Genomic DNA, 72,089 nt, shown 5'->3' on the forward strand with positions numbered 1-72,089 from the left:
CGTAGCAAAAAAGCACCGAAGTACTTCTTTGTAATCAGCCCTTATACCATGGGCATGACTACGTAACGTTTTAACCCTAGGGTACGTTCTCCCATCACGCCGAATACCCAGCATGGGTACATTCCCTGCATGGGTACAATATGTGATGCCTATTTCAGGTGTTCCCCGCCCTTATATTGCTGGAATATTGCTAAAAGCTCATTCACTTACTAACATATCTCGGGAAGCAGTGGAATGGTGATGTTGACGTCAAGGTCATTAGTGTTGTCTAAGTGAGCGGCAACATTTCAGATCGATGGTGATATAATAACTCTCCAATTTCACGGGTTATCACTATGCAAATCATAACTCTTGATGAATTCAATATGCGAAATAAATCCCCGGATCCATGGACCCTACAGCTGAGGAGGCCAGGCTTCAACCAGTACCTGGCCAGGAGTACTAATATCCCGTTTCTTTGTATCCAAATTAACATTTATGTTTTTGAAGCCTACAAGTTGACACGTTGCGTTACAAACCAAGAATTGTTAGCACCAGACGCCATCTTGTTTTTTAGTAGACGAGACAATATTCACGTGCCAGGTTAATGTGGGTCAGTGTCAGTAACGTGGTTTGGGGGGCTACTTTTAAATGAATTGGTCCATCACGTGGAAACTGCAATATTGTAACAGAGGATTGGCATTTGAACTTCGTCTGAAATATTACACTGGCTCAAGTCTCCATTCTCTTTGCCTCCAAAACGTCGTTTCGGAAATGACATCAGTAGTTCCATTTCTACTCCTCTTATTACCACTAAACAGAATTACTCTCGTTTACGAGCTTTTAATGGCACTGCAATACACGTGTTCAGCACAGAACTAAATTCAAAGTGGCGTTTTATTCCGATGTGCCATCGATATTTGTAATTAAATCAGGATATCTTAAAACATACAGCTGCAAAATAATGTTTCCAACGTTTTATGTTTACTAATAGCATTGGAATCAATTGTGCCTTTGTACCGTGCACCGTGTCATTCTTACATGACTTAATACAACGTCATGTGACCAATGGGCCAAGGATAAAAGAATGGGGATTGAATACATTAGATGATCACTTCATTAACCCCCAAAGCACCGCCATCAGGTGAAATGAGCATATAGCCAAATTGGTGAACAAATCCTCAGTGTTTTAAAACATAAATGAGGGATGCTCTACGATAAAACTCAGGCTTTAATACTCGTAACGGAGTAAAGTTCAGAACGTGCCATTTCTTTACGTCGTGTGGACGTCTTCATTGTAATATCTCGAATGTCAACGATAGACAGCCGGGGTTATAACGTCATCAATAAAGCTATAAATTGACATTCGGATCAACGTGTAAAGGTTGCATTCATGAAATTATATCTGACCATGAGAACAATTATCCTGTTGAGTTGATGTGTACAACGTGATAATGATATATACGTAACAATTATCCTGTTGAGTTGATGTGTACAACGTGATAATGATATATACGTAACAATTATCCTGTTGAGTTGATGTGTACAACGTGATAATGATATATACGTAACAATTATCTTGATGAGTTGGTGTGTTCAAAGTGACATTGATAAAGATGTAACAATTATCTCCTGTTGAGTTGATGGGAACAAAGTGATATCGATAAATATGTTACAATTGTCTTGATGAGTTGATAGGAACAAATTAATATTGATAAAGATGTAATTAGATTTATAATTAGGAAGGGTTACATTAAAAATGCTCTCACTGACAATTGTCCACATTTGAACCGTTTTAGAGGCTACACATCAATGATTATGCTAAATACTCTTTAAAAATAATTGGGTGAATGGAATTTGCACAGATTAGCAATTTCTCAAGCAGTTACACGGCATTACATTCAAAACGTTCTTTGTGAATTTGCAAAACTGCATGCAAGAAAATCAGCAACTATGAATAACGTATCTTCAGAGGCATCACACTCAACCGCACTAGACAATCCAGTGATCGACAGCATGAACATCGATCTACGCAATTGGGATACGATGACACGTCTCGACCAAATCAGCGAGCCTGACCACCCGATCCTGTTAGTCGCCTCTTACAATAAGCATGGGTTACTGAAGACCAGTTCTAACCCGGATCTTCACCAGCCCCTTTAAAACCTTTTCTTACATCATGGCTCTTGCTATTCCATGCGTTTTGAGAACACAAGGTGTCACAACTGCTTTATGTGGTCCATCCTCATGATCTTCCTGGCGTGTTTGCCTTCACGCCTAATGGAATCTGTTTCTGAGGGCAGTCATGATTGGATATTCTTTTGCACCGTCGTTTCATGTTCATCATAAGAAGAGACATAATCTCATCTACTGATGAAAGTGCAATGAAGTTGAATCCATCCGCCAGGTCCAGGGGCAATAAAGGTGTCTAGAGAAGTCGAGAATGTTTCTTGAGTGAGTGAGTGAGTTTAGTTTTACGCCACACTCAGCAATATCCCAGCTATATGGCGGCGGTCTGTAAATAATCGAGTCTGGACCAGACAATCCAGTGATCAACAGCGTGAGCATCGATCTGCGCTACTGGGAACCGATTACATGTGTCAACCAAGCCAGCGAGCCTGACCACACGATCCCGTTGGTCGCCTCTTACGACAAGCATGGGTTACTGAAGGTTCATTCTAACCCAGACCTTCACCGGTTCCATGATTAAGTATAAAGTATACATGATTAATCATTCCGGAACATAACGAAACAGAAGAGTTATCTGAGAGACTGGACGGACCTTAGATGTAAACGGACATTTTACCTTTGAATGGAATCGAACCGGTGCCTACAGATTAATCTTTCCAACTACCATTCAAAAGCTTCAAAAACGATGAATATTGGAATACACAGCAAATATTTGTTCACATTTAATACTATCATAAAGATGATGCACAACTCTTTTACAGTCAAGAGAGAAAGTCCTGACGCATCCCCTGGCAGGTAAAGATGGTGTGCATGGCATGAATCAACGATAACAATTCAGATCATGGGAAAGCGTCCATAAAATCACTTAAATACATTATGCTAAACATGTCTGCTGTAGGATTCCGTGTTGGGGCGTGGATCAGTCGGAATCGAGGCATTGTGTGGGGTGGGTGGGCAAAACCGGGCATGTGTGCTTGGGATGTCTCTCAGGGATGGGTAATTGTATTTTAGCAATACAATGATGGAACGTAAGTGACGGCATCCTCATCAACTGTTAGTGGATGCATGGTACGTATTGTAGGATACATGCTGGATCTATTGTACGTATTGTAGGATACATGCTGGATCTATTGTACGTATTGAAGGATACATGCTGGATCTATTGTACGTATTGTAGGATACATTCTGGATCTATTGTACGTATTGTAGGATACATGCTGGATCTATTGTACGTATTGAAGGATACATGCTGGATCTATTGTACGTATTGTAGGATACATGCTGGATCTATTGTACGTATTGTAGGATACATGCTGGATCTATTGTACGTATTGTAGGATACATCCTGGATCTATTGTACGTACTGTAGGATACATCCTGGATCTATTGTACGTATTGTAGGATACATGCTGGATCTATTGTACGTATTGTAGGATACATCCTGGGTCTATTGTGCGTTGGTAGGATACATCCTGGATCTATTGTACGTACTGTAGGATACATCCGTTGATCTATTGTACGTATTGTAGGATACATCCTTGGTCTATTGTACGTACTGTAGGATACATCCTTGGTCTATTGTACGTACTGTAGGATACATCCTAGTCTATTGTACGTATTGTAGGATACATCCTGGATCTATTGTACGTACTGTAGGATACATCCTGGATCTATTGTACGTACTGTAGGATACATCCTGGATCCATTGTACGTACTTTAGGATACATCTTGGGTCTATTCGACGTACTGCAATGGAGGCCGGGTTACCCCAGGAGGCCGGGTAACCCCAGGAGGGTGGGTTACCCCAGGAGGGTGGGTTACCTACTGAACTATTACGGGAAGAAACACAACAACATGCCGCATCCTACTTTTCTTCTCCCCGCTGAAAGATAATTGCTGGCCTTTACAACCAAGCTGTGGTGAAACGGTAAAATCACTATTCCCGCATCAGATATGGCATTTTCTAAATATGCTGCATCAGTCACTCTCCGGTGCAGGAAAACAAGTCCTATATATAAGTAAGAACTAAAGAGCATTTCCGGTTCAGTTAATGTTCCTTCCTGGTTTGATAAATCCATTCAAAGTATTATGTTATGAACCGACCGTTTGATAGTGACTGCAGCTATGTCAGGAGTTTTAGGAGAAGAAAGGACTGACTGACAAAGGAATGGCATGTGGGGAATCGAATTAAAGCTTTAACCAAAATACGAGACAACCCGGAAACACATGCATGGAGAAAGCCACTGGAAACAGTTTATCAATTTATCTGCTGTATTTGTACAATATAAACTGTATTTGTGGACGATCATTATGGTTGACAATGGGGTCTTCGTAATGATCCTTTAAAGGTCACATGCAACCCAAAAAATCAAACATAATTAAAACACAATTATCACTTATTCATGACATATAATATACATTGCTGGTTACGAAAAAATATATAAACAAAATTATAAGCGTACAATCGCAAATCGAAAGTGCAAAATTGTGTACTTCGGTTTACTTCCCAAGAAACGAAGCAGCCGGGTGGGTGTGCACTCAAGTGTAACGGCTGATTCATTTGCAGATGCCTTCACGGCTAATTGTGTGTATATATATATAGAGATGTTGAGTTTTGTAAATACATGCTCATTTTTTGTGTATAACATTTTGCAATCAACAGACATCATAACATGTCAATGTGTTCAAGTATCACACCTGCCTGTCTGTGTAATTACATAATGTGACAGAGACCGAACTCGGGCCATAAATCAATGCATTTTGTTTATGGTGTATAGCCTGATTGGTGTTAAGTTCAAATTGCATGTGGTCAGTGATAGCAGCTGTGTATTGAATATTGTCATTAGCAGACAGGCAGGCAGACACACAGGTTTCAATAAAACAAGACATTGAGTTTTGTCTGTGACAACGACATATCTATATCACAGTTAGAAATTCTGTCAACGCTAAATAATGACATTGCTTTTAAGTATCGAACTGAGAAAGTGTCTCGGTAAGAAGAACGTGTGGTGAAATAGACAAATGAAATTATATAAACAGTTAATTTACTGTCATAACATATAAAAGGGCTCGCGCCTGTGAGATATCAACAAAACATTTGAAAAATAGCTCACACCAAAGCCTTCACCGAGTATTCACCCGACAACCCGCTTCCAAGCTGCGCGAACCTATTTACTTGCGCACGTGCTATGAGCGCAGCCCAGCTGTTGAAACCCGTTTTCCCCAGAAAAGTCGGGGGAAAATTAGTGAAACGTTTGAACTCCGATTTCGCGCGGTTTTTTTCATCGCGTTATTTTTCAACTTTATAAGTTGAATTTGCATTTTTGACGATTTGTTTCGGTATGTCCATACCGAAAGGTATCAGAATCTGCAAAGTGTTTTACGTTGCATGTGACCTTTAAGTATCTGAATGTATGTCTACTCAAGTAAGGGCGAAGGGGTAGCCCAGTGGTTAAAGTGCTCAGCACTCCGAAGGCCCGGGTTCGATTCCCCACATATGTACAATGCGTGATGCTCATTCCTGGTATCCTCTGCCGTGATATTGCCGGAGATAGTGTTAATAATAAGGCTGTAACCATTTATATATAACACAATGAACAATACTTCATCTTTACGTGTGCCGCGGGTGACATGTACATTCTAACATATATGATCATTTCACATCTAATGACTTTGAGTATTGTGTAGAGACCTATTGTGGCCTGAAGTTGCAACACATCAGGCCAGCAGACAAATAAGTGTGAACCGGATGTCCTAAGTGTTACAGCATGCGCCTGGTGGTGTTTGCCCTGATAACGGCAGTTCCGGTCACAGGACGAGCGCTGGCGGTAGCCTTCCTTATAACTGTACACAACGACTGAGTCTGGCTTGGTGAGTACATGTAACACAACGCACTATGTTGTAAAGGACAGTGTATCTCAATGACATTTGCTGTTTAACGATGCTAAATGATGGTGGTAAAACATTGTCTTATTCTCATTGTCTGAGTATAGGGTTTAGGTACGGATGAAAGTTAGTGTACATGTAACACAACGCACTATGTTGTAAAGGACAGTGTATCTCAATGGCATTTGCTGTTTAACGATGCTAAATGATGGTGGTAAAATATTGTCTCATTCTCATTGTCTGAGTATAGGGTTTAGGTACGGATGAAAGTTAGTGACACAAAGTTAGTGTTAGTATCAGAAGCGACACGTCGCATTTAAGGAGTACAGAATAATAATGTTAACTCTTCAGCGTAGTGTTCATAGGTGTGTTCCATCTCATCACTCCGGTACATCAATATGTGAGCATCACTAATTCAGTTAAGACATCAGTGAAGCTATTAAAAGGTCTCCGAATTTCAGACATCAGTAATAAAAATATGTCTGACTAATATTTAGACTTATATACCATATCTTCCCATGTTGATTCTGATGAACAGTTTACGTGCTTCTGCATGTGTTTGTCTCGGGATCGGGATCTCACCTTTCCGTATACATCTGGTTCATCACTATTTGATAGTTATTCATAAAAACAGGATCATGAGTGAGTGAGTGAGTTTAGTATTACGCCGTACTCAGCAATATTCCAGCTATATGGCAGCGGTCTGTAAATAATCGAGTCTGGACCAGACAATCCAGAGATCAACAGCATGAGCATCGATCTACGCAATTGGGATACGATGGCATGTGTCAGCCAAATCAGCGAGCCTGATCACAATCATGATCATGATATAGCTTGAATGTACAGTCAACTTTTCTAAAATAGATTTGTTACGATTGTTGAGTCAATTTTGTAGATTATATTTATCATTTACAGTACATAAAGTGATGATAACATTTTATCGTTCATTATGTTCCTATTCAGATTCTTCATGTAGCGAAATATTTCTCAGAGCAGCATTAAACACCAAGCAAACAATAGATAATGCATAAGTATTGATATCTCCACCACACAGTTTCCGTTTCCGAATCCCCATCGAATGTCTTTGTAATCATTGTCATGTCAACATTTGTCATATGCCACAGTTTTAAGGAGTAATGGGCAACAAAATTACAAGAAAGAAAGGGAAATCCAAGGCCAAATCGAATCCAACTTCAGAATGTTCCTCGGCTCATGACCTGGAGGCTGCTCGCAGAAGTCTGGAACCCAACATTGGCGACGGTATGGAACCTGCTTGTATAGCTATAATCTCGGAAATAGCAAGGCTAGCTAGCTCCTGATCCAGGATGTATTATACCTTGATACTTTCACCCATACTAACACGACCCAAATACATACATAGACATAAAACCCTCTCCTTTGTCATACAGATATATAACTTACTTATAATGAAAGACAAACGAGTCTTGAATAATGTTCCTTTTATATATCTCCCTTATCACGCTTGGTCCCCTGAAATGCATTTCATGTGTCGGAATTTTCCCTGCTGAACTGACCGCAAAAAACACCAATGGCCATAGTGTTTCTGGTGCGATCGCATGAGCTGTAAGTTTATGCAGTTGAAGAGATAAAGAGCAGACCCGTATTGTTACAGAGATAAAAGACTGCACTGCCCTCTTCGACTTTGAAGGCTACCATGAATGTGACTTGGCCTTCAAGAAAGGGGATCACTTCTATCATGTTCGCTCCTTGCGGTAGGTTTTACTCCATGTTTTTTATTAGCTTAAAACCTGCAGTGGAAAACTGGACACGTACGTCAATTATTCAAATGGTTGATGTGGATATCTTTTTATTGTCTTTGAAATCACTTTTCCAGGGATCGGGAGGATTGGCTGTTGGCGACACATTCGAATAATCGAGACCGAGGCTTCGTACCACGTGACTACGTTTCTGAAGATTCCGTGCCCAGGTAAAGACACATGAATTCAAATCTCCTAAGCAAAGTGACAATATCACAAGACACTGTTTGGCTGTAATTGTTTGATGTTTTCCGAAACGGGGAACCAAATATATCTTAACCGTCAAACAGTCGACTGTCTTTGCTGTTCACGATCTGCGAAACCATACATGATTTTGTACTAGCTGCCTCCTTCCTGTTAGAAAAATGCATCAGCAGTAGTGCCGTGTACGATGTAATTATTGAGGACAGCGATAGGATGCCCGCCAGGTAATCATCTCATGAAGGATTATTGCTGTTTTCCTTTAACTACTTTAATTATTCTTACGGGAAAGAAAAAGGCTCTTTACCCTTCATTTTGTATCCAAGCAAAAGATTTCCCTCAATTAATCATTTCATTTTACAGACAAATCTTATAACAGTTAGGAACAGTGAGGTAAAAGCTGGGGGTTAAGCGTTCGCACGTCTAACTGTTACCCCAAGATCGATTCCCATTTCTGGTCTTCCCAGACGTGATATAGCTTGACTATTGCGCAATGCAGCGTGTAACATAATTACCCATTCACTTTTACAACTTCTTTATGTTCACAATAGCGACGTTTCGGCATAACTTCTTATACCGTTTTCAAGCAAGTAGAAAAGCATAAGCTTGAAAACGGTATAAGAAGCTATACCGGAACGTCTCTATTGTGAAAAGAAAGAAGTTCCTCATCAGACATCCTTGAACATGCCTCGACAGACATCCTTGAACATGCCTCATGAGTTAAACTAACGTACTGGGAATACAGGAGACAGAGAGTTATCTCCCTCTATTTTGTCTTTGCCAGCTACTACAGAACCATGGGAAAGCTCGATCGAGAACAGCTGTTGCTGAGTGACGGAGTATTGAATGGAACATACATCATTAAACAGGCGTCATGTAAGACGATTTATATGTTTATAATGATATTTAACACGATGATGATAGTATTAGAGTCAACAACACTTGCTATAAGTGACATTACATGGAACATTAATCTTGGGCAAAGCAGGTATTAAAGAAAATGGCTTGATTGTTGAAATATTGTAATATACACTGTATGTCATATCATCGATGTTCATTTCGTCAGATGTGCATGGTCTAGATGTTTGGGTATTGTTAGTATTTATTGTGTTATCGCCACAAGTGGCTCCGTTCCTTATTCTGTCGATATACATATTGCCAGGTATAACCTTTTGCGGCCTTGGTGGCAATAGGAAAAACTCGCGTTTCAGAATTTTAAGCTATAGGATGACGACATCTGGCGTATACGGGCATCTCAAGGCCTTGGGGTGACGTGATACGGCCCCTTTAGTCCTTGGAGTGACGTAATATGGCATACTACCACCTTGGGGCGATGCAATCTGGCATAGCTTGTTGTGTAGGGGATGCAATATTGCATCTCCTGTCCCTGTGGTGATGTAATCGGTATCCGTGCACTTCCGGGTGCCGCAACCTGGGAACGGCACCCGGAATCTGTAGACGTTCTTGGTGTTCACGTTTACAGCCGAGTATTTTTTGTCAATATTCATTTTGAAGCTGAAGTGTTTATTTTGTCATCTGGGTACGCCTTCAATATTTTTGACAGGCATTTTCGTCTTGGGTGTTTATTTTGGCAGCAAGTACTTGGTGTTTATCCTGTCATCTATGTACGTTCTAAATATATATATGTGTAGCTGGGTACAGCATGGATACTTATTTGCCATCAGTGAACATTCTGGTTACTTATTTGGCAGTTGGGTCCATCCTAAATATTTATTTGGCAGCTGGGTACGTCCTGGAAGTGCGCCTCACAGATACAGAAAGTAAAGAGTCCCGGGTAAAGAGGTACAAGATCCGAGAGGGCAGAGACAAGTGCCTCTTCATTTCTCCGCAGAAAACGTTCACTTCAGTCACGCAGCTCCTGCATTATTATACAGGTATCAGCCGTGATTCACTCGGTTCATTGTCAAAATGGATCATCAAAACGAAAGTAAACAGCTATACTACTCGTATTTTGGTGCACGGCAACTAAACAGAAGTGCCTGTGGTTAAAGCAACTACTATGCTGGTAGGGAGGAACACAAAGCAATCAACGGTTTTTCTCTGGAAAATTATTTGCCAGAAAGTTTCTTCTCCGATTTGAAATACAATTAACACAAAGACCTGTGAAGGGTACAGCTGGCTCAAATTATTGTCGCGTTCTTTAATGCTTCTAAGGAATATTAAATGATACATGGTTTCAGAGACTGACGGATCCATGTGTTGCCGTCTACAAGAATGTCTTTCACCGCCAAAAGAAACAGTTGGGGCCAGGGACCTTGACATCAAACCGGCTTCCCTAGTCGTCATGGACGACATCGGCAGAGGCACTTATGGACAAGTGTTCCAAGGTAGTTTGGCAGCTGTGTAGGTTCTGGACACTTATTTTGGCAGCTATATCACGAAAGACGATTCACAACATATTGTAGCAATGACAATCGTATTCAAAGTATTTCGATTTCAACAAATGCTGCAATTTGACTTCCCTTTCATGTATGTGGATTACTTTGAAGGATCAGTGAAACTAAGTAGGGAGCATGTGACATTAGACTTGGGTGACTCGAATATATACAGGTCACCGCCATTTAGCAGGATTGAGGCGTTAAACAACGCATGTGCTCGTCTTTCCAACAGGTACCATGAAGGGAACGTTGTCCGTGGCTATCAAGCTTGTGGATATGGAGATGTTTACCTCTGCTGCACCAGACAACCTAATGCTGGAAATCAAGAGAGTTTCATTACTCCTTTCACAAAACAGGTAAATACTGAGCACGGTTTCTTAGAGAAATGTTTGAAACAGCCTGTATCCATATCACTCAGCATATAGATTAACTGTCTACCACACTTACGAACATGCTATAAAGGTGACAATGTGTAGTTTCTGTCAAATTGTCAAACAGTGTCCAATGACGTAATGTTTCGAGTCAAAATTGCCACAAGCACACACTCACAAAGACACACACACGCACACACACACACACACACATATATATACACAGAGAGAGAGAGAGAAGGGGGGGGGGGACGTAAGTAATCTTTTGAATTTGCCATCCGTGTTTGTACCTCTAAAATGTGTACGTAAGTAGCGGGAAATCTTGTTATCGTGATACTAGGGTTGTAAACATACTATTAATTTTAACTACAATATATATGTTATTTTAATTTATGGCTAGATTGTCAAAATTGCTAACATCTGAAGGGATGGTGTAAATCCAACTAGGGTCCATGCAGGTAGCAAAGGCACTTTAAGTCCCCGTGGTTCCTAGTATGGTGATCTATCTTCAGTTGTTGGCAATATGTAGCCCATTTTTATATTGTATTGTCATGTATAGTTAAAATGTTTTAGATTATATTACTAGTTTTACATTTATGTCCGTGATATTCTAGTTGTTTTACTGTCCTTCGTTGACAGGTTTTTATACCTTACCTATTATTATTAATAATATATAACTTGATATAGTCACGATATGGCTGAAATACTGCCGATGTGACTTAAAATCTTAACTCACTCACTACTAGGGTAATAGTATACTAACCACATACCAATCCTTTGTTTACATGACGATAGACATGAAATATCAATAAACAGTAGTGTGAGTTTGTTTAAATTCATATTACTGTAAAAGACACCCGTGTCTGTTCTTAAAAATATATTGTTAAACTATATCTCAACCACTCAATGCTATTATTTTAATGGTAGTTCCAGATTTGTACAAATACTGGGTGTCAACATGATCACCACGAACATGTTCCAGCTAGTCTCAGAGTTAATGGTTGAAGGCAACCTCAAAGACGTCCTACGTCAAGACCAAGGGCAGACAATCCACTTCCACCAATGCGTGAAGATAGCCAACCAGGTAAACGGAACACGTGAATGTAATTCAGCCATTTGTGGGAATCGCAAGCAAGTTTTGAAATACCTATAAATGTGTCCTTTTGGATATTCATATCAGCTCCTCTCTTTGTCAAATCATTTGGATTTTGGTTATGTTACGAAACTGCCTGACAACAGAAAGCATACACTTGAATACTGTCTTTGGCCAAAACACACCAAAGGTAGTCAAAAGTTAGTGGGCTGAAAACAGTGTCCAAGACTTCTTTGAGTGGCATTTTAGAAGTGGGAAGTACAATATAGACAAACGTTATGGATTACATCTTCTTTATTTCGTGAGTGTGACTTTTCGATACAGATTCTGTATCGAAACGTCGCACTCACTGCTTGACAACGGTACAAGAATCTGTACGTCGCACTCACGAAATATACAGAACATGTAATCCATAACGTTTGTCTGCATAGTCTCTAAGACGCTTCAAACAAAAGAACACAACCATAGTACCTGAATCAAATCAGCACCATCAAGATATTTATTCAGTTCTTTTATAACAAACCGCCTCCGTGGTGTAGTGGTTAGAGCGTCCGCCCGGAGAGCGGAAGGTCGCGGGTTCCATCCCCGACCGCGTCATACCAAAAGACGTTCAAATATGGTACTTGTTGGTCCCTGCCTGGCGCTCGGCATTAATGGGTACAACAAGGACTGGTCGGCTCGGAGTCAGTATAATGTGTCTGAATCGGGTATTCATGCTTCACTGCGGCATGGTATCTCAGTGGGCTAGCACTATAAAACCAGCTTAAGTCTGGGCTAGTACAAGCAGCCGCGCATACACATACACACGCATGCATGTCGTCATATGAGCGAAATATTCTCAAGCACGACGTAAAACCCAATTTCACCTCACCTCTTTTATAACACAGTTTATATTACTACGAATAGGTTAGATCATCCATACACATTCAGCATAAATAGAGGACAATTTTGTGATCTGCTCCAATGTGTATTTTTGGTAAAGAGTATCCCATAGATGTTCAGTTGGGTAGTACAAATCGGGTGATCGAGAAGGCCAAGGTAACACCTGAACATTGTTTTGTTAGAGGAAGTCCTGTCAAACACGTGCTGTGGTAACTCTAGGTCGACCTGACCTGGGTCTGTATGTAACATTCCCAGTATCGTTGTATCGGGTCCATAGGTTTGAGATGGTCTGTCTGGACACGCTGAAGTGCCTTGCCACCTCATGCTGCGACGCCCGTCCTTGTAAACGGCCGATGGCGTTTTGTCGTTGAGCTTCTGTCAATCTTTTCATTCTCTTGTCGTCTATAGAGGCTTAAAGCAATGCGCGTGGAGTACCATTGATGTGGCTTTTTAAAGCCTACAGTTATAGGCTTCAGCTCAGGGTGATACACAATTTCATGATGCACGTGCATGTCATGTAGGGTGCGTTTTAGAGATTCACTACAGACGTGAGTGTAACGTTACGTTTTTGTTCAACGTTTCTTTTTTCAAACGTTTTGTTGTCGGCTGCCATTTCCCCACATGTTGGGATTCAGCATGGATTGGTTTGTGTCAAATATTTTCCTAAATTCAAATTGTTCCTATGTATAGTTTCTATTTTTTAAGAGTGTATTACAAACTTATATACTTCTCTTGTTGATGGGATGATATTGATGATGCATTTCTGGGACTGAACATCCTCCAAGAGGATTGGGGAAAGACTTTCCCCCTGGTCACTTGTGATTGCAATAGGGGGTAGGCGCATTCAGGAGGTCGGGACCTGGCTGATCATGTCTGTCTCCGGATGATTTCAGTGTGGTTTGTCTGGTCCTGACTCCACAGTTGCATGCCACCATGACAATCCACTCACTAACTCTGTGTTTTCCACATAGTGCTGCACTGTGCTTTCTCTTTAAGATATGTGAGGGCATGGCTTTCCTTCAAGAACACAGTGAAACATTACGCTGCGGACTGAGGTGTACCACCGTTCTTGTCGGGGAAAATCTGAGGGTCAAAATTAATTCTTTTTCACTTGTTAAAGCACCTATTACGAGAGGTATGTACCTTTACTTTCTTTTGCACAAACTATTTTTATCACTTGCTTGATAACGGTGTTAGTACCTACACCGAAACGTCGCACTCATTGCAATAAAGAAGTTGACTATCCATACAAATCAGTTTTCCTTTATTTTTACATATCCATGTTTTTGTTTTGATAGTGTTTTTTGGGAATCGATGCAATTGACACACTACAATCTGTAACGTAATCCCAGTTTCGTATTTCGCAAATACTTCAGCTCAAACAGAGTTTGTTATTTTAGAACATTTGGATTCCATTGTCTTTCATTATACACTACTAATATGTGAAAATATAAAGTTTAAACATATATCAAATTATCTGTAAAGAAACAAATAAGTCTTGTTTAGGTTTTTAGAGCAGTATATTTTCTCAGTGGATAAAGGTGAGTACTAACGTGTCGTTTTCTACATTTTGCTTACAGATTAACTGAATTAATATCTGTCATAATATTATGGCTGTCCCAATTTAAGAAGAGTCTCTTTCACAGTCTTGCAGAGTATGTAGGCAAATACTGTGAGTGAATCAACTTGCCATCCCTGTAAACAGGGGCGATATATAGCCTAGGTGGATACAGCGTTACCTAGTCAGACTGAAGGTCCTGTTCAGATTCCGACATGAGTAAAATGCGAGAGGTCCATTTCTAGAGTCCACCGTTATGTTAATGCTGACATATTACTAAACTAAACAATCATACACATTCCACGAAACAGCATAATCTCTTCGCCTGTGCTAGATACGCTTAAAGCGTTGGCTCGCCACGCCGAAGACCCGGTTTCGAATCCCCACATGGGCACAATGTGTGAAGCCCATTTCTGGTGTCCCCCGCCGTGATGTTGCTGGAATATTGCTAAAAGCGGCGTAAAACCCAAACTCAGTCAGTCAGTCAGTCCTAGATACGCTTACGGGAATATGTTTATGCAAATATTTCGACTATTTTTAAGGGGTCAGGGTATGATTACAGTTCCCAGTTTGGAACAAAATCTGACCATACTTTGTTTGAAATATGATAAGTTTAAGGAACCCTTCACACTTGTTCAAAAGCTTCTGGGGCACTTTATTTGTTAATTTCTTCACCTGTTTTGCCGGAATAATAGCTCTAAAACGTTTCTGTTATATCGTTAAACATAGTAGCCTACGTTAAGTATAATTTCGTCTATTTATAGTATCTTGTTGTAATCAATCGTTGTTTTGAGGGACATCTAAATAGATCGGTTGGGGTCAGTTCCGGTCACTTGACTGAGTGCATGTCAAGGTCATATCCCAGTTGAGTGAACAGATGCTCATAGGGATTGTCTGGTCCAGAGTCAATAGTTTACAGACTTCTGGATTTGGGATCTTTGAGACCCTCACCTTTAAATTATATGAATCATTATTTTAGCATTTCGTTTAATAGCCTTAAATAGCCTCTGTTTGTTTGACATCCCTGCAGACAACCAAGCTCTTCGCTGGACCGCCCCTGAATGCTTGCAGGAGGGATGCGAGTTCACACCCAAGTCTGACGTTTGGTCATTCGGGGTTGTCATGTATGAGATCATCACGTTTGGAGGTCATCCGTTGATAGGTTAGTCAATGTAGGAGGCTATTATATCAGTCAGTGTCCATTTAGTGTGTCTATGATGCTGACATGAAAATGCCATCAATCCATATATCTATATTTTTTTACATAGTAATATACTTTTTGTGCCACTTTGATTGTGTTCTTACACCAAAAGAAACAGATTCGACAGCAAAAAAACACTTCCTCTCTTGAACTTCATTAACTTCTGTTAAATATTGTTCAATGGCAATCAGGGGCGTTGGGGTAGCCTAGTGGTTAAAGCGTTCGCTCCTCACACCGAAGGCTTGGGTTCGATACTCGACATGGGTACAATGTGTGAAGTCCATTTTTGGTGTCCCCCACCATGATATTGCTGGAATATTGCTAAAAAGCGGCGTAACACTAAACTCACTCACTCAATGATGATGATGATATATATTCCAGAGGTTGCCCCCAAGGACTTGATGTCGATTATAGCAAGTGGATACGTGATACCAAAGCCTGTAAGTGGGATCCCTTATGATGAGGACTTCTGGTACGGCGCCATGCTGAAATGTTGGGACATGGACCCACACAAGCGGCCGTCATTCGTGTCACTGAATAACATGCTGGGCAACTATAGATGTCGACTGAGTCGGGTTCCTGACTACAACTGATGGCATGGGATCAGTAATGTGAAAGATGACAGCAGCGTACAAGCGACAACATGCACAGGAGGATTTATAGAACAGTGGAACTGAAGCCATCGACGGGATATCGTCTGTAACAACGATTGTCAGGATAATTGAACATTGTTTATGTTGTCTATGTATATATGTTTGTAGACGTCCATTGCAATCGTACAGGTAGCGAGTGTCCTGACTATCGGGGTGTAACAAAATTTGGACAACAGAAAGCATACACTTGAATACTGTCTTTGGCCAAAACACACCAAAGGTAGTCAAAAGTTAGTGGGCTGAAAACAGTGTCCAAGACTTCTTTGAGTGGCATTTTAGAAGTGGGAAGTACAATATAGACAAACGTTATGGATTACATCTTCTTTATTTCGTGAGTGCGACTTTTCGATACAGATTCTGTATCGAAACGTCGCACTCACTGCTTGACAACGGTACAAGAATCTGTACGTCGCACTCACGAAATATACAGAACATTAAATCCATAAAGTTTGTCTGTATTATAATGATATATAAAGTAAAAGTGATTTCGTGGCATTTGATGGGCTAAATCGAAATCATAGGCCACGCCCACAAAAGGGTTGCTGTTTAATGACCCACTGATCATGAAAGCGTGTGTCTTTTGTTGTATTAATGCACAGAATGACACCACTCATGTCGTACTGTTGGCGACAGATTTGTCTTTGTGTATTAGAGATTAAATAAGAACTGTTAAAGTATTGTTGTTATTAATGACAACTGGCAATTGGACATATGCAGGATTGCAAGACGCATGGAAGGAACGCCGCGGTAAATTCTAAACAACAGTGACTATGCAGTGTTTGTTTCCCCGTGAGGATGAGCGAGGGTGATTTTACGCTGATTGTAGCAATATTGCAGCGTGAACACTGAAGTGGAAATTGTACCCATGTGGAGAATCGAAGCTATAGGCTTGATGAGAGACCACTGCCACCACTAGGCTACCTCACAGACCCTAAATAAGAATGTTATGTCTCAGTCATGTACGAAAATTATAATTCAGAGTCAGAGTTTGCATAAATCGTAGTAAGCCCAAACCGAACATCAGTAGATAAATAAAGTGATTTTCAGTTTTTCCTATCAATCAAAATCAAACACCGACATATGGTCATTGCAGTGCATACCGTTTACATGTCCCAAAGGAAGGATATGAACTCTGAACAGGGTCTGAACATGTTTGAAGCACAGACCTTCAACCCTTTTCACAGTACAAAGTTGAGACAAAATGGCATGAAATATCCAAGGAGAAGCCTCAGACTTCGCTAACAACACACATTGGCGACGTGCCAAACCTGTCAGTAGTCGGAAATATACAGGAACACTATGCAGTTATAGCCGACCACAAGTAGAGACACAACAAACAACATGGGGATAAACAACAGCCCCAAACATGGCTTACTCAACACCAAAACGAAATGTAGATGCAAGTGGTCGTTTTCAACTCGGAAAGAATCACTTGGTCCGTTAAGTGTTTTTGTTCTCTTCTTGTTAACGCGATGGTGAGGTGAGGTGAAATTGGGTTTAACGTCGTGATTGAGAATATTTCGCTCATATGACGACGTGCATGCGTGTGTATGTGTATGTGCGGCTGCTTGTACTAGCCCAGACTGAAGCTGGTTTTATAGTGCTAGCTCACTGAGATACCATGCCGCAGTGAAGCATGAATACCCCACTCAGACACAGTATACTGACTCCGAGCCGACCAGTCCTTGTTGTACCCATTAATGCCGAGCGCCAGGCAGGGACCAACAAGTACCATATTTTAACGTCTTTTGGTATGACGCGGTCGGGGATCGAACCCGCGACCTTCCGCTCTCGGGGCGGACGCTCTAACCACTAGATCACGGAGGCGGTCGTTAACGCGTTGGGCTGTGGGGGGTAATATAACTGTGAGCTGCAATGCATATGTGTCAGCCGTGTGCTTGTGTTCTACAGTGTGTACTGTTCTGATGTAACATTCCAACTGAACACTATCACTGAGAGTCCTTTCATTACAAAGTGGGGCGGTGGGTTAGCCTAGTGGTTAAAGTGTTCGCTCGTCACGCCAAGGACCCGGGTTCGACTCTCCACATGGGTACAATGTGTGAAGTCTGTTTCTGGCGTCCCAATATTGCTGGAATATTGCTAAAAGCGGCGTAAACCCATACTCACTCACTCCCTTCATTACAAAGGTCTGCTGACTTCACCGGTATAGTGTTAAATGATGCGTGCATGCGAGCGTACATATGAATACATATTCATAAGTGCGCATAAGTGCTTGTGCTACTACACATAATCAAATTGTACAAGGCATACGTAATAAAGTAGATTTTTGTGAAGAACTTTATGGGAATAAATAATTCAAAAATAATTTTAATAATAAAAAACACCCCAGGGTACCGGCTGTTCTTGTCATTCTACAAAACAACCTTAAATAGTATTTTATCAAAGCAGAGGTAGACCCCTTTTTCTTAGACTAGTAAAATTCAGCATGTGATAAAAATTGTAGACATTTTTCGGGATATAAATTATTACATAAAGTACTACGAATGACTTCTTTCCCGATTTAAAAGTGCTGACTATAATACCGATCGTTGGTAAAAAAACAACCCAAAAAACAAAAACATTTACGATAGCGCCACTGTAGCTGAACATCGTGCCACGTTGTGTTGGTGAACTCGTAAGCAAAATCATTCACTATTATAAGCGCCAAATGTATTTCAAATCTGAAAAATTAAATATCATGTGATGCTCATGAGGTGTCATTACAAAGACGTAATTCTGTTCAATATGAATTCTATTAATCACATAAAACCAGAGAATATTTTTGGCAAACGGAAGACAAGCCAGTGCTCTGCTCAATATTAATAATGTTGATCATATTAATTGCTATCATCATACAATTCCCAAATGTAAAAATATATTTACAAATTCACTCGCGGTTTTCCTAAGACGTTGTAAATTGTCGATTGGTGAGGCGTCGCGTTCAGAGTTTAGAGTTTGTTAATCGGAACTTTGAATCCTTCATTAAGATCCATTGTTTGTCAGCACCACGACAGCGATAAATGTTTTGGATCAATTTGAGCACTCACTCACTGACACAATGACGACCCCACAATCAAGGGGACAGAACTCTCGTGATAAAAACAAACCAAAAACAGTTACACTGAACATTTTCTAAATAATATAGATAAGGAAACTGAGAACCGATAGAAAGGAACGATATAAATCCCGACATAAAGTAAGAATTATTTACAAATAGAAAACATGATCTGCCAGTAGAAACTAAAACCGGTAGTAACTGCGAGTCTACAAAGTAAACATGGCGTCTACCTACAAACTGCGGTGTAATATTGTTGGACATCAGAAGGATGTCCGGGCAGTTGCCTCAACAATCTTCCCAGAAGGAGGAATTGTGTCTGGATCAAGAGATGTCACATCTAGAATATGGGTTCCGAATGAGTAAGAAACCAAGTAAATTAGTACATATACGAACAATCAATTGAAAATCGTTCAGTATTCGATCACAAGAAACGTTTTGTTTCATCTTGTTCAGGAAGTATTTACACTTTATGCTAAACAACGTCATGATACGCAAAGTAACTCGTGAAGCAGTTGTAACCTGTCAGCCTTGTCCTTCATCGCTAAGCCTTTATTTACAGGAATTATCAATCAGTTGAATGTCAAACGGAACCTCGTACTACAGACATTATCCTGTTTGTTGTATTGCATTTCAACTGACATATACACGTCAATCTCTGGTCGTTCCCCAAAGTATTACTTCTTATACACAAACAGATTAGTAATGAAAGTGTTTATGGATGATCAACTTCTTTATTGTGCGGGGCGGTGGGGTAGTCTAGTGGTTAAAGCGTTGGCTCGTCGGGATACGGTGATTTCGTAGACAGAACCAGTTCGTAGACGCGTTGAATTCGTAATTCAGACTGTTTCGTAGACGGTGATTTCGTAGACGTGTATAAATAATTGAATAATAGTATATATTAAGTTTGATTTTTACTTAGAATGTGTATAACGAAGTTGATATGCTTTGTTTTCAGTGATACGAAACTAAGGGCAGCTAAGGACACACGAAAATGTGAATGAATATTTTCCCGTATGCTTTGTTTGCAGTGATACGAAAGTAAGGGCAGCTGAGGACACAAGAAAATGTGATTGAAGAGTGAACGAATATTTTCCCGTATCTTGTCTAGACTTGTTTTACATGTGTTTGTATATGTAGGGTTTGTGTTGTATTTTTTATTTTCAGTGATACGAAAATATTGTTACTGTGTGACTGTGTGTGTAATAAAGATGAAGCGTCGTAAAATGTAAAAAGACAGACAACATTGTTATGGAAGAGTGATAATGTAATATATTTATGATCAACAACAATTTTCACAACAGAATGTATCACAGTAGTAACACAGTATCACAGTATCACAGTCACTCAGTGACCATTGGCTCATGGTTGTGGTCGGGGGGCGGTGGGGTAGCCTAGTGGTTAAAGCGTTGGCTCGTCACGCCGAAGACCCGGGTTCGATTCCCCACATGGGCACAATGTGTTAAGCCCATTTCTGGTGTCCCCCGCCGTGATATTGCTGGAATATTGCTAAAAGCGGCGTAAAACTAAACTCAGTCAGTCAGTCAGTGGTTGTGGTCGGCTGCTCCGCGGGTGAAAGTTTCACCTCTCTGTGAAACCGCGGCAGTGCACCGACCCTCCTTTGGCCGCACAGAGCACCACCAGTACACACAATACGATCTTGACTTCTGTTAAAGAAAGAAACATATTTTAGTATATACATTTTAGTAGTCACATGTGTATACAAACGTCGTTCAAATGTAATCAAATACGTATGACTCATTTCATTATTCATTACCTGGATGGCGTAGGAAAATCCTCTGCTATCAACTAAAAGTGGTTTGCCACGCTTGCTGCCGGTCGGGAGAATATTCCACTCGACTTGAAGCTGATGGTCGTCGGGCAGGGGTTGGGGGTCCGGGTCAGCGATAGAACTAAAATGATGAAATATCAAATTTAAAATTTACATTGAATAATATTAATATGATTAATTATCTAACTGAAATGAAATAATAATGAATAATGAAATTAATAAAACTCACTCCTCGAATACATCATCTGTTGCGATGATGGTGGCGGCAGTGAGGTCGAATGATGAGTCCACGGGCGATGTAGGTGATGTAGGGTTCGGCGACGATGGTGGAGAGAGAGGCAGGGTCGGGGACAGAGGAAGAGTCGGAGAAGGTGAAGACGGCGGGGGTAGTGAACATCTCTTACAGATGAAGTCCATCTGCAGGTGCCGTTTCGTCATCTGTCGGTAGGTTGCGATGTCTATCCCTGTGTCGCAAAGGCGATGCTGCCACTGATCGCAGCTGTCGCACTGGATGGCATGTTGTCTCAGACGCACTTCTTTCACACATACAACGCATAGAGCCATGGTTGATGCAGAATGATTTTTTCTTACCTTCTTGAGGTTTATATACCATGAGTGTGTGTACAGGTAAACTTTGTCGGTGGATTAGACAAAATTAGTCTACTCATCATAATTGCCGACTGGTTTCATTGTTGTGGGAGGATTAACAGGTTTCACTGAGTTGTTGTGAATGTTAATTAGGAAGTGGTGAGTTGTTTTGATTGCGAAATACTCTGTGTGGGAGATGTAAGTGTTTTCTTAATATGTGTTTTCTGCTACTTCTGCTGGTCGATAGTTGAATGTTGAATGACGATACTTACCTAATACATATCTTTTAATTTTACACAACTGAATTTAATATATTAGCGGCCTATGATTTGTCAGAATTTGTCGGACATGGACCACTGTGAAGCATATTTTGTTATTTTATTATTTAAGGATATTTTCACCGCCGATCATACTTACCTGATATATTTTATTTATTTCACAAAATACAAACACTTTTCGTGGATTTTCTTCATCATTGAGGATGAACTTTTCCCATTTTAATAACGTCTACGAATCCACCGCTCAATCCGTCTACGAATCCACCGGATTTCCATGTCTACGAACCGGTTTTGGTTACGAATTCACCTACAGCCGGCTCGTCACGCCGAAGATCCGGGTTCGAATCCCCACATGGGTACAATGAGTGAAGCCCATTTCTGGTGTCCCCCACTGTGATATTGCTGGAATATTGCTAAAAGCGGCGTAAAACCAAACTCAGTCAGTCAGTCTTTATTGTGCAATAGCAATCCCATTACTTACAACCTCTAAAATGCCTCTCAAACAGTACAAACAGACTGCATTGACATGTGCAACAATATATGTAAATATGGTGATAAATATGATCAGGATTGACCAATATTCAGCACTGTTATATACAATGCTTTGGAGACGGATAAACTATATGTGAGGCATGTTGAACATGTTCAAATGGAAGCCAGTATTTTGTGAAATATAATAATAAAACTACTCACTGCGGCTGTTACAGTCTGATAAAACCAAAGGGTTTTTCTCATAGTTCATATTAATCAAGTTAATACCAGGGATTTACCTTGAGTCCTGTATTTGAGGTTCATTTGGACCCGACCCGTGAAGATCCGGGGTAGAATAGGTCTTCAGCAACCCATGTGCTTGCCATAACAAGGCGACTATCTTGTCGTAAGAGGCGACTAACGGGATCGGGTGGTCAGTTTCGCTGACTTGGTTGACAAATGTCATCGGTTCCCAATTGCGCAGATCGATGCTCATGCTGTTGATCACTGGATTGTCTGGTCCAGACTCGATCATTTACAGACCGCCGCCATATAGCTGGAATATTGCTGAGTGCGGCGTAAAACTAAACTCACTCACTCACTCATTTGGACCCATACTCTTAATTTTCAGGCGTCCTGGACTACAAAATGGGGGTCCCAAGCACTTAAATATTATTATTAATACTATTACATGTACTATGTTGTAATAATGTTGTAATTCAGTTACTGTTATTGTTTTGTGTATCATAATCATCACATAAATTAATTGCAAATAATACCATAACTCAGCTGGTAGCAAACTCATTGATAACTTATTGTTACTTGATTGGAATTTTTACAACAAGTATTTGGACTTTTTCTGCGTCCCTGTGGATGCGCTAGTAAATTTAATTGCGTCCATTGTCAATTTTTATGAGTATAGGAGGCAGGAATTTGCGTCCTGTAAATCTCTGATTATTAGTCATGTTAATACAGTACAATACATATATTCATCATATTTTAAGCTGCTATGTTTCTTGCAGACACAATCCCAGTTTTACAGAAGGTCATGTGATGAGTGGCCACAGCAACTTCGTGGCCAGTGTGTGTGTGGTCCCCCCAGATGACACTTACCCCAATGGTCTAATTGTCACCGGCAGCAATGACAATACCATCCTGGCATTCACACTGGAGTCACCACAACCGATCTTCAAGCTTACTGGCCATACAGGCACTGGTTAGTGGACTTCTGTCGAACCATGTACTGATGAATTACTGTTATATAGCAGAGTATTCTGATCTTGTACAACTTAAAGGGTAACTTCCCTAGCATGGCCCCGAGCCCTGTTCACAAGGCGGTCATTGCGCTAAATTGATCGTAACTCCCATACTTTAACATAGACTTACGACTGTCGTAGTGCTAGGATCCCATTGAGTAACGGGTCCCTGTGGGATGTTATTGGTTGAAATGTTTGGTATTGATATATTGACTTTTGTTTACATCGATTAGTACGAAAATATTTCGCTCCATATGTGCAGAGAAACTTTTCCTACCTAGATTTGCGGTCCTTGACTACAAGCACTTAAATATTATTATTATTACTTATACTATTACATGTACTATGTTGTAATAATGTTGTAATTCAGCTACTGTTATTGTTTTGTGTATCATGATCATCACATAAATTAATTGCAAATAATACCATAACTCAGCTGGTAGCAGACTCAGTGATAGCTTATTGTTACTTGATTAGAATATTTCAACAAGTATTTGGACTTTTTCTGCGTCCCTGTGGATGTGCTTGTAAATTTAATTGCGTCCATTGTCAATTTTTATAGGAGGCAGGAAATCGCATCCTGTAAATCTCTGATTATTAATCATGTTAATACAGTACAATACATACATTCATCATATTTTAAGCTGCTATGTTTCTTGCAGACACAATCCCAGTTTTACAGAAGGTCATGTGATGAGTGGCCACAGCAACTTCGTGGCCAGTGTGTGTGTGGTCCCCCCAGATGACACTTACCCCAATGGTTTAATTGTCACCGGCAGCAATGACAATACCATCCTGGCATTCACACTGGAGTCACCACAACCGATCTTCAAGCTTACTGGCCATACAGGCACTGGTTAGTGGACTTCTGTAGAACCATGTACTGATGAATTACTGTTATATAGCAGAGTATTCTGATCTTGTACAACTTAAAGGGTAACTTTCCCTAGCATGGCCCTGAGCCCTGTTCCACAAGACGGTTGTTGCGCTAAATTGATCGTAACTCCCATACTTTAACATAGACTTACGACTGTCGTAGTGCTAGGATCCCATTGAGTAACGGGTCCCTGTGGGATGTTATTGGTTGAAATGTTTGGTATTGATATATTGACTTTTGTTTACATCGATTAGTACGAAAATATTTCGTTCCATATGTGCAGAGAAACTTTTCCTACCTAGATTTGCATCCATTAAACTAAATGGTCAATATGAATTAGGTTAAAGGTCACATGCAATCAAAAATACAAACATAATTAAAACACTATTATCACTTATTCATGACATATAATATGCATTGCTGATTGTGAAAAAACAAAAAAAACAAAATTATAAGCGTACAATCGCAAATCAAAGTGCAATATTTTGTACTTGGGTTTACTACGCTCGAAACGAAGCACCCGGGATACTGAACCCAGTCAGAGCGGGTTGGCAATCACTCAAGTGTAATGAAGTCTTTCATTGGCTGGTTCATTTGCCGATACGCTCAGCTGGCTCTTTATTTATGGCTTATAAGCTCGATAGGTGTTAAGTTCAAGTTGCATCGAGTCAATGATTGAAGGTGTGTATTGGATATTGTCATTAGCAGACAGGCAGGCAGACATATATGTGTCATTAAAACTGACATTGAGTTTTGTCTGTGACAGAGGCTGCTTATCACAATCAACATGTTATTTTATGTAACAAGTAGATTATTTACTTGTTTGTGTACACAACCAAGATTAGACTACTCCTGCTCATGACTTTGTAATCCGGACATGCATCCTGCTTCAAGCTCCGCGAACCTATTCACTGGGCATGCATTAGGAGCGCAGTGCAACATAGCGCGAGTGCAGCATAGCTTGGTTGAAAACCACTTTTCACCTGATTTCTCATCGCGTTATTTTTCAACTTTATTCAATTTTATAAGATGAATTTGTTTCTGTTTTCCATTTTAAGTTGAGAATTTGCAAAGTTGCATTTGACCTTAAATTTATTTATTATTTGAATTGATTTTTCTGCCTTGACATTGTTCATCTTAGCCAAGGTTATGTTCATTTCTGTTGTCCCCGCTGTGATATTACTGGAATATTGCTAAAAGTGGCGTGAAACTCAACTCACTCACTCACAAGGTTATGTTTACAAATGTAAATGTTTCTGAAGAAGTGAATTATTGACTTTGGATGTTAATTGATATGTACATCAATATGGATTGATACAGTATTGACATTAAGAGAAATGTTATACATCCATGTTGTGACAGACGCATCAACATTCTTTAGTAGAGATGACATCTATTTTTGTATCTGCCTATTACCTCTGTATCATGATATAAATATGAATAAAATATGAAGAGTGTTTTGCCATTGAGGGGGATATAGATGACTTTGTCTTCTTGCATGTTATTATTTCGTGTTTAAAAGGTTGTATTGTCTTTGAAAATTTAGACAGTATTTACAGTCACCTGTTTTGAATATAATACATGATTAAGATATTGAACAACTCGAAATATTAGCCTCTGAGTTGAAGAATACATTTCCATTTCTTACAAATTTGATGTTGAAATAACATATCGGGTATCCAGGTAGGGTACGGTAATAAGGGGTGGGGTACCTGGGTAGAAAATGTTGATTCGTCCCAGCCCCACCTGAATCCCTGTATACTTAACCAAACCCTTCTTTGCAGTGTGTGCTGTTGCCTCAGGAAAGTTTGGCTTCCTTCTCAGCGGTTCCTGGGACAAAACTGCCAAAGTCTGGCTCAAGCAGAAATGTGTGATGACTCTAGAAGGTGAGCACTCGGTTCACCAGTTAGAGTTTGTAATAATCTGCCATTACCACATCATGTTGGGATTGATTGTGTATATTGTACAATTCAACATTATCAACTGGTGGAAAAACTGAAGATTTGAAATTGTGATTAGGCGGTTTTCTAATGCTTGTGTTTCTTGGTTATCTTAGATTAAATGTTTGTCCACAATTGTGAGTGACGAAGTGTATCTATGTGCAGGCCACGAGGCAGCAGTGTGGGCAGTGGCGGTTATTTCGGAACATGGTATGATGCTGACTGGCTCTGCGGACAAGTCCATTAAACTCTGGAAGGCAGGGAAATGTGAAAACACTTTCCATGGTGTGTATGTTACTGTCATTTCATTTGTTGTTGTCATGGTAATCATGGTTAGCTTTACCGAAGCTGGGAGATTAGGATGGGCTTTGTTATACAGGTATTTGTTATAAATTAGGAAATAGCAAGGTTTACAATATGTTATGTTTGGGATTAAATTTTCTCAGTAAAGTACAGATTGTAGCACTTTAGAATGTGTTACATTTGACAACTTTTGAAATTGAATTTAGCATTCATGTTCATGTTTGACAGATTTGTAATGATTATCTCCCCTTAATCTCTCAATCCTGCTTGGTATGTTTACAGAACCCTAACATCTGCATATGGTGTAAATGTCACTTCAGATATTTATTGTGGGGAGATAAATGGCATGAATTATATAGCCTGTATATTCATACAGCACATATGATTTGTCCCATATGGTCATTGCAGCCAGTACATTCAAAATACACAAGCTCAGAGTCAGAATATACGAGCTTAAATTAAAATTACCATTGCAGAGAGTTGGCAGATAGCTAAAGATAGTCTACAGTTGAAACTATAGAGTGATGTCATAACTGTGTTTAAACTTTCAAATCTATTTGTGTTAGTTATATTATCAACGGAACACGCTTTATTGTCTGCAGGTCATGAAGACTGTGTTCGAGGTTTAACTGTTATGAACGGTGGTGAATTTCTGTCCTGCTCTAATGATGCAACAGTCAAGCGATGGCTGCTGACTGGCGACTGTGTCTGCACCTACTACGGCCATGCCAACTATGTGTACAGTGTTGCTCTGTTTCCCAACGGCCAGGACTTTGTGACCAGTAGCGAGGACCGCACAGTGAAGGTGTGGCGGGGCCCAGAGAGTGCCCAGACCATTCCTCACCCTACACAGTCTGTGTGGACAGTGTGCACGCTACCCAATGGGGACATTGTCACAGGAGCAAGGTATTTTGGTTTTTGTTAAGTCTGAAAGTTTTGAAAGTCTGCAGTGACTAGAAGTCAAAAGTTTGCTAAAGTTGCTGGCAAATTTCCAATTTCTAAATGCGCCAGGTCAGGAGGATATGTCATCTCCTCATAAGTCTTGTTTAAAAACTAACAGCATTTTTCTTTCATTCACTCAACCTGGCATGTAGGCAGTGATGCAGCTATACACTTTGTCCAGGCAATCAGCTGAAAATGTTTATCTGTAGAGAGTGTACATATGTTTATACAAGATTGGAACTTTAGTAGCAAACTAATATTTAGTTCTTGAGGTCACCATTTCGTTGCCTGTCACAATAATTTCTATGTTGTCTTAAAGCTTTTTCATGCTGCTTTATCATGTTGTTATGTTTATTAACCCTAACTCCACCAAGGACATGTTGAACAAAGGTAGCCAATGCCAATGATTCAAAAGTCAGGCATAATTCTGATAAGGGAATGTTCATAATTTATGGCCAGGAGGGATGATGAATTTATGGGTGGGGTGGGAAGTCACCTTTTGTTCTGTAAAGGTAGGGGTGGGGGTCATCAATTTTGTAACACATGTATTGGAGGGGGGTGTCATTGATTTTGTACAAGAAATGCAAGGGAGGGTAGGGTCACTTTGTACATGTTTTTTTTATTTTTTTTATTTATTTGTTATGTTATCGGGGCGGTGGGGTAGCCTAGTCGTCAAAGCTTAGGCTCATCACGCCAAAGACCTGGATTTTCGAATCCCCACATGGGTACAATGTGTGAAGCCCATTTCTGGTGTCCCCCGCCGTGATGTTGCTGGAATATTGCTAAAAGTGGCGTAAAACCGAACATTTTTTTATTTTTCTATTTTTTATTTTTTATTGGGTGTGTGTTTCCATTCACATTGTTCATGCTTCTCCATAAAAATCATCATAACCCCCTAACCATAAACTATGAACAGTCCCAAAGTAACCAAACTCCATGTCCAAATGGTACCAGATCAGAGGGTATATCATTTCCTGATGATGCTTGCTGGACATATTAAGGCTCTTTTCAATATCCATGTGGAGCCATGGATGTCTAAGGTGGGTATAGGGTTGCAGTTCACTGTGTGGAGTTACGCCTTGAGCCATGTTCGGCCAGAAACCTTTCTTCCTGAGCCTTGGTTATGATTCTAGGTTTCTCTTCATTCCAGTGGGTTTCTCCAAGGTGGTATGTGTCTTATGGCCTGTATCACTACAGGCTTGTCTCCCATATCTAGCTGCTGTGCTTGATACAACTGTACTTACTCACTCTATACCCTAGATTTTGCTCCATGTTATAAACCAGATGCTCAGGGGTGGAAATAACTTTAAAATTGCTAGTGTACTCCGGAACAGTGGCACATGTAAAATCACTTGCCCTGATAATTTTTCCACTATACCGGCCGTATTCTTGTTGATTTTTAAAATAAACAACATAAATAACATTGGAAAGTCAACTGGACACCGGTACAGTGTGATATTCAAATTTGCTTGCCCGACAGAAAAAAACACTGGACTCGGACGTCGGGCAATGGGTTATTTCCACCCCTGATGCTATAAATCAAATGATTCACACAGTACTAATCCAGACTGTAATACCCACCCAGTAATCTATTCCTTGTTTTAAAAGGCAACTTTGTACATTGTTTGATCGGGCTCATTTATTTGTTTGACACGGCACAATGTTCATAATGTGAACAGGTGGTCTGTCAGGCGAGACCATGAAATATGAAAGCCATGAACATTTGCAGTGTTTCAGTAGTTTGATTGCTTCTTACATCCCTGTCAGCCTGATTCCAAATCACATGGCTGTATTGTGCTGTAAACAAACCACATTGCAGACTGTAACTAAATGTTAACTGTAACTAGCTGTGACATCCTGTTTCTTTCTGTGTAGTGATGGAATCATACGAGTGTTCACATCAGCACCAGAGCGAATGGCATCAGCTGAGGAACTGCAAGCTTATGAGGAGCAGGTATCAGCATCCACAGTTCCAGCACAGGTGGGCGACATCAAGACAGAAGACATACCTGGTCCTGAAGTTCTAATTAATCCAGGTAAAACACCTGTTTGATGTTATAACACTATACAATTTAAAGAAAGAACAAAAGCAAATACCAGACTTCTGCAATGTCCATGTTGTGTCCTGTGTAACCCTTGAAGGCATGTCCCTAGTATGGTGATCTACCTTCAGTTGTTGGCAATCTGTAGCCCATTTTTACATTGTATTGTCTTCTTTAATTGAAATGTTTTAGCTTTGTTCGCTAGTTTTATATTCATATCTGTGATTATCTAGTATTTTTACTGTCCTTCGTTGGCAGGTTTTGTAATATCTATATTATTATTATATATATCTTCTATTTCAATGTCAAATGTTCTAGTCACGATATGGCTGAAATATTGCCGATGTGACGTTAAATAATAACTCACTCACTCACTCACTGGAAGGCATGAGTATGAGGTCTGTCATTAATGTTCTCTACCCCAATATATGTAATAAGATCTTGTGCAGAAACATTCATCAAGTAAACTTTCTGTGTTGACAACAGATCTTTGAAGTCAAGTGGATAGAACATGACTTTTACCTCAAACTTTTTGATCTATTTCAGTCTTGCCAATAATTGTTACCCTAGTTACAGCACAGTTATGTCTCACTGTGACGAACCGCCTCCGTGATGTAGTGGTTAGAGCGTCTGCCCGAGAGCGGAAGGTCGCACGGGTTCGATCCCCGACCGCGTCATACCAAAAGACGTTAAAATATGGTACTTGTTGGTCCCTGCCTGGCGATCGGCATTATTGGGTACAACAAGGACTGGTCGGCTTGGAGTCAGTATAATGTGTCTGAGTGGGGTATTCATGCTTCACTGCAGCATGGTATCTCAGTGGGCTAGCACTATTAAACCAGCTGCAGTCTGGGCTAGTACAAGCAGCCGCACATACACATACACATGCATGCACGTCGTCATATGAGCGAAATATTCTCAAGCACGACGTTAAACCCAATTTCATCTCACCTCACTGTGACCATTCTTATCTGTTACATTGTTTAGACTCTGTCATAAAGAATAGGTCCTTTTGATTATAGGCACATACTCAGTAAACATTGGATTACTTCGATTAATCTAAGGTTTCATTACTTATATATCTAAATTCAAATTATTTGTTCTGTGACACTATGCCAACTCTCATGGGCCTCCTCAGTGGTGTAGTGGTTAGAGCGTCTGCCCAGAGAGCAGAAGGTGTTGGGTTTGATCCCCAGTTGCGTCATACCAAAAGACGTTAAAATATGGTTAACTGCGGCATAGTATTTCAGTGAGCTAGCACTATAAAACCAGCTGAAGTTTGGACTAGTACAAGCAGCCACACATACACACGCATGCAAATCGTCATATGAGCAAAGTGTGACATTAAACCCCATTTCACCTCACCTCACGTCTTGGGCCTCCCAATAGTTTCAGCTGTGTGGTCAAGTGGACAGAGCATCTACCTGGAGAGGTGAACGCATGTCCATCCCAGTGCATCATACCAAAAAACGTTAAAAGATGGTAGTCATTTCCCTGCTTGACCCTCAGCATAAAGGGGATAGAACAAGCACTGGCCAGCTTGTAGTCCATGAGCTTTGTCTGAAAGAGGTATTGTATTTCTGCGGCACAGAATTTCAGTGGATTAGCTCTGTGGAAAGGGCAATATGTTGTGTCTTTTCTTCTTGTTGTTGTTTATGCAGGTAAAGGTTAAATCCTGACCCTTTGTCCATCAGTAGTATCATCCTCCATCCCCCTGTAGACAGATGACCTCATTATTCATATTCCCTTCAATGACAACAATCTTCTAAACCAGTTTTAATATGGCTCTAACACTGGCCATGTCATAATATTCCAAACAGAAAACCCTACTTCTGCTGGAAAACCAACGGCACCATCAACTAATTCACTAAATCTGGAGTAGGTATTCAGCGTAGGAACTTATGCTTGTTATATGCAACTAAATGGATCTGGTGGCCAATAACTTGGTTGATTTCATTTCTCTCAGTGTCTGCTGGCTTCAAATCAATCTCCAAATATCATTAGTGTATGTTATAATATGTGTGTTATGATCGCTATTGCTTTAATCAATTTGTGCAAATGGACAATGTTCTAACCTTGATTGTCAACAGACTGCCAGTACAATGGCGGGAAATGAACTGACAAACAAATCAGAACAAAGAAACACCATGGTTTTTATATGTTTCCAGGGCGCAAGGACGGGCAGCAGAAGATGGTGCGGCAGGGTGACAAGATCGAGCTGTACCAGTGGGATGCAGCCAAGGCCAGCTGGACCAAGATTGGGGACGTTGTTGGCTCGAGTGGGGGGTCACAACAAACTTCAGGGAAGACGCTCTACGAAGGCAAGGTAGGGCAAGATGGATGACATTTTCTTTAGCTTCTGATCAGAGAAATAAATATATGATCTTCATCGAAGACAGGGCTTGGTTTAAGGAACTGACATCAAAACCTGAATGCACCCGACCACATGAAATCAGGTTGCTCTCATATAACTTACCTATTTAGTACATGTTGGTTGCAGTATTTCCTATACTTGCTGCAGATGTAATTTTGGAAATATTATCCCGGTATCAACATTATTGGTGGTGCTTATGGCCAAATCTATAACTACTGTCACTGCATGATATATTCTATCAATAGTTTTTATTGGTTTTGTTTCTTCAGTTTGTTTGCCATGATTGACATCTCAGGCTGTGTATTGGTAATATATCATATCACAATTTATTGTGATTCAGGTACCCATATTGCAATATATATTGCGTATTGTAATATATATTGGGAGCTAAAGTGTGTGACACTGTTTGTACGTGCTGATCTTGTTTAATATTATTGATTGTAATACATATTGTGAGATAGGCATACTGCCGGATACCGGCATTTTAAGAAATACCATGCTGTCCTCTTGTTTTCCTATTAAACATGGGGCGGTGGGGTAGCCCAATGGTTAAAGCTTTGGCTCGTCACTACCAAAGACCCGGGTTCGAATCCCCACATGGGTACAATGTGTGAAGCCCATTTCTGGTGTCCTCGGCCGTGATGTTGCTGGAATATTGCTAGAAGCGGCGTCAAAACCGAACTCAGTCAGTCAGTCCTATTAAACATGAAATACCAAGTACCAGGTTAAACATAATCATCATCTGCTAGTCTAAGTCTAACTCTTAACTGTAGTGTTACTGAGGACTTTCATGTGGTATGGCAAAGTGAGTGTACTGAGTTTCAGATCATTGTTGTGAAGACAGTTTGCTTTGTACATGAGTCACAAATTTGTAATATTTGGACAGGACATCTTTATTAACAGTAGCACAATGCATAACTTCTTTGAGTGGCATTTTATAGGTTTGAAAGTACCATATTGACAAACTTATGGATAAAAGAAGTTGTTATTCATAGTAAAGTTTGTCAATATAACACAGTGCATGTTTTATAGTCAAACTGAGCCGTCTATCACAGAGCTGTTGATGAGTGGATCATTTTTCTAGTTCAGTCTTTTATGGTTGTTTTGTTATTATTTTGTAACTTGTTTCCAAGATTGGCCTAACTAATTGCCTTTGTTTGCTGATTATGATCTTTGGTCTATGAAGACAATACCTGTGATGATGTACAGAACTATATGCAGATGTGTGCCAGTCTTTGCCGTCCTCTCACATTTATTGGTCATGTTGTGATGTGACTGATCAAGCCGTCATTCAACCCATCCCACTCACTGCTTGTAGGAATATGACTATGTGTTCAGCGTGGACATCCAGGAAGGAATGCCACCTCTCAAACTGCCATACAACATCACGGAAGACCCATGGTTTGCCGCACAGAGATTCCTGGAAAAACATGAACTCAGTCAAATGTTCCTCGACCAGGTAGCCAAGTTCATCACAGACAACACTAAAGGAGTGACCCTGGGTACAGAGAATCCATCATACTCTGACCCATTCACCGGTCAGTAGACAGCCATGGCCTCATCCATTTCCATATCTTCACTCTGTAGAATATGTGTTGTCGTGCCCACAGGGTGTGGGATTTTTCTCCTGAACCCAAGGGAATAAATTAAAATACCATATACCGGGAAATTTTCAAGGTACTAAAATTTCGAGGTTTGACACCTCCAGAGCTTTATATATTCCTCCTTGGGGTACTTATAAGCAGTTAAATGTCAATTTAAAATCCCTACGACAGTTGTAACAATATTTGAATAAAAATATTTACAAAACATTTTGTCTTGTGAGACCACCCTTACAGGGCCCTCCTGCCCCCTACAGCCAAGAGCAGGTAACTCTAGACCGTAACCTCACACCTCACTTTCCATGCTGTCGTTTTACTTTTAAGACGTGGGTCCACTTCCAAGAAGTTTTTAATTTCCCAACACGAATATGAGTGTCTCAGAAACGGCTACTGTATGTATGATTCTCTTTTTTCCCTGCATGGGCAATTTGGAGACTTGTTCTGAACATTTTCATTCATCTTTTCTAGTTGTAACTTGGTACCTGTCGCGGTCGGCTCGCCGAGTGTGTGTCAAGATGGCGGACAGGTCCCTTCGCTAGCCTCACTGTTCATTGGCTTCCCATGTGGTTTTTCAATGTTAAGTGTGGTTATAGTAAATTTTATTTATATGTTGTTACATGTAGGGGCGTTATTTCCACTGCTAGCATTTTCTATCTTACGCTAAAAGTCGTAATTGTTAGTTATGTTGCAGTGCATATTACTTGTTTTTGTCAACTTCATGCTACATTGTTGCATTAGTTGTGTCGCCCATGCATGTTTTTTCATATATTTATGTATGTATGGGGTAGGTTACTGCACAGGTTTTTTACTTGTTGCAGTTTAAATCCTGTACTTCGTGCCTCGCTGCCATTCCCGCGAGGGATACGCACGAGGTGTGTCTGAGGTGTCTAATGGAGACTGATCATGACGAAACGGGTTGTCCGCCGTATGCGATTTTCACGACTAAAACTATTAAGTCCAGACGGGTGGACAAGCTGTTCTACAGCAACCTGCTTCGGACGGGGGTGATATCTGGGCTCAGGATCCCCCGTCCAAACGTTCACACAGTAAAAAACGTGGGTCTTCGGGAGCTTCCTCCCATACGGAACCGGCTCCCAAACGGGCTAAAGTTACCCAAGGAGGCTTCATCTGCTAAGTCTGTAGATTCTCCTTCTGTATCTCAACCTGCCCATGTACCTGTTTCCAACACACCCCCTGTTGCATCGGCATCCGTTGTCACTTTTGACTGATTAACTACTCTTTTTCAGGAGCAGATGTCGTCTGTGAAATCCCTGATTGATACGGCGTTGTCTGGGTTCCGTAAGGAGCTCAGCGCGCCAGTCGTCGGGGGTGGATTGGACGCATCTGGGGGGGTTGGCTGCGGCCCGAGCATCGGCTCGGAGAACGCGCCACCCCCTGGGCAGCTTGATCCTGGCTTAGGCCGTGGTGATAGCGTGCACTCGGCGCCTTGTGGCGACCTAGCTTCGCGCTCAGGTCCGTCACAGGTGCCTGGCACCGGCGATGCAGGGTTACCCCTGCCTTCACCTGGTGCCCTGACTGGCGGTCGCCTCGGCGCCTGGCAGTCAGTCTGGGCTGCCCGGGAAACCTGTCTCGGCAGGTTCCTCTCGGGCGCCTCGGCGACCTGGCATGGGTTCCACCCAGCAGGGCGACTCATTCCCTCGGGCGTCTCTCGACCTTTTGAGTCCTTCATGTTCAGCCTCTGGTGTATCCTCTGCGGTCTCTCAGGAGTATGAGAGTATGGCGGCCGAGGATTGTACCGAGATTGATATGGAGGAGGATGAAGGGAGGGAGGAGTCGGAGGTTGGAGTTTCGTACTCCTTTGGCTCGTCCCTGCGACAGGTTCGGGATAAGATCGCCGAAGTCCTGCCTCAGGTGGCTGTTCCCATACAGGCGCCCGATCCCGCTGAGTTTCCCGCTCCCAGGGGAGGCTTTTGCGCCTAGCCGGGTCGCCGAGGCACGCCTCCACATTTTGCCATCACTGGTGAGTGAGATGGTCAATCCTCTCTTGACTGGTGCCCGCACACGGTTTGATTTGCCCGACATCGGCAAGCGGTACCAGTTTGGAGAGGAGGCGCTGTTCGAGCCACCAGTGGTGGACGAGTAAGTCTTCGCTTCCGTCACTCTAGGGGGATCGTCCTTGTCTTCCCTGGCCTCGGCCAGGCAGGGCAGGCGCCTCCCAGCTTTTCCTAACAATGCGCCTGCATATCGGTCCTTCGAGGAGTGCTACCTGTGCGCAGCCCAGCAATTAAAAGTGGCCGTCCACTCAGCCTACCTGTATGCTCTGCAGGGACAGCTAGTGGATCAGAGCGCTTGTGGCGCCGATTCGTCGGCGCCAGTGCTCGCACGTCAGGTAACAGGTGTCCACTCTCATCTGGCTCGGGACAGCACTCGGTGCTGTGCCAGCCAGATGATGGGTGCCGTTATGGGCTTGCGCCGGCTTTGGTTATCCGTGGTGCGTTATTCGCCGGCCACGCAACAGGCGCTCCTGTCTTTGCCTTACACAATGGGGTCCTCCCTGTTCCCTGGGGCATTGCAGGTTGTACGGGAGGCCGCGGAGGCCGTGTCTACCTTCAAAGACTCTAAGCCTTTGTTGGAGCAGCCCTCCGTTTCTCGCCAACGGCCTTCCCAGCTTACTACCACTTATCCTTCCTTATCCACTCCCGTGCCGACTTCCCGAGAGAAGGCGGACGTACTCCGTGCCGAAGTTCAGTCCTTACTGGACAAGGCAGCCATCGAGGTGGTTCCTGTGGGTCAGCAAGGAGAGGGCTTTTACTCCACCTACTTCCTAGTGACCAAGAAGGACGGAGGGTTCAGACCCATTCTGAATCTCAGAGGGCTGAACAAGTTACTGGAGGTACCACTCATGTCAGTGATCTCCTCCGTCGAGACAGGGGATTGGCTTACATCAATCGATCTCAAAGATGCATACCTCCATGTTCCAATGCACCCCGAGTTCAAGAAGTACCTCCGGTTCTCCTTCGACGGGACGTGCTACCAGTTTCGTGTGCTCCCCTTCGGCATCTCTACGGCGCCAAGGGTGTTCACCAAACTTATGCTAATCCCAGCTCAGTTAGCCAGGTCTCAGGGCAGGTGTAGTTACCCGTACCTGGAAGATTGGCTTCTCAGGGCCTTAGGTCCTCAGTTAAACAGAGCCTCCACACTGTGGGTAATGGATTCTCTGGTGTCACTGGGCTGGATTATCAACCTCAAGAAATCAGACCTCGTTCTGACGCAGGATCTGATATTCTTAGGGGCAAGATTCAACACGAAGCTAGGGATTGTTTCCCTTGCTCCGGACCGTATCGTCAAAGTCCAGAGGACTGAGTTACAGTTCCTCCAGTCGCCCCATGCGTCGGCCCGAACATGGCTTCGGTTGCTACCTTTTCGACCAGACCTCCTATCCCAGAAGGGAGCGCCCCACCCGAATCCCAGGATTCAGTGGGTGGCTTGGCCGCTGTCAGGGATCGCCTCTGTGCGAGCGGAATTCCTGCACCAGTTGCAGACACAATTCTGGCTTCGCGGTCTTGAGAACTTGAGTCCCATCTGTCTGGAACACTCATATAGTGCTACGCACTCACATGTGCACACTTGTGCACCTGGAGCATCTTCTCTTGTGAATACTTCCAGCTATGTAAATGATATGCACCTCAGTGTAAATACATGCACTGTTCACTGTGTTACTCCTTTGACTGTCACTAATTGTGTTATGTTTCCTTGTGTGAACACTAGTGAGTGTAAAAGTATGTCTAATGTTGATACACATAGTAATATACACTGTATGTATAATGATCACCATTCAAGTACCCATCACAACACCATAATAAGTGATGATAGTCATGCTATCCCTCCGCCTAAGAACATGTATAGATCAACTTCTTATGTGAATGATACAAGTGTTGAACATACAATGCCTAATAATGTTGATGCTAACACTGTTAGCAACACATCCATTACCCCTGAAAATCCATGTCTCTCAGATAAAAACATTTGTGTATATGAATCCTCAACCCATATGATTGATTCTAGTAAAATTGATGCTGCATATAACAATGAAGATGCTAGCTATGATCACAACACTTTGACAAATGATGTAAATGATGAATCTGTAATGAACATAAACACTATTGATGTGTCAGAATTATCATCAGAAACTATGATACATGATTATGATAATAATTCCACTAGCCAGACTGATGAACTCCACACCAGCACAACTTCCCTTAAGTCAGTTCACACCGCTGAAGCTGGAGAATATAGTATACCCCAGACACAACCTACATCTATTAACCAGTTTAGTAATGAAACTGCAACTAATGATGATTCATCAAGTTCTGCCAGTAAACTAAAAATTAATTAATCTAAATGTATGTGGGCTAAGAAGAAAACTGCAGTATTCTGAATTCACGTCTCTATTAAACAGTGCTGATATAATTGGCCTACAAGAAATAAAAACGATTCGCTTGATGAGCTAGAAATTGAAGGCTACAAATTATATCTTCACCATAGACCAGGCTTCCGTAGGAAGTCTGGTGGTATTGGGTTAGCAGTAAGAAACACCTTTTCTGACTATATCTCATTATATAACCATGAATGTGAATATGTTATCTGGTATAGAATATCTAAAGAATTGCTTAATGTTGATAATGATCTTTATCTAGGTAATGTGTATTTACCACCAGATAGTTCTAGATATGCAAAAGATGATATGTTTCCCCTTGTAGAACAATCTATTTTACAAATGCTTGCTAAGAGTGATTACATTTTACTTATGGGTGATTTCAATGCTAGGACTAGACTATTGAAAGAGTATTGCACTGTTGACAAGCATATAATTGAAGAACTTGATATTGATATTGAAACTATGACAGATATTTTTGAACCTGAAAATATTCTTTATGCCTCTTCTCTCCCTATAACAAAAGCTAACCAAGATTTAGGAAAGGTTAATGCTTCAGGACTTAAGCTCATAGAGCTTTGTAAAACCACTAATATGTTTATATGCAATGGGAGACTAGACAAAGATAAGGATAAAGGTAAAGTGACATGTAATGACTCAAGTTTAATTGACTATGTTTTATCCTCGCCACAATGTCTTCCATGTTTTGGTGATTTTGATGTTATTGATTTTGCACCTTTGTATTCAGATGTTCACTCTCCCATCACTTTCTCATTAAATATAGGATTAAACTCTAACTCAAAACCACCTGAGAATAGGCGGGATAATGTAACAAACAATTCACCAAAAGAAACTTCTACAAAACCAAAGCGGTATGACATAAATGAGGCAAAAACATTTGTAAATAATATTAACAAAAAGTCTGTCCTGGAATTAACCCATTTATTGCAATCAACATCAAGTCACAACGACTCCAGCACATGCAGTCAATGACTTTGCCTCTGGGGTAGCGCACCTTCTGGCTGACGAGCTCGTGCAACATTTGGTGTGAGACGCCTCCACCAGTGTCGAAACGAGATTGCAATGATAAGCCTTGGTTTGGAAAAAGAATGTCGAGAAAACGCAAATGCTTTCAAAAATCAAAACGTTGGTATTTTAAGGTTAGACGAATTCTAATACGGCTGAATAGCGCCGATGTTCAAAAGAATATAAGAAATGTCTGAATAAACATATAAACAAGTATAAAAATGAATTCTCTCACTTGGTCAGAAAAAAACTAAATCATTCCCCTAAAGAATTCTGGAAAATACTAACAAAAAGTAACAAATATGATAATTCTGAAATACCAGACATAAAAGAATTTTTTGAACATTTCAAGCATATCAACAGTAAACAGACTACTCCTGATTGTGAAATAGATCAAGAAATGAAAGATTATGATGATCACATTTTAAATGATGATATTACCTTGATAGAAGTGACACATGCTATCAAAAAGCTAAAACGAAATAAATCTTCTGGTATTGATGGCATTGAAAATGACTATCTTATTGATTCCTCTGATCTACTTGGTCCTTTGTTTGTTGATTATTTCAATTTGATATTCTCCACAGGAATAATGCCTGAAGCATGGTTGACTTGCACTATCAGACCTATATACAAAGGTAAAGGCCAGAAATCAGACCCCAATGCCTATAGACCAATCACTATTTTAAGCTGCTTTGGAAAGCTTTTCACTAGTATATTGAACAACAGACTGAACATTTTCTTGGGAACAAACAATATTTTAACCCCTGCGCAGGCAGGTTTTAGGAAAGAACATTCCTCAAACGACAACATATTTGTTTTGAACATGCTTACTCAGATTTTAAAGACCTGTAAAAGAAAGTTATATTGTGCGTTCATTGATTTTTCTTAAGCTTTTGATAATGTATGGAGGATTGGACTTTGGCATAAAACAGTTAACAATGGAATTACGGGTAAATTTTTTACGCTTATACAAAACATGTATGCAAATATCAAATCTTGTGTATGTTCAAATGATAAGTTCTCAGATTATTTTCAATGTTATTCGGGCGTCCGCCAAGGTGAAAATCTTTCGCCTCTTTTATTTTGTTTATTCATAAATGATTTAGAACAATTTCTCATCGATAACAGTTGTAAAAGTGTTATGCTCGAGAATGTAAACATACAGTTATGTCTATCATTTATTGTACTTCTTTATGCCCACGACACTGTCCTGTTTGCTAATTCCGCATCCGAACTACAGAGTACCTTAGATTCTTTTAGCAAATACTGTAAAATCTGGAAATTAGAAGTGAATCTTGATAAAACGAAAGTCTTAATTTTTGGAAGTGGCCCTGCTAATAATAGTAAACTTAATTTTGTCTTGGATCAATCTCAAATTGAAATTGTAGATAACTATACTTATCTTGGAGTGACATTTAGTAGAAATAGGAAATTTAATCTACCAATCAAAAACCTTGCAACAAGCGCATCCAAAGCAATGTTTTGTCTTTTAAAAAAATCTAGAAATCATAATATCCCGTTGGACTGTTTACTTAAGGCATTTGATGTTATGATAGCCCCAATTCTTTTGTATGGCTGAAACTTGGGCATATGAAAATTTAAATATAATTGAAAAAAAACATTTGAAATTTTGAAATTGGACAGAGGTTTACTTAAATTCTACCCCTACTTTTATGGTATATGGAGAACTTGGAAGATTTCCTTTATATATCACTGCAGCTAAGCGTATTATTTGTTACTGGCATAAACTTAATAATCCTGGAATGCAGCAGAAATTATCAAAACTGATCATCAATTATGCATATGCACTAAGTATCTTTGAGAATGTGTTTTGATCCCTGGATGCATCATGTTAAATCTTTATTAGATAAATGTGGCTTATCTTTTGTGTTCTATAACCCTGTAAGCATTACCATGCCAATGGCTAGTTTCACAAAGTGGAGACTGTATTAAAAGACCAGTTCCAACAAAGTTGCAAAGCTGATATTGAAAATAGCTCTAAGGGATTTTACTATAAACATATTAAAGATACTCCCATATTTGAAAACTTTCTTCTCTTCCCAGCTTATATTTACTATCCCAGAGAAATACAGAACCTGTAATCACAATCTCCCGGTAGAAACTGGTCGTTGGCATGGTATCCCTAGAAAAACAGAACATGTAAATTTTGCAACTCACCAGCAATAGGCTAATTTTAATTTCATTACTTATTTAAATGTGAAGCCCTTACAGATATTAGATTGAAATATTTAGCAAATAGACATATGTACTTCCCCAATTTATCAACATTGAAGAAAATATTTAATAGTAGAAATTCAAAAGAAATAAGAAATCTATCCAAATATCTGCTAGTATTAGATAAACTCTTTGTCAAAAATGGTTAAACCACAATCAGCTCTTTCTATAGACAACAAATCACTTAACAGATCTTAATTTATGGCATTATTATGTTTCATTTTAAACTGTTCTACCTGTCATTTTGTCATGTTGATTTATATGTATTTAAATGGATTATGTTTGATTTTCTCTTGTACCACCAAACGTGGTTATTTGAGAATAAACTGAACTTGAACTTGACAAACGTTCAATATGAGGATAGATGGGCCTGTTATTCGGGCTGGTGTGTCAACAGGGGGATTCTTGATCCCTTTTCTGCTGATTTAGTCTCTGTGTTAGAATGCCTACAGTCTCGGTTGGACGCCGGTCTAGCGGCTTCAACTGTTCGAGGATATTCTACGGCTATTTCTGCGTTTCATATTCCTGTTGACTGTGCTCCCTTGGGGCAGCACCCTCTTGTACAGCGCTTTTTAGCAGACGTGGACAGAATCCGTCCGGTTGTCCGGCGGATTAGTCCCCCGTGGGACTTGTCAATCGTTCTTGATTGGCTGTCCGGTCCACTATTTCACAATCTGTCGGCTCTTTCACTCCAGCTGTTAACGTGGAAGACGGCGTTTCTTGTGGCGGTAACTTCAGGCAGGCGGGTTGGTGATATTCACGCAATGTCGGCCGATCCCGCGCTCAGTTTTTCACAAAGACAGAGTGAGCATACGGCTGCCTGATACTTACCGTCCTAAGAAGGATAGTACCTTCCATGTGACGGCGCCTATTGAGCTCCCGGCTTTCACTCAGCCTTCCCTGCCCGGTACATCTCTACGACGTGCTCGCGTCTTAGATGTCCGTAAGACCCTTAAGGCTTATATCAAACGAACAAGGGGTACCCGTAAGGATAACCAATTGTTTTGTTGTTATGGCGGGGTTAAGGCTGGTCTTCCGGCGACCAAGCAAACCATTTCTCGGTGGCTTGTCTCTGCTATACATATGAGCTATACTCACACAGGGCGTATCCCGCCTGTAGGATTGAAAGCTCATTCGGTTAGGGCAGATGCTACGTCGAAAGCTTACGCTGCAGCCATTGAGGAGAGCTGCTCCGTGGCTATTTGGAGCCGACCGAGTACGTTCATCCGTCATTACCAACTTGACAGACTCTCCAGTGAGCGTGCTCGGTTCGGTCAGTCAGTTCTCTCCAGTGGGCATGGTTCCACCTCTCTAGCCGATTGAGCTTTTGAGGATTTTATGACATGAACCATTATATGCCGATTTTTAACACTGGTGTTGGGTTTTAAAAAACTTGTTTACGTATCCCCTTGGTGACGGGTTTTATGTGGTGATGTTTTTTATTCCCATGTCTTTTCATTACTCCGTTCTGCTCTAGACTTATTTGCATTGGAAACTTTGCTTAATAGATGTATTACGGCAGTTTGTTTCTTGTGGCTTATTGCGGGACCCCTTATCTTCACTTCCGATTGATTACGGGAGGGAGGGAGGGTTTATCTCGACTGTTTACATTAGCTAGGTTTTCGCATTGTAATTATAATATGTTCGACCCTGACCCTGGCTCATGCCCCCGCCTGATTGGCTATGGTGGACACGTGACCGGGTAAGTGAGCTTTTTTCTGCTATATTTAGCTTGGGAAATTCCACTTCTTGTCGGGGGTGTTTTATGCAGACAGAATGCCACTCCTTAGCTCCGTCTTTAGGACTCTGTCTTATGCTTATAAGTACCCCAAGGAGGAATATATAAAAAAGAATCGAACTAACCTGTAGCGGTTTCAGATTCTTTGAATATATTCCATCTTGGGGTACGCCCGCCCACCTCCCCACATTCTGTCTGACTTCGTTGGCGGGGCGGTGGGGTAGCCTAGTGGTTAAAGCGTTGGCTCATCACGCCGAAGACCGGGTTCGAATCCCCACATGGGCACAATGTGTTAAGCCCATTTCTGGTGTCCCCCGCCGTGATATTGCTGGAATATTGCTAAAAGCGGCGTAAAACTAAACTCAGTCAGTCGTTCAGCATGGAAAGTGAGGTGCGAGGTTACGGTCTAGAGTTACCTGCTCTTGGCTGTAGGGGCCGGAGGGCCCTGTAAGGGTGATCTCACAAGACAAAACGTAGTTTTTGTTTTGTAAATATTTTTATTCAAATATTGTTACAACTGTCGTAGGGATTTAAAATGGACATTTAAAGGGCTGTTTACACAAACATCCTGGAGCTGTAAGGCATCCGTGCAGTTGGTCAGTTTCGCTAAAGAGGTCAACTTGTCAGCTTTCTAACAACAACATAGTTTCAGCAGAGACCCATGCATACATGCTTATAGTTAGTTGTTAAAAAAACAATATCGTCTGAGAAAAAATGGCGTCATGTTTGAACTTCGCCGACAGAGTGTTTCATGGGTCATTTATCACAACAAAGGATCAAAGGGTTGTTTTCATTACTATTATTTCTGCCATGGACTGGTATACCGGTAGTTATAACAGTCAGACGGCAGTTATCACTGGCTACTAGGAGTTTTGCCGATAGCTCAGTGAGTATTGGTCCGACACGTCATGTTTCTGGCCACTTTCTTCTATTAAACCTCGAAATTAAAATTGTCTAAAATATTTATATATTTTAGGCCCCCAAAACTCGAAATTTATATCACCTCGAAAGCTCTGGGGGTCTCAAACCTCGAAATTTTAGTACCTTGAAAATTTCCCGGTATACAGTATAGTTCTCCACAAGTCTAGAATGATGTGAAAAGTTTGGATTACCTCAGCTCAAGGAAAAATAGTGATCTTTCTGATTCTATTTGGATTTTTTCATGAATGTTTTTAGATATGATAACCTTGCCTCTGGAACTAATTGCCTCTCTAGATACTAGATGTCCATATTCATTTTCAGATTATGTCTATGTAAGATATATAAGTATTGCTTCATGTTGATGTGTTAATGACAGTCATGTACTTTGATTGTTGTCTAGTGGCTTGTTGACTGATTATTGACCCTTTTACATGAAGGTGAAGGACGTTATGTCCCCGGGTCAGGTGCGGCACCTGGAGCTGGAGCTGGAGCAGGAACTGGAGCCACCCATGGAGCTGACCCCTTCACTGGTGAGGAAACTGTCACAGAGTTAAACACAATACTGTAGCATCTTTACAGGATGCTTTTGGTGCTTAGTATGTCATTGATAAAACCCCAGCTGAAAAACAAGTGAGACAGGGACATATCTATTGGCCATACTTATTCTTTTATATTGTCCTCAAAACTTACTAAAATGGAGATTGATGGTTTCAGTATTTGACCCAGCTGATTGTGAGGTAAACACGTTTTTGATTGGCCGAGGATTGATCATTTACAGGCTGCTCTACAATAGCTAACCATGCCATAAAACAGCAGTCTTGTTCTCAATTGGATCTAATATTTTGCATTATCAGCCTGATTAATGAATGCTCATGGATATGCTATGTTTAAATGACCTATCGGTGACAGAGAGTTATGTCAAATCTGCTCTCCTGCTATGCTGCATGCAAAAGGTTTGGAAATAGTAAGAGTTTCCCATTGAATATCTGCATGGTGAAATGACTTTGTGTTTCAGGCTCTGGCAGTTATAAACCAGCTGGCAGCAGCAGCAGCAGCACCACCACCACCTCCACCACTACCTCCAGCAACTCCTTCTTCCCAATCACATCCTTCCTCACATTCGACCAGGCCAACCCCACACAGATTTTAGGTATGAATATTATGAGGTTCTTGTAAACTTACAACTTACATTACCAGAGAATTACTTTATACAATTTGTTGTAAGATGATGTTTGATGTGATTCTCTTTTCCCCAGTAAGACATCAGCTATCCTTGGTCAGGATACCCAATGAAGTTAATGACCCCAGTCAGTGGAAACAGTGCTCTTTAGGGAGTCTACACATTGACTGCATAATCCAGTAACAAGTCCTGTGGCAATACAATTTTGGTTTTGTTCAGGCAAGATAAAGGAGTTCAACGGGACAGTTGGAGACAGCTTCAAGGTGCCAGACTCCAGTATTGATGACTTGGCATCTCTCATTGAGGGTCAGTCGGCCTCTCAACAACAGCTGCAGACAGTGCAGAGGTTGCTATCCTGGCCAGCAAGTAAGTATCTCTGGCTCATTGCAAGGTATGACAGTATCATCAAGTGAGTAACTTCTCTGGCTTGTGGGCAGGTATGATGGGGTCATCATGTTAGTAGCCTTACTGGCTTACGGGGAGGTATGACAGGGTCATCAGGTTAGTAGCCTCACTGGCTTGTGGATAGGTATGGCAGGGTCATCAAGTTAGTAGCCTCACTGGCTTACGGGGAGGTATGACAGGGTCATCAAGTTCGTAGCCTTACTGGCCCCCGGGAGGTATGACAGGGTCATCAGGTTAGTAGCCTCACTGGCTTGTGGATAGGTATGGCAGGGTTATCAAATGAGTAGCCTCACTGGCTTGTGGGGAGGTATGACAGGGTCATCAAGTGAGTAGCCTCACTGGCTTGTGAATAGGTATGGCAGGGTCATCAAGTTAGACGTCTGAATGGCTTGTGAATAGGTATGGTGTGGTCATCAAGTGAGTAGCATCTCTGGCTTGTGGGGAGGTATGACAGGGTCATCAAGTGAGTAGCCTCACTGGCTTGTAGGGAGGTATGACAGGGTCATCAAGTGAGTAGCCTCACTGGCTTGTGGGGAGGTATGACAGGATCATCAAGTGAGTAGCCTCACTGGCTTGTGGGGAGGTATGACAGGGTCATCAAGTGAGTAGCCTCACTGGCTTGTGGGGAGGTATGGTAGGTCATCAGGTTAGTAGCCTGAATGGCTTGTGGGGAGGTATGGTAGGTCATCAGGTTAGTAGCCTCACTGGCTTGTGGGGAGGTATGGTAGGTCATCAGGTTAGTAGCCTCACTGGCTTGTGGGGAGGTATGGTAGGTCATCTAGTTAATAGCCCGAATGGCTTATGGAAAGGTATGGCGGGGTCATCAAGTGAATAGCTTTTCTGACTTCTGGGGAGGTATGGCTAGGTTGTGAAGTGTGTTGTTGGGGAGTTGTGGAGACATCAAGAGGAATGTGTTGATCAGGGGGGCACCAACATGTGTGATGTGTAGATGGGGGAGGTGTAATGGTGTCATCACGTGTGTTGTTGGGAAGTTGTGGTGGTGGCATCAACATTGGTGCTTCATTCAGTCCTCACTATTTTCTGATTGTTACACTTTTCCAGACTTGGTGTACACCAGAACTAACAACCAATGTATATTCAGCTCACATTCTTCACTGATTGTTACAATGTTGGTACAGATGTGGTGTTCCCGGCTCTAGATGTAGTGAGGGTATGTGTGAAGCATCCCCAGGTCAACCAGGTCTTCAGCAACCAAGCCTCAGTACAACAACTGATTTCCTTCATCAACCCTGACAAACCACCTGCCTGCCAGATGCTGGCTCTGAGATGCCTAACCAACATGTTCTCCCAGTCGCAGGGTAGAACAGCTTTATGTGAGAATAGAGACACTCTCTTAGGATCTGCATTGACCTGCAAGAAAACCAACAAGAATGTACAGATAGCCATTGCTTCTGTCATACTGAACTACACAATTGCTCTTCGTGGAACAGAGGACATTGAAGGGAAATCACAATGCCTCTCTGCAGCTCAAAGTATTCTCGAAGCCTCACCAGACCATGAAGCAAGTTTTAGAATCATTGTGAGCATTGGTACGATCCTCTCTGGAGATGAGGAAGCATTAGCACTAGCTCAGTCTCTGGACCTTCAGAATCCCATAGTCAGGCTAGTGAAACTCACAGAGCCGAAGAAGGTGCCGGAATGTGCTCAGCTGGTTCTTAACATTTTGAAAGTTTGAATGCATGTTCTGATGTAAATGAATGTGATATTTGTAAAGGGAGTGTTCACCTCAAGCATGGAATGGATGAATAAAGAGGCATAAGGCCATATAACTGAAACTCTATAGGCTCTGACTGTCAAATTTATTTAAGAATTTACAATATATTTCTGTATTTGGAGGTACAAACAATAAGAGCCAGTGTGCCCTCTCAACTCTGTTTATACCAATATATAGACAATCAAACAACATTTATGTCAACAATAAGTGGAAATAACCTTCAACTGCATTTTAACCATGAGCAGGAAACTTTTAGAAAACTTTACAAAGTTGATTAAATTGATTGAGCACAATACAGAACAGCAAAGAAAGTAGTTGTTATGGAAACATAAAGCTAAAAGACATGATTTGTTGAATCCAATGATTTCTTTGACTTTGGGACGGATATGACTGACTGATTTTGGTTTTACGCTGCTTTTAGCAATATTTCAGCAACATCACGGCGGGGAAACACCAGAAATGGGCTTCACACATTGTACCCATGTAGGGATTCGAACCCGGGTCTCAGCGTGGCGAGCCAAGACTTTAACCGCTAGGGTACCCCACCACCTCGAGAGGGATATGAGACTTCCTTGGCTGGTAACAGTACATAAGTAATCAGTTTGGTTCGTCTGATAAAAGGAATGTAATAAGTTAGGTTAAGCTTGATTAACTATCATTGTACTACATGTACATTATATGCAATGTTTTCACAACAGGACCTGGTTAATAGAAGCTTTGTAAATGGCTTTTTAACAGAAGGAACATTTAGAGACATTTGTGTAAAAATTAATTGAATAAATATTTGTTATCATTCTTTATTATGTCTATGATGTTGAAATAGTTTAATCTTCTCAGTTGTAAACATGGATTACTTCTGCCTACAATGCTGAATGGTTTAACATGTGCCTCATTCATAAGAGAACTGTCTGTCTGTTAAGTACCACTTTATACTTTTCACATTACTGCAGTTAATCTGTGTTTGCATTAAGGATTTACTATGATAGTATGAAAATAATTGGTGATCCTTTACCTTTTTTCGGTGGTATATTAGTGTTTCTATTTAAATATTACTTTATTAAAATGGAAGTGATTTTGTTTTGACAATTTCCGAACAGTTGGAGAATTTGAACAGATTTATCATTAATTGATATATTTCTTTTCTCGGTTCAATGAAATCAGTTGTGTGGAGTAGTATGTATATGAACTGTTACTCTTGGTATGTTCCTCACCGTGACCCGTATGTCCAACCCCATTTAGGTGTTGGCTTGGCTGAATTACAGAATTACATTACTGATTGTAAGGTCCCATATGATGGCACATATTGTGCATGATGTGAAGTGTCATTGTGATTAGGTTATGTTCATATTGTATATATTAGTAAGAGGTCCATTCAAATCATTTACTTCCTTTATTCTTTATGAGTGGTATAGAAAAGGTCAAAGCACATCAACACTCTAAAACCTAGACGATTCCACACAGAATTAGGCGAACTGAAGAACAAGAAACTTATGAATTACAATCAGGAAGTAATCAGTCATAATCTGACCTTAGGTCATCACCATGAACTAGCCAATCATTCATACTCTAGTATTTAATTTGATCTTGGATATGTTTGATTCCTGTTTTCTTCAGTGTATTTCAGTCTCGATTTCAGCGCGCCTATGACAGAATGTGACATTGTGACATAACAGAAAAAGCCATTAAGGTGACCTCAGTATTCATACTGTCAAACTGGATAGTATTTTATAACATAAAATAGGTGTGTTTACTGACGCAAATATCATCTGCGTTTATAAACATTGACCTCAGAGATTGATGCTGCATTTCAAACACTTGTATACTTCACAGCAATATTCGTACATCACTTACACGGTCATCACTGATTAAATACTCTAATTACATATTTAACACTAGACCCATGCGCTAATGTCAGCAACATTCCTAAACGCAATTAGATACCAGGTCTCACCTTCATGATGGTCTCTGATTTGGAACCTGCACGGGGTCACTAATTCAGTAATTTTTATAAAGAAATATGTATGTCAAAAGTTGTCGCATGGATAAAACTCTTGTCAGATATTACTTCAGTTCATTGAAATCCTGGCCAGTATCTGAACAGTACTGAAATTTCTGTGAATATATCCCAGTCAAAGAGTGCTTTATATTTCAATTTGTTTTAATACCTGAATAATGATTCAGATTATCTAGGGTAGAGAACATAGCCGAAATCTGGATGTCCGATTGAAATCAGTAATGATACCCTGGGATATATCTGCATCTGGTTCAGCACATACAAAACCATACCCATTTGAATTAATAGTACTGTTTCACGTACAATGCGATATATCGCACGGCAACTTTTTATATATTTTTTGTGTCGTTGCATAAAGACTAATTGAGGAGACGATTATCAAGGTTCCAGTCATACAACACCATAACCATTGTTAGATAGCGTCAGTAGTTGAGACCTCGGATACCCGGACCCCAGATATCCGGAAACCCCACCTTCCGGTCAATTTTTAGAAAAAAACAATCTCTTACGTTATAAAAGTGACTGTCTATAACGGATATTCGGTTTCCGTTTCCGGACGGTACATTTTACAAACAAACCGGCTAAATCAACAAAAGAATTGACTCACCTATCCGCACGAAGCTTTGATCCACCGCTAACAGTGTGAAGGGAACCACATGTTTTGACACGAGACATGGTCTGCTAATCCGGATCAAGGCATTGTTTGTGTTTAGAAGGCCTAGCTGACACTGAGTTCTATTCAGTCAAAGCAATAAAAGTGCATTGTGTCGATATTCATGTCAGTTGGTCTTTCAATTGATCACAAATGGCTAGTCAACCTACTAAACGCAAGCGCTACGCAGTGACACCCAAGGCAAAGAAAGAGATATGTCTTGACAAAGAACAAAATCCCAAAGTAAGCTTTGATAACATAAGCAAACATTTTGGACCAGTATTTGGACATGTGATTGGAAAGTCGACGATCGACAAAGGAGCGGCACCCAGTGTAAGCCGTCCTCAATGAAAGACTTTTTCAAAACTGAATAATTGTAAAGGTATGATTGTTATGTTGTGATGCTGTTTTTGAATGTCTATACATGTACAATAAACGCTTGATGATCATTAACATTTTGGATTTTCCTTGAGGTGTATGAAAACCAAAAATCCGGATTTTCAATTATCCGGACGATTTACGTAAAAACGAATGTGTCCGGATATCCGAGGTCTCACCTGGAATATTACTGAGTGCGGCGTAAACCTAAACTCACTCACTAGGTGACGTCAACAAGATGTACATACGGGACTGCACATCGTGATAAGGAAAAAACTGATTACGAGAAAAGGATTGTCATTTTGACAACTAATACTTTTGTATTTTGTTCCGAATTGGACATAAAATTAATGAGCGAACGGGTTGAAAGAAAGCCACTTACGGAGGGCAGGTCGAGATGGCAACACCAAACGGTCGCGGAATATGCCATCTGTAACACCAAGAAAATATACTGTACACCGTGTACATCTTTCCAAATATAACTGCTATTTTTTTAAGCAGAACGTTCGGACATCATCATGTTGAAATACGGTATTACAATTGTGGATTGAATATGAATAAATACGCTTCTGGCCGCCTCTTCCGACAAGCATATGTTGCCGAAGACCAATTCTAACCCGGATCTTCACTCTGTGTGTGTGTGTGTGTGTGTGTGTGTGTGTGTGTGTGTGTGTGTGTGTGTGTGTGTGTTTTAAGGCATGTACAATGTGAATGATCCCACCCCCTTAAGAATAATGTACGAAGTATGTAAGAAGTGCCCCCTCCCGTTGCATGTATCCCCCTCCTTCCGTAATTTATAATCTTAACTTTATCTTTGTGTATCAAATTGATGGGGGTCACCCATTTTGTTTGAGAATTGGGGGAATTCTCCAGAACAAAATGGGTGACCCCCCTTATAATAATCCTCATCACCCACCCACCATCACCCCCAACCCCTAACCATAAATTATGAACCATTGCTAATGCCTGAAATGTAGAAAAAAAATATGGATAACAACTATTTCGTGTGTGCGACCGATTCTTGTCCCGTTCTCAAACAGGAACTGACGACAAAAAGAAGTTGTTGTCTGTGAAGTTTGTCAATATTGTACTTCCCAACTTCTAACATGTTACTCAAAGAGGTAATACCTGAAAGCAGTCGAGGTAAAAGTTCAAGCGGTATGTGCGAATGTTAACTTTCGCGACTTGGTAAACTGTTGTCTAGGCATTTTGATGGGGTATGGGTTTTATCGGGAAATATAGACATGTTTGTATATTCTCTGAGTTAAGTTAAAGTTGTGTTATCTAAATTACAGTGATAACAATATAAATGAAATATCAGCAGCTCATTATCATGACCATCAGCACAGCCATGAACAGGTCAGCTGCCTGCGTGTAATTAACCCTAATTAACTTTAAACCGGTTGGCCACGGAAGTTTTAACGTTGTGGATGAGGTGCATGCTGGATACTGCCTGCGGTCCGATGACCATACATGTATCGTGATACGTAGACTAAGGCTTAGTCTCTGAATAAATATAATTTTGATAGTTACAAACAAGCCCATTTTATTTTAAAAGGAGCCCTAGGGAGACCTAGACTTGCTTTATTTAGGGCTTTAGCACTGCAGAGAGGACTTGGCAGTGGGGAAAATAATGTGGTTCAGGGACTGTGAGACAGACTACGTGATACGATACGGAGCAGCCTGACAGTCAGTAGTATATAGACAGTGAATTGTAATGGGACTTGATCCTCGGACAGCGGCTAGGCAGGTTGGGTTGACGATCGCCTCTGTGATGCTGCCTGGCCGTTGCTGCGCTATCATGTAATTGCATACTTAGCTGACAAATAAAGTGTTGTGGACCCACTGCTGGACTTCTGTGTTTGAAAAGACAATATCCCACAAACATCTAACAGCCCAGGACACTGTGTTCTGATTGGTCAATTCAAAAGGTGAGCTGGGGCGACCTACTGGCAGATGCGAAACTGGCCATTTTTCGTGTAAGCCCAATAGGTTTCAAAGCTTCATATTTAGATAATATTAAGGGCTTGACCAACCTTATTAGCTAAAATCAGCTGAAATTGATGTGGGTTAACGAAATACAACTATGGCAGACTTACCACGGTAAGCAATGTTTTCAGAAATGCAACTGAACAAGAAGAGAGCAGATCCGGTTCATCAGCATTACGTGGGAGAGAGCTCTAGGAGTGCCACACAGGTGCGCGCTATGTCGAATGATGAGGCAGCCTCGAGCTGCCGATACCCACGGCCTCCTACAGTCCGTTTGAGTCAGCAACGGACCGATGAATTGCAAATTGTATCATTGTACAAAATTGCCACGTAAATATAAATATTACACATGTTTATCATTTACTAATACCCAACAGCTTTCTTATATTTGAACATTTTCCGGACTCCACCATAAAAGTTGTTTAAGAAAATATCATCATTGAAAACGCAAAAGTTGTTATCTGTCGCGGCGGGGTGAAACCGCAGAAACGGAACAGCCAGTCATGGCGGGGGGACATCTCAAAATCTATTCCGGGAGACCTGTCGGTTCCTCGTCCGTCGTAGTGTCATAGTCACGACTTAAAGGGATGACAAGTGGTGCCACAGTTGCCTGTTGTAAGCCATCCCGAGACCAGTAACCTTGTTCAATGACGTTAGCTACCTTGTTGACACAGTTTTGCCAAGTTTCAGTCATGATTTTGTTAAGGGATTCCTTAACCCAAACCTCTACGTCACGTAATCTGAACGTAATCTGGCAACATCTCCTTTGACAATACCCCATGTCATTTCAAAGGGGATCAGGTCACAGTGATAGGGTGGAAGTCGCAGAATATCGTGTTCCTTACTTTTTATGTTACTGTCAACTTTGTATAAAGGTTGATCTTTGTGGGTTTTTTATGATCTCATATAGCTGAGGCTTCGTTGCATTTGAAGGCCGTGCGATCTGAAATTTGTCGAGCCATGATATCATATCACCTTTCCGACTGTTCGATGTCGGGGCTTTACTGTCGGGGTCCTGCACGCTGTAGTATGGGGCATTGTCCATTACGATAAAAGACTTCTCTGGTAGAGCTGGTACCAATTTGTTTTTAACCCAATCGAGGAAAACCGTACCATTCATCTCGGAATGGTAGTCTCTGTTATCTGTGGACTTTGCCCTGAATACCACGTCGCAGCCTGGGAGAAAGCCTTTGCTGGAGCAACCAGCATGGAGAATGATTAGTCTCTCTCCTTTCCCTTGAGGCAGCTTTCTACGTGGCCCCTTATCACCCCCATCGGATACCCACAGACTGCTGGCAGTGTGCGAGGCATTGACCTAGGTCTCGTCCAAATTCACTGGCTCGAACCCTTCCTCGCGTTTCTTCTTTATAACCCTGAGAAAATCATTCTCAAGCGAACGATATCAGGGCGTTCACAGAGTACTGACCTATTCTCCCCCGAAATTTTCTTATATCGATACCCGAAAGAGTGTAAGACTCGCCAGAGTGTGTACTTTGATACTCTGAGGTTGTGTTCTTGCTTCAAATGCTTTTTAAAATTTTCAGCGACATGTATTTGTTTTCAGAATAGAGCTTGTTGATAGACTGCCCTACAAGGTTCTTTTGAAAGTTGTCCAAATGTTTTAATTTGTGTGATTTTGACACGACCCCTACCTGCTTCGCATCACCCTCACAATGTTTGTGTTCCAGAACATTTGTCAGTACCCTTGCTGATACTCCTAAAGCTTACGGAATTTATTGATGGCATAAAATGGTTTGCCCATTTCGGCTTCAGCACGGAAAAAATCGCACACTTTAATCATCAACTGTTTCACGTCAGCATTCAACTTCATTTTTAATCAGGCATGTGTATCCCGTGCACGAGTGACAGTGGCTGTTCCGTTTCTGCGGTTTCTCCCCGCTGCGACAGTTAACAACTTTTGCGTTTTCAATGATGATAGTTTCTTAGACAACTTTTTGGTGGAGTCCGGAAAATGTTCAAATATAAGAAAGCTGTTGGGTATTAGTAAATGATAAACATATGTACTATTTATATTTATGTGGCAATTTTGTACAATGATAAAATTTGCAATTCATCGGTCCGTTGCTGACTCAAACGGACTGTACGACCAAACGCCAATAAATTAACGTAAAAGCACAAACCTAAGAATAATTTTAGTAACATTACATTAGTTTTACTCATTGTATATTCTTATTTGACTTTTAAACAATACAATATAAAACGCCATTGTCTAACCAATAACTATGAAATAGTTGTTAACAAACAAACCAAACTAAAATAGTATGCTCAAATGATTTCAAAATGTCACAGCTATCTAAGTACTTTCTGTGACCGACGTTGCGTTGTGACTTTGGACCATCGAGTTTGACAATCATATTTGATAAGAGAACAATAAGAAAGGCAATAAATAAATTGACGGCTTATCTTATCTCTCTGCTGCACAGCCGGTGCACAGAGAACACAGCAACAACTATCTATGCAGGACCACCATCGGACTGCTTGGTCGTATTACACACTATGGCTTTACCTGTGAGTATTACTGCGGTTTTGTGTAATTTGTCCTGTTCACACTAACGAAGTGAGACCAGGCAAGAGCCTTCTATACTGCGGCCTCTATGGCAAGCAATATGTTTTGTGACATTGTGTGGGGATTCAGATACTGATTAATGGGCAGTCATAGGTGTCTATCTTGAAATATCAAAAATCAAGATGTGTTGCTGGTGTTACGAATAGGATTTTCTAATTAACTTAAAGTGTAAATAGAGTCAGGCCAGAGAGCTACCTGAAACTCCAGTTGTGTGATACTTTGGAAGACGTCACTGAAACGCCCTTGAAGCTTTTCGTTTGGTCAGATAAGGTTAACTGACAGTTTGAGAACCCGTTTCATTTCACATGAAAAATATTTAACCATTTCACCGTACTGTACATAAATGATAACTGGATATAAGTATGCCTTCACCTTATAACTCAATCTTCTTTATTTTTTAAAAATATAGCGTCCATGCATTTCCAAAAAAAAACATTGTAAGTCGTTACAGAGACCGTTAAACATTGAGTGGAAAATATACACTCAGATGTAGTGGTGAGTTTGATTTAAAAATTCAGATGTATCGGTTGATTTGAAACAACCGCGTTTAGAGGTAAACATAAAGTCCACAAGAATAGCAACTAAGTTGTCATGGTCAGGTATCTGGTCATGTACACATGATTCGATTCAGCATTGTGAGAATATTATATTAATATTGCGTACAATGTTTTTCTTCGTTTCTGTTTTCACAAAAAGTTAGTGAATGAGTATGATTTTACGCCGATATTTTTATCATGGCGTTGGACACAGACATGGGCCTCGTACAGTGTGGCCATGTGGGGAATTAAACCCGGGTCTTCGGCGTGACGAGTGGACGCTTTAACCTTCAGGATACACCACTGCCCTTTCACAAAAAGAAAACTGTGGGCGTGTAAACTAATGTTAAACCTGGTGGTTATTACTACGTACATTTATTGTTCTGCGTTTCAGTTCCCTGGTGTCATCGACTTAAACGTTGGAGGACGACATCTGACCACATCTCTCTCGACCCTCACCAAGTACCCGGACTCGATGTTGGCCGCCATGTTTAGTGGAAGGCAACCAGTGATCCAAGACAAAGATGGCCGCTACTTCATCGATGTAGATGGAGACGTGTTTGTCCACGTCCTCAACTTTCTGAGATTCGAGACAATGCCTCCCCCCTGAAGCAGCTGCAGATGTTCAGAAGTATGCAGATTACTTTGGATTAGATGTCCTGAAGGAAGGTATTTCAAATATCCAAGACAACAGAGATACACTCTATGATATATGGAGGAGCAATTGTTTATCAAACGTTACCAATTACACCCGTCACTGGGAAGTCGTGGAACGTGGACTGAAAAAATTAGACTTTTCTTCAAGGTCTATTTGTCTCACCACAAAGTTAAATTCGTGTTTATGTGGGTATTACACTTGTAGTCTTCCTAGTTCAGGATATTCAGTGATTGATATAAATTTGTCTGAATATGATCATTACAGACGACCATCAGTGCTCAATCTTCTGGCACATGACGTACAGCGCCTGGGCTTCTTCATTTTTGAAGGAAACATACACAGCAACTGTAACTCTCACATCGGAGTCCTGTTGCAAATAAAGTGAAAGAGCACAACGTCACCAACAACGTCACCAACAGAAATTCGCATTTCGTCTCCATCTGAAAAGGACGTAAATTGTTTTCCCTAGGCCCCTTTAACAGAAGATGGCAATGGTGGGAGGGGGCAGGGAGAACTTCATTGGGTGGCATTTTTAGAAGTTGTGGAATCACATACCGACTATCTTTTCCATTTTCCTTTACGAAGCTAGTACAAACATATATGGTTGTGTATAAATTTGGTTGTAGATCGTTGTTGTTTCAGATCTTGATAGTCCCTAACACTATTTGATAGAAATGAATACTTGTGTTTGTAATATCTCACAGTGTGTTAGACAGATTTACGTTGAAACGTTATTATAAATTTTAGAATAATGTTTATGTTCATTCATTTAATTATTTACAGTTCATATGTTCGCCTTAAAGTTAGCAGTTTGATAATCTGGTACATATTTAGACCTACTTCCTATATAACTGTGGGTGTGTAAAATCAAACTGTCAAACAATCAACATGACCTTAAAGTCACCGGTCAGACGCTCAACTGATCCCTGGCTTTGTGGATAGGAAGGTTTACATTGGAACATTAGTTGAACAGTCCACATAACCATGCGTGCCCTGATGTGACTCATTACTACCTTTGACACTGGAGGAACTGAGAGGCACCAAGCAGCAGAAATACGTCTTGACGCGATGCAACACGCTTAAGAGGACAAGGGATAAAGCCCATAGTACTGAAGCAAGTGGTATTGATACACCATAATCTACCGACAGGAATCATTACAGATCGACGGCATGTCGATAGGGTCGACTTGTCCGAGAGAGAAGGTGAAAATGGCCTATCTGCTTCGGCGTTATCGAGTTCCATGTAGACAAGTGTGATGATGATGATGATATTTTAGAGACTTTACGTCCGCTTTCCAACATGATACGTATTTCGCCCACTCTGTCATGTAATGATTGCCTGAATGTTCAGCGTGTTGTCTTTTTATACCGCCCACCATGAACAGCTTAGATATATACACGGTTTCAAACGTATGTGACGACGACAGGCTGTTGATCATCACAGCTTCTGTTACTAATCAGCTTCACAATGTCACCACTGTAGAACTGCACACGCTACTCGGACACCTGCAGATATTGTATATGTTGTATTCTATTCTAGATTATTGGATACACTAATGAGCTCGAGTGCATGCAGTTGTATTACCCCTTGCAGGAGTTTAGCGGTATCGGATAATTGTAAATAACTGTAAACACTTATTCCACAACGAATCACTTGAAATCAGGACCTGGTCTTAACATTGATGCATGTATTTTGCACGCCAACATTGTTACACTTTTGTCATATATTCATATAATAGCTTTTTAATAATTTAATGATTTTGTGAGTGAATGTTGATTTTCGCATCAGCCGGCAAATGATATCAATAACCGGGTTTCTTGCCTGATTAGGCAACTGCATTATTTACTGTTGAAACAAATTGTTAATTGTATGTAAATCAGGTAATCGATAACCACACTTGTAAAAATATGATTTTGACATGTAGCAAATAAACTGAAACAATTATTGTCCATATTGTTTTAAATGTGTCTGTTGTAATTAGATGAATTATTTATTGCAAATTATATTTGACGACCATATTGTTTGCCGTTGTGTGGATGCACGCGAGGAAAGCCTTTTAGCTTTAGTTGGTGTTACTATCTACCAGATTAACAGCACTGGTTGATTTTGTGAATACCAAATTCAAGCCAAGTACCAACTTCACCCACTCGCTTGTTTTCACATCCCACCCCAGTGGCACGACCCTACGCTGTATGAGCCCACAGATGAGTCATAACGTTATATATAAGTAGCAAGTGACACGGAATGGAAAGTCCACTGTATCCAGCTTTCGATATTAAAACCGAAAGTAGAACATAAAAGTTGAGGAAAGTTCCAGCACAACAGTTCAACTGCTGCTACTATGTAAACAGAGTATTTCACAATAATGCCCTGTTTTCGAAAGCACATATAGTTGTCTATAACGTTGAATAATAATACATATGAGTCACAATGGCATCCCGTTAATGTTTGGGTCAGTGCTAAACTGTAGTACATGCTTGTCCACGTATCAAAATGTTGCCATAGTGTTTATAGCTTACACAGCGTAGAATATCAATAACATTTGTATGCGTTATGTGTAAAGTAACAGGATACCAAATGAGTAGCTGATATAATTTCTTATAATATTTAATGATTTACAATCTCTGGGATCAGTCTACTGTCTATACGGGGCTGACAAGGAAGGGGGATGCTATGGGGGTTGGGGCTGGTGGCTGGAGTACGAAGAGAGCCTTCGCATTTCCCCTGTCTCATAACCAGACACCCCCAACATAACTGTTTCCAAGTGATGATATATACAAATTCAGATGATTTAAATCTATTATTTGTAACTGTCATTTCATGAACTATAACCTCGAGCAAATGTTTCTCCATACAAAATCATTGTTGAATATACATTCCCTGTGTGAACAAGCAAACCGCATGCCCTGGTATTCCCCAGCCTTGGGTCAAAATGACCTTACTCGTATAGCTTGCTGACGGAAATCGGTAGTCTCGTGATTGACGCCTTCCTTATGATATCCTCCCTGAATCCTCTTTAACACGCCAAACTGACTCGTGTTGAATAATTATTTTAACTATTGTTATATCTAACTATTTTTCAAGGCCTGACGTGTTTTCTATATACGTGGCTCGCAAACATCCTATATACGTCACGAGTCACGTGTGGAATGCTATTTTAAGATCATTTGCAACACAAGCGTATGTCAGGGCGCCTCTAGATACTGTACTAGGAATAATGCTAAAGCGGCGTTAGATTAATTATACTCTCTCACATATTTTGTCTTTTGAATCATCAGCAGAGATGGTGTTATTCGGGGATACAGTAATTGATTGAATATTAAAATTCACACACCTAAATGCCTTTCTGGACATTTGATAAGCTTGAGATACCGTAACCCAGTAACACATCCGTATCAATGCTGACGACATCTTGTATGAATATGAACACCAGTTACTCTCAGTATAATTCTATACGTGGCAAACATGATTATATTCAGTTCGGACACCCAGTAAATGTATAGTATACAATTATTACACCTATGCTTTGATTGCAGTCACTGGACTGGCTGGTCCAGGCTCGATTATTAACAGTCATGGATACATATGTTTCAGTTCCCTGAAATCATTGATCTAAATGTGGGCGGACGACATCTCAGCACCCGTGTTTCAACTCTCACCAAGTACCCGGGTTCCAAGTTGGCCGATATGTTCAGTGGGAAGTACGCTATTCCCCAAGACAAGGATGGCCGCTTCTTCATCGATGCGGATGGAGACGTTTTTGTCCACATCCTCAACTTCCTGAGGCATGAGACGCTGCCCCCTCCCGACCAGGCTATTGATGTAAATAAGTACGCAAACATATTTGGCATAGAGCAATTAAGAGCTAAACTTTTAAAATGGGAACCAGTCTTGAAACAGGCTTTGAGAGACAAGTGGAAACGAGAGATCGACGGATATGATGATTGCTTGAATCAGGTGCGAGAAGGGTTGATCGCAAGTCGGTATCAAAGAGGTCACCTGTACATTCAATTTACGGATTCATTTCAACACGTATTCTCCTCGTGCAAGGTGGCTGGTATTCCTGAGGGGCATCAGGTCATCAACGTGAAATATTCCTCCAACAAAACGGACGGTACAACTCTTGTGGCCTTCCTCAATGACGATCTGAAACGTATGGGTATTTACCTACAGCCGGGAGACTTCCGCCCTAAACCAGAGTGTGGTTGTCGCGTGGTCCTGCACTACATGATAAAATCCGAGTAATTGATGTACACAAATCAACAAACGCGTGTAGTGAAATTCAATTTCGCACGTGCAACTCGTACATCTGGCTGTTCTACTAGCAAGTTGTCCCCCCTCGTAAGAAATAGCGTGAAGTAACAACAAAATACTAATCGTTTGTTAAACAACTTTTATTCGGGTGTCTAAAATTATGAGACAAATCATTAGAGTTGGTCTGTCGATTTCACGTGACTGTGCTAAATTTGGTTTTGTTGCATTTATTAGCTTTTGTGTAAGTGAACAATTCATCGGTCTCAAATGAAATCAAACGGACTGTAGTGTACACGTACGGACATTCTGTCACTTGAATACACATGGGCTGTGTTTGTATCGTATGCATTTTATAATAAAGATCTACAGATTCTGCTGATGTTCCAGTGATTAATACCGGATTAGCTCCGTTATGATCATTACTTCAGCAGTCACAAAACATTAGGATGGAGTGCTCCAGACCAGAGACATTATCCTCAGAAGTGAGATCCACCTATATCATGGTACGGGAAGAATCAGGATTTCGATCTGACAACGTCGGGCTGAAAGTAATGTGGAAAGTGGCACTTTTGTGAAATCAAGTGTTCAAGGATAATGTCTGTTCTTCACAAGTGAGATAACATGTGTGACCTTTCATTGATACATACGTTTTAGACGAATGATTTAGTGTGGATGATGTTAAGTAATTTTTATTGTGAGAGCTATAGCTGCTTAGTGTTTGGCTTTGGTATTTGTATAGATCAACCATAATTCCCTTTTCATAGGGGCGGTGGGGTAGACTAGTTTGGATTTACGCTGCTTTTAGCAATATCCAAGCAATATCTCGACGGGGGACACCAGGAATGGGCTTAACTGACTGACTGAGTGAGTGAGTTCAGTTTTACGCCGCTTTCAGCAATATTCCAGCAATATCACGGCGGGGGACACCAGAAATGGGTTTCACACATTGTACCCATGTGGGGATGCGAACCCAGGGATCGGCGTGACAAGCCAACGCTTTAACCACTGGGCTACCCCCCACCGGTGAAACCCTCACCTTATCTCGTGACCCCAGTTGGTCTGTCTGACGTCAGGGTGGTGTTATTTACCCGTGCATAGAGGAAGTGTCTGTTACAGCATATAGACTAGTGCGTGTTGATAACGATATCTGAAAGCTAGGGCAACAAAGCACACACGTCCATTAACAGCAATAACATGGAGGTAAGGTACATTTAGCCTTCTGTAAATGGGTGTTGTTGTACGCTGCAGTGTATAATATTGAAGCTGGGTCAGGCGTGGTTTAACAAGTGGCTCGTAGTACGAAGAGCAACAACGTCGTTTTCTCAGAATCTGATCTCTGTCCAGTTGTACTTACTCTTGAGCCAGTTCAAATCGCCCGGGGCTCTTTAGGCGAATAGTCTAATGATAAATGATCAACTAACTCTGTATTGTCTTCTCTTGGCTATATCGCTTAAATTAGGGCAACTCGATGCTAACAAAAAGTCCGTCACCTTACTTATGTACCTTAACTTGTTCATAAACCGTTAGGCAGGTATTAACGTACATTTATACAGCAGGGAGTTCACGTTTCTTAAGCTAGGCCAGTCAATATACAGAATTGCTTCCCTTAGCTGTTGCAGAATCTGTTTGGAGTTTGTTCATCACGATAATCGTTTATAGGCTACCAACACTGTCCAGCGTCATTTGTGTCTTTCTTACGCGTCATGCACGTCATTGTGGTAATGAGGGTATTTTAACATAGCAATTACTGGGTGTTTATGACGAAATATTTTCATTATTGTTAGATATATTCTCGTAGGCTGATCAAGACACACCTCACTAGTTTTACATGCTCTTAAGATAACACCATATGATTATGACAAGTCGAGTAGCAGGAGGTATTAGTTTCTATTGCGTGGGTGTCGATATAGGTATCTTGACGCGTCAAGCTAGTCTACCTTCGCCTTGATCTCCCAGTCAGCATGATACATGAGGGTCAGGTCGACCAGTCAATACCTAAACGGGAAAAGTTATTTCATGGTATCACTGAAAATACGCATTAAAATAACGTGAAAAGGATATTTGTATTTGAGGTAAATATAATCATGTTTGTGTTTATTATCACAGATTGACAAATATGTTACAATGTTATATATTTAACATAAAAACAGTGAAAATAGGAACAGTATCATATCAACATTTCTACACCGTTACAGATACCAATTCAAACTGAATACAAAAGCCACATAAAAAATTTGTGATATCTTCCTTGGGATTGATGTCACTGTATATTAAATGTATAGTAAACCAAATATGACTGACACAAACGATTTTGCCAAGACTGCAATCAATACATCATGTAAAATTAATGAGTGAGTTGGCGTTGAACAGAATGTCAGTGATATACGTCACATGCGTTTTCGACATGTATGACTAAATTTTATTGAATAATATTTGCATGCTATGGTATTAGAAAGTCTTAACAGCGGTGAATCACGCCTCACTTTTGACATATAAGTTAGCCATGCCAATATAATGCCATATTATTTCAGTCAGTCACACCTGGTGTGTTGACTTTCCTGACAGCTGCAAATCTCGTTATGTACCTTTGATACACGCATACAATACATACATATCACACACACACACACACCACACATACATACATACATACATAGACTCACTTACATAACATACATATACATACATAGATACATAGATACATACATAGATACATACATACATACATACATACATACATACATACATACATACATACATACATACATACATACATACATACATACATACATACATACATACATACATACATACATACATACATACATACATACATACATACGTACGTACATACATACATACATACACACACAGACATACACACACAGACATACACACACAGACATACACACACATACATACATACATGTGTGATAGAACATTTTGTTTTTAATGCAGTTTCCTGAAGTCATAGATCTAAATGTGGGTGGCCGACATCTGACTACGTCCCTTTCCACACTCCGCAAGTACCCGGATTCTATGCTGGCGGCCATGTTTAGTGGAAGATTCCCAGTAACCAAGGACAACGATGGTCGGTTCTTCATCGATGTGGATGGAGATGTGTTCCTTCACATCCTTAACTTCCTGAGGTTCAAGACACTTCCGCCGCCAGAAGCTGCACTCGCAGTACAGAACTACGCGGAATATTTCGGATTGAGGGAGTTATGCAACAGGCAACAAGAATGGGGGCCAGTGTTTGTGAAAACATTAAAGGACAAATGGAAAGGCAAAATAAATGGTTACGAAGCTTGTCTTCGACAAGTTCGAGATGGATTGCTGACCTGTAACTTTGACAATGGCTATTTCTACATCCTGTTTTCTGATCTTTCTAAGCATATGTTCTCCAGGTGTAACGTCCCAGGTATATCTGATGGGCATCTTGTTATCAGCGTTACGTTCTATTCCTCCAAAACCTTGAGAAGCACTCTCATTAGATTCCTCAATGATGACCTGAGACGTATCAATGTCTTTCCTGATGGAGACGAAGTCTACAGACCGGAATCTGCCTGTGAGTGCAGAGTAGCATTCAGGTTTATTCTGAGATGATGAGGGACGATGTGGACCTTCCTGATACATGCCTACCATTCCAGAGACTCCATGTACATGAACACAGTAACACGATGTAAAGCTCAGTATTGTTTCTTAATGGTGACGACATGCCGTGATCATGTTAAAACAGAAATGTGAAAACCGTTTCCACTTTCGTAAGAAACATTCAGCAATATTACCAAACCAAACTCAGTCACTCACTGTTGAATGGAAACAAACCCTGCAGTCGGTTGTGTGATTCGACATCAAGTCAATGATGCCTAAATGTGGTTTGACACAGCTATGAGCAATCTTCCGGCCAGATCAGGGCGTTGTATGCAAATTAAAGCACTGGCCATACGCATCTACCCCATGATTAAAGTTTTGTGGAAGATGTTACGTTCTTGTTCTTGTCATGATTCTGACATAGGAGTTCATTGACAAACCTGAACACGCGTATCCAGATGCAAAATCATAGAGAAATTATGTATCAACAAGAACATGGTTTAGGGTCTGGACATAACCCAAATCTGTTGAATCCGGAAATAGATGATTTCTTCATTGTCGAAATGTACCGAGTCGTTTCTTCAATGTAACTTTGTCACAATCCTCGCTCCACTTCACCTCATCTTCAAAACATTTAAAATGAATACGACTATGATGTGCAATCACCAGTTACTGCATTCCGAAGAAGGGTGGGCTTCGGCAAATGATACTGCCTTGAAATATGGTTTTACGCTTATTACAGCTGGAGTTAATATATCACATCCTTTGCATGATTCTGTCACTAAAACAGCCCACAACAATCAAGCTGCGTGGACGTGCTGACGTCATTCATACGATCTGTGGCTGGAGACGTCAGACACACATTGTGCGCTCAAACAGAATACAAACCCTATTTACTGCAATCTGTGTCGGTACAAATCTCCCCAAGCCCATCGCAATATCAGACCTGCTGTTAAGACGAATCACAAGCTAACTGAAATCAAATCAAACGTTTTCGTAAAGAGAGAAAGATGCAGCTTTGTGGATAACAACTTGTGTATTGCATCACAACAAGTACTTGTTATTGTTAAACTGGTCCTTGTCCAAATATATCATGCATCTATACCTCTCATCACTTTGTTGCAGTCACTTCAGCTTGTTAACGATGTCAGACAATGTACAAGTATTTATACCATCGCCGTACTAATGACATTGGAAGCATCTAAGAGGATTTGGAACATAGGTATCAACAATAACATGCCTTTATCGATTTGGGGACAGTTGGAGATGAAAAGGAAAAGCGATTAGTGTTGTTTGAAGGGTTTCTTTGTTTTTACGGGTTGTGATTCGTTAAATGTAAGTCAGGCCTTGGTATTTCACCTCTGAGACAATTTTCTATCATGTCAGCAAACAATCGATTCTTTAACTACTGTTCAGCTTTCTGTCCGCAGTGACTGATTCTTGAGTGCCAACACATGATTCAGTTGTCGTCAGATTTGTCTGTTGCCTTTGTTTTGTTTGTTTTAAACATATTTTATTCATGAGAAAAGGATTGGGTACAAGTTATACAACTTAGAACACCCTCTATTACATAGTATTTTTTACATTCATTCTACCAGATGGACAGAAAAGAACAGAAAGATGGGAAAGAGAGAAACAATTGCAACAATTAAGAAAATCGGTTTGATTGACAAATATATGTTTGAACAATTTTCAATATGTTTTGATTTATGTGAACAGTCTGTTGCCTTTTACAACATGCAATTAGTAATGCACTTGAACGCAAGTATTTGATGTGTTTGGACTCTTCTGAAAAGACTTGTACGTCTTTAGATAACGCAAAAGGGTACACATTTAACATTGTCTTGTCTAGAGTATATCACTTTGAAACGCGACCAGTAGTCCATTGGTTTATGTTTATGTTATCGCCACAGTCGGTGTCAAGTGGACGTTTGTTTTTGTACGTGGGTTTTCGAAATCCATGTTTGGTGAATAAGTTTCGTCATTTGTTTAACTTTATGTTGTTTGTATGTCACAATAGCTTTTGCCTTTGAGTATAGATGTAGGTGGCGCTGTGCCTATGAAACATCCATGATTTATCCAATCAAGCATGAAGCCTTAAAGGAGTAAGTTCAATTTATGGCAGACAGTGATATTACTGACAGAGAGGTCAGTTTTGCCAATCAACGTGACTGGAGTTCACCAGGCGCAGAAGCTGAACCGATATGACATGAAACGGATGGATGCTGTTCTAAAACTGACAAAACTGACTCTTACCTTATACCAAGAATCGATATGTATTGACAGAATCGGTTAAGCCAAGTACGTTAGCAAGTGTGACCAATTCAACTTTTGACTTTGAACTAAGCAATTTGAAAGCTTTAGCTAAATGAACAAAAGCCCACATCCCTGTAAACAAGTGGCAACCTGCACTCACCTCAACGGGTCAGCACAGATCCGTGACGTAGAACCGATATCTGTTTGACGTATACGTGGTGATGTCCTTGAACATGTTTACGTCCATCTATATGCATGAATGGTCACACATCTTCACATATGTGAACCCAGTCCCCACAAGACATGCTTGGATAGTTTTCAGACGAAGTCATTTGATAAGGTTACGTGCTTCAAAACGTAGAGGTGAAACTACAATATGACACAAAACAAATGCCGGTTGTAATTATGTGCCCATTAATATTTGTCTGCGTATTCCACCAATTCCCATTCTGATGAGGATCTTTACAATAAAACTTGTAACGAGTCTAGGTAAAGAATGCAGCCTTCTAAATCTGTGACACTATTTCTTATCAATACAGTGATTATAAGCCTGTACTGAGATGTCACATCCGTGATCTAATGTACAAGACGTAGGACGCTCATGTAGATATCAATTAGTTGCATGAAATCAAACTAACTCTCACGATTGGTTACACCCACTTGGGCTGGCAGTTCAGATTTGAAGAGGTCATTTAAGACAATGCGGTTTTAGCTACTGCAGATACAGTCATGAATATTTATTACCTACTTTACTGTATTGACGTTTGCATCACAAGGGATAACTCATTCGTTTCATCCATATCTACAAGTGTAAGTGTAGGTGAATTTGGGGGAATGAATTGACAAATATTATTGTCATTGTCTATTCATTCAAAGTGGGTTAAAGTAGCGTAAAATAATTTCCCGTAAGTACGTAAGTCCCATTTCATTTAAAGTAAGGGCGGTGGGGTAGCCTAGTGGTTAAAACGTTCGCTCGTCACGTCAAAGACCCGGGTTCGATTCCCCGCATGGATACAATGTGTGAAGCCAATTTCTGGTGTCCCCCCGCCGTGATATTGCTGGAATATTGCTAAAAGCGGCGTAAAACTAAACTCACACACTCATTTAAAGTAGTTTACATCCTACGTTTTATTAATCGTAGCATTTCTTACCTGTTTGGCTTTCACTTTAATAATCGCCAGTAGCCGAAGCGTAAACTTACAGAAAACTCTCAAGACCGCTCGGTCATTCGATATCTTCAAAGCCAAAACCATTGAACGAGTTGGTGATGTAGATGCTTGGGAACTCATTCTGGTTCAGCGGAGCACATTGTCAACCCTTAGATGTCTTTAGAAGATCGATTTCAAAGTCACCATTGAATGAAGACACTTATAATGCTCATTTAGTTAGGCTTTGTTAAACTCTTTAACCTTTCGTTGAACTCTTTAACCCATCACAGTTGAACAAGAAACATCAAACAGATGAACAAACATTAACATTAGAGCGAGTGACACACACAACATCAGTATGATGTGTCTAAGAACGGTTCTGATTTTGGCAGGGTCAATCTCTGTGGTGAGCTCGAAAACAAGGATTTCGAAATTTGAAAAAATGATAAACGACATGAATCCCCAAGAAGTACAAGATACGTCCTTCATGTCTGAATGTGTTGCTGCATGTGCAGCCTCCGAGACATGCGGAGCCACCAATGTTCTATTCTCCGAACGGATATGCACATCCATTGCCTGGCACATGGTCAATGAAAACGTGTCAAGTTTCAACGGAGTCACGTATAAAAAGGTGAGATTTGCCAAAAGGTACTACCAACACTCCAGACACTGGCCTTTCCAATGTTATTCTTTATTGTTTTTCACATGAATGCATGCGGTGTGGCCTTACAAACGTACTAATGCAAGAGTATTAAGATATGATTGAAGACGAAACCAACTAGATAGAATCTAATGTGTCAGTTTTCCGTTGTATAACTCCTTTACCCTTTCACCTTGGGTACACATATACAACCTACTGCTACTATATGCTTTATGTCACAATGTCGCTATGCTGCCTTTTCACAATTATTGGTGGATATTTGTAATAGGTGAAACAAGTATGTATGCTTAAAGGAAAAATTATTGTGATTGACTTGAGGTTAGATATGTGAATTAACAACTGATATTTTTATAACGAGACTTTTTAATATTGCAAGACAATCATTCCACAATAGGATTTGAAGTGTTACATTTTAAACTTTTCTGGTGGACACATGCTAATGACAGTCAAAATGATATTCACATAGTCAATAACGTGTATGTCCACCATGAGCATTGATTTAAGCTTGACACCTCCGCCTCATAAAGCCAATCAAACGTCGCACGAAGTCTTGTGGAATTGAAATCCATATCTGTGGAAGCACCTGGCGGAGTTCCTGAAGTGTGACTGGGGGATTTGGCCAGCGTCCCAATCTCCTCTACATTTCGTCCCAGACGTGTTCGGTAGGGGCTAGAGAAACGGTATGGTGACTGGATTAAATTTCCAGTTAAATTCCCATTGATGACATGCAAAGGCGTACATCCTGCACTCGTTATCCCACCCCAAACCATCACTCCACGCTGCCCAAACGGTCGGCCTCAAGGAGTAGTATATACAATGGGGGTTCTGGATCACTTTCAACCAAAGCCTCTGCAAAGCCTTATTTACCAAATAAGGCTTTTGTCGGGCCCTTAGCTCTTGCTACCATTACCCCTACTATGAAAAAGTTTGGGCCGATAGCGGTTCTGGATCACTTTCAACCAAAGCCTCTGCAAAGCCTTATTTCACAAGTAAGGCTTTGGTCGGACCCTTAGCTCTTGCTACCATTACCCCTACTACAAAAGTTGGGGGATGCGAACGCACCTCCTAGCCGCGCTACCGGGGGCATGGGGGAAGTAACGGGACACCGCTATGCCGTGTTGACTGGAGGTAACACTGTACCGTACGGTACGATCAATAATTCTTCTCTCACAAACCCCCTACCTGGCCCATCCCTCAAGTAGTACAAGTTAGGCTCGTCTGCTTTGATGTCCACTTTATCTATGTTGTAAGTTTTGACTGACCATATAGGATCGGTGGCTCGCCTACGGCTATCACCCTCGTGTTCCCCCGGCTGGTATAGATACCTCACTAGGGCCCTATCTGGTATCTGTTTCTCCTTCCCACGCAATGGAGCAGCCGGCTCTGCAACTATTGATTTTAGTTTGATAGCGTCTGCCGGTTTCTTATCAGTGAGCCGGGTGACTTCATGGTTGATTGCCGACACCACCTTGGGTAACCTCGCGACCCATTCAGTCGATCGTTTTCCCGGGGTTGCCATCTCCCTCGCATACTGATGTCCGAATAAGCGCTCTGCCAAAGTCCTATTAAATCTCTCAACTATGGCTTGGCTGCGATGGGCTCCAGCCGTGCCACGCCTGACCTTTGTATCGTGTTTGGCTAGCAGTTGTGACACGTCACCCATGAACTCCCGTCCGGGGTCAACTTGCAGCTCTGTTGGCCACGTCAGCGGACTGCGTTTGTATATGCGTTCGAATCCTCTGGCTACCTGGGCCGAATCTTTCGCGGTCAAGGGTTCGGCTTCCTTGTAGCGACTGGCTACGTCCACTACGGTTAAGGCATACTTGTACCTCTTGTCGTGGGGTAGGAACAGTAGGTCTGCCTGGTGAACGCTATTAGGTATGTTAATACCGAACCTCCTTCTAGGCACGTAGCGTGGTGCCGGCAAATAGATCTGCCACAGGGCTTGTTTTTCAAGCCACGCTTTGGCCTCCTCCGGGGGTACTCGCGCCATTTTAGCTAGCTTATCTACAGCACTAGCTCCTTTCCAGTACCCACGCGGGCTGTAGTAAATAGCCTCAAACTTTCTTTGGTTTCGTGACATGTCTTGGTTCAATTTTCTCATGCCCATACGCGTACGTGTTTATCCCATCAATAGCTATCCAACGTTTAGTGTCCATAGGCGACAGGGACGTCTTGTTTATAGTCAGTCCGTATATCTTATGCCCATCACTTCTAAGTGTGTTCATTTTATGCCTAAAGGTACGGGTCTTGAACAGGGCTTCCTTGAATCTGGCGTGTTTGATGTGTTGTTTCACCACATACTTCTTAACACCCTTAGCCTTCCGGATTTCACCATTGTCGGCCTTCAGTATGGAGTACATCTTAGGCCTCAACCCTATGTACTCGGCTATGGGCGTGCCAGCACACTCGTCCTTCATCTTACCTAGGACCTTTTTATTTACCGTACTGTGTATGGCATGGTCCTTAGGGTAGTCGCTGGTGTCATACAAATCGAGGTGTTTTTCCATGTCAACGTACACGTCCTCGGTTCGAATCTCCATCAGCAGGGAATCCGTGTCAGTGTACAGCACTTCACACCTGTCGCCGTACTGTTTCTTAAGTTCGTTGTAGTAAAAGTCGTACATCAGGTGTTTGGATAAATCTAGGATGCTCATCCCCACGTAAACAGGCCGGTTGAATTTTATGTGGCTTTTCTTCATGTGTAGGGCAACTAGGTCATCGGTGAATATCTTGCTTCCTGAGCTTGTCTTCCTCATTCGACCGAACCAGCTTCACGGTCACGCGTTTCCTCAGGTTCTCCATAGTCTTACCAAACACCGAGTTGTTCATGAGCTTGTAGAGGTTTTTCTCAAAGTCACTGGTGGCCAGCTTTCGGAGGTCCGTGTTCATTCTGATGTAAGGCTCCATCCAGGGGCTCTGGGTGAACACGAGCACCCTGTGTATTTTGGTCAGCCTCATACCCAACGACAGGTACAGCTGTAGGTTGCGATAGTGAACTATGTACTTGGTCTTATTCATTAAGTTGGGCACGAGTTTTTCAACGTCTGTCACACGCCCACCTAATAGGTTATATTGGTACTCAGACATCCAGTCTGGGTTAACCCTCATGCGTTCGGGGGCCAGGGGGTAGCTGTTGTGTGATGTGTGTAATTCCTTGGGGTATTCCAAGTCAACCTCGAGGATATAACCTTTATTCGAATCTGGTGCGATGCTCATAACATCGACCTCATGTGACGCCCATTCGAATCCCCCTGTGGGTAGATACTGGCTCATGGCCCAACCGTACAGGTTGTTGGCGTCGAGGTAGAGAATGTGATTGGTTGGCTTGCTAGGGTCGTAGCCCTTAACGTATTGATTATTTGCTTTCGCGTATCGTTTGGTTGCCATGGAGATCCCACCTCGCAAGCCTTTCTCAATGAATAGGTGCATGTCATAATCTGTAAGCAATTCCAACTTAACTCCGGTCTTTTTAAGCAAGGCATCCCACGACAGACCTGGGCTGGTGTAATACCATGCGGGGTCGAGTTTATACTGCTTGAAACATGTCCGCCTAAACGTCTCAAACACGTCGGCTAACAGCAGTACATCTGTCCTCAAGTACAGGTCGTGATAATCCCCCAGGTTCTTACAACCTAGTTTATTCCATACGTTAATCGCGTGCGAGTAATCGTCTTGGGATATTGCTGAGTCGGTCAGATTGCTGTAAAATTCTCTGATGGGGGGTAGTCTGGTCTCGGCGAACTTGACCCAACTATCCATGTACTCATAGGGGTACACACCCTTCCTCATAAGCAGGGGTCTAGTCTCGGTATCTGTGTATCGGTCGGTGATAGGGAAGGTATCGTTGGCCTTGACCAGACTGTCTAATGAAGACAAGAGAAATTGTACTGAATCTATGAACCTAAGGCCGTTTAAGCTGAAGGAGATGTATCTCTCCATGTTGTTGGGAATGCACGTTATATTACCATCGATTTTCGCGATGGCCTGCATGATTAAGTGAGAGTCGTACC

General features: G+C 41.1%; 4 protein-coding genes across 5 annotated transcripts; all 4 read left to right on the forward strand.

Annotated features, from left to right (window-relative positions):
* Positions 1-5,951: 5,951 nt before the first annotated feature.
* On the forward strand, positions 5,952-16,525 carry LOC124291946 (proto-oncogene tyrosine-protein kinase Yrk-like). Its single transcript, XM_046729029.1, has 12 exons — positions 5,952-6,039; positions 7,179-7,314; positions 7,688-7,787; positions 7,910-8,002; positions 8,818-8,909; positions 9,776-9,928; positions 10,235-10,381; positions 10,665-10,788; positions 11,731-11,887; positions 13,775-13,913; positions 15,367-15,498; positions 15,919-16,525. The coding sequence occupies exons 2-12, from the start codon at positions 7,191-7,193 to the stop codon at positions 16,128-16,130; spliced, it is 1,473 nt and encodes a 490-aa protein (XP_046584985.1). The 5' UTR covers positions 5,952-6,039; positions 7,179-7,190; the 3' UTR covers positions 16,131-16,525.
* Positions 16,526-19,461: 2,936 nt separating this feature from the next.
* On the forward strand, positions 19,462-48,141 carry LOC124291925 (phospholipase A-2-activating protein-like). Of its 2 annotated transcripts, XM_046728996.1 has the most exons (12): positions 19,462-19,607; positions 23,397-23,590; positions 26,292-26,393; positions 26,613-26,732; positions 27,353-27,656; positions 29,568-29,728; positions 31,903-32,060; positions 33,427-33,646; positions 44,466-44,558; positions 45,044-45,178; positions 45,428-45,574; positions 46,753-48,141. In XM_046728996.1, exons 1-12 carry the CDS (start codon positions 19,468-19,470, stop codon positions 47,307-47,309), a joined length of 2,331 nt encoding a protein of 776 aa, XP_046584952.1. In that variant the 5' UTR covers positions 19,462-19,467; the 3' UTR covers positions 47,310-48,141. The 2 variants fall into 2 exon arrangements, with proteins under 2 accessions (XP_046584952.1, XP_046584953.1); XM_046728997.1 differs by lacking the exons at positions 19,462-19,607; positions 23,397-23,590 and adding an exon at positions 24,299-24,486.
* Positions 48,142-59,726: 11,585 nt separating this feature from the next.
* On the forward strand, positions 59,727-60,508 carry LOC124291927 (BTB/POZ domain-containing protein KCTD7-like). The gene has a single exon (XM_046729000.1). It carries the CDS (start codon positions 59,749-59,751, stop codon positions 60,406-60,408), a length of 660 nt encoding a protein of 219 aa, XP_046584956.1. The 5' UTR covers positions 59,727-59,748; the 3' UTR covers positions 60,409-60,508.
* Positions 60,509-61,495: 987 nt separating this feature from the next.
* Positions 61,496-65,702, forward strand: LOC124291928 (BTB/POZ domain-containing protein KCTD7-like). Its single transcript, XM_046729001.1, has 2 exons — positions 61,496-61,617; positions 63,376-65,702. The coding sequence occupies exons 1-2, from the start codon at positions 61,612-61,614 to the stop codon at positions 64,021-64,023; spliced, it is 654 nt and encodes a 217-aa protein (XP_046584957.1). The 5' UTR covers positions 61,496-61,611; the 3' UTR covers positions 64,024-65,702.
* The last annotated feature ends 6,387 nt before the right edge of the window (positions 65,703-72,089 follow it).

Source organism: Haliotis rubra, unplaced genomic scaffold (genome assembly GCF_003918875.1).
Source record: "Haliotis rubra isolate DU_JTF1 unplaced genomic scaffold, ASM391887v1 Scf502, whole genome shotgun sequence".
In the NCBI taxonomy this organism is placed as follows: Eukaryota; Metazoa; Mollusca; class Gastropoda; order Lepetellida; family Haliotidae; genus Haliotis; species Haliotis rubra.

What these genes read in the sequence shown, in the direction of transcription:
- LOC124291925 (XM_046728996.1), top strand. Translation starts at nt 19,468, where the DNA reads ATGGCGTCTACCTACAAACTGCGGTGTAATATTGTTGGACATCAGAAG. An exon ending in GACATTGTCACAGGAGCAAG is followed by an intron (nt 27,657 to 29,567) that starts GTATTTTGGTTT and finishes CTTTCTGTGTAG; the next exon opens with TGATGGAATCATACGAGTGT. An exon ending in TGGAGCTGACCCCTTCACTG is followed by an intron (nt 44,559 to 45,043) that starts GTGAGGAAACTG and finishes TTTGTGTTTCAG; the next exon opens with GCTCTGGCAGTTATAAACCA.
- LOC124291946 (XM_046729029.1), top strand. Translation starts at nt 7,191, where the DNA reads ATGGGCAACAAAATTACAAGAAAGAAAGGGAAATCCAAGGCCAAATCG. An exon ending in TATCATGTTCGCTCCTTGCG is followed by an intron (nt 7,788 to 7,909) that starts GTAGGTTTTACT and finishes TCACTTTTCCAG; the next exon opens with GGATCGGGAGGATTGGCTGT. An exon ending in TCTGAAGATTCCGTGCCCAG is followed by an intron (nt 8,003 to 8,817) that starts GTAAAGACACAT and finishes TGTCTTTGCCAG; the next exon opens with CTACTACAGAACCATGGGAA.
- LOC124291927 (XM_046729000.1), top strand. Translation starts at nt 59,749, where the DNA reads ATGTTTCAGTTCCCTGAAATCATTGATCTAAATGTGGGCGGACGACAT.